Source organism: Impatiens glandulifera, chromosome 9 (assembly GCF_907164915.1).
Source record: "Impatiens glandulifera chromosome 9, dImpGla2.1, whole genome shotgun sequence".
In the NCBI taxonomy this organism is placed as follows: domain Eukaryota; kingdom Viridiplantae; phylum Streptophyta; class Magnoliopsida; order Ericales; family Balsaminaceae; genus Impatiens; species Impatiens glandulifera.
Window position 1 is genome coordinate 18,811,407 of NC_061870.1, and position 60,974 is coordinate 18,872,380.

Here is a 60,974-nt window from a genome sequence, read left to right on the forward strand (position 1 = left end):
GGGAGAAGAGGTTGTTTAAATTTTGTAATTTATAGATGAAGCATGATGTGTTTTGGGGCATTCTTTTTATAGATAAAGCATGATGTGTTTAGGGGCATTCTTCAGGATGTATGGAATGTGAGGATTGATTGTACGAAAATATTTAGGGTGTGTGACAACTTAAGACTTATCAAGGGGCGTCTAGAAAGTCTTGACCGTAAGAGATTGAGTAACATCTTTAAGAGGGTTGAGATTGCTAAAGTGGAGCTGGAAAACTAGAGAAAATTGGCTCTCCCTTAGAGATAAAAATACCTCATTCTTCTTAAAAAAGTGTTCATCTAGAAATTTCCATAATCAAGTGCTTAGGCTTAATAATGATATTGGTGAAAATATTCAAGAAAGGTATTCATGAGGAAGATATTAAGTTCAAAAATGAATTGATTGGTACTAGTTGGGGCCATAGAGGAGGTGCTGAAAGTTTGACGAATCCTTCATCAGATTGTGCAAAGAAGGGTTAGTCTTGAGGACAACAAGGAGTTGATCAAGAGAATTCATTTGATGAGGTGAAACATTTGATGTTTGCTATGAAAGTGATAAAAGTCTAGTGTATAATGGATTTAATGTTCCTTTCTTCAAAGAAAATTGGGATATTATTGGTCTGGATGTGAGTGATGGAATTCTTCATGAATCAGAGGATGTTGAAGTAGTGGAAGGTAACTATCCTGAATTTGATTCCAAGAATTTCATACTCGAAAGAATCTAGGGTTTTCTTCTAACATCATTCTATAATATTATCTAAAAAATTCTTTCTCATCATTTTAAAAGTCATTTCTAAACTTATGGACAATCAACATTTATTCCGGGTTGCTTATTTCTCATAACATTCTTCTTATGTAGAATTTGTTAAAAGGTTATGGTAGGCATTTCATTTCACTATGTGTGACTTTTAAAATTGACATTAGAAAAATATTTGATTTAATAAGATGAGAGACAATTCATGAATTACTTTTTGTTTATGGATTCTCGGTTATTTTCATTTATTAGATTATGCAATGTGATTTTACCCCTCACTTTATTGTTAGTGTTAATATTATTCATGTAGGTTATTGACTTTTAGGCACAATTAAAATCTCACATCAATAGATGATGAGAGTGGAGGAATTTTATTAGTCTATAAAAAAAACTCTCATTTCTTTGATTTTATGTACCCAATATTTGTATATTTTATTCCTTATTAATTGATAATCTTAGTGCTCGGAGACGTATGCAACAATTGGTCAAACTCTGTTATCAAATTCTTTAGTGTATTCTTTATTTTTGTTTCTTCTTTTATTTTTCAATTTTTCACAATAAAAGGTATTAGAGTCGAAGGTTTATCCTTGGCATGGCGGCTGAGTCTTCAAAAGGGGCATCTTCTTTGTCATCCTAGACAAGGACTCCAATGTCGAATTTGAAATATGTAGTGGAAATATTTGATGGTACTAGACATTTTGGCATGTGGCAATGTGAGGTTCTAGATTTCCTTTACCAATAGAGTCTATATGTTGTTATTGAGGTCAAAAGGTCAAATGATATAGAAGAAAAAGAATTGTAGTGTCATGAATCGATTGTCGTGCAGAACAATTCGACCGTGCTTGTCTAAAGAGTAGAAATATGTCGTCAAGAACAAAACTTCTGCACATAAATTATGACAAACATTGGAGGACAAATTTCTGAAAAACGTGTTCATAATAAGCTCCTTATGAAAAAATGTTTATTCCGATTTGATTACCATTTATGTACCACCATGAATGGACACATCACTAAGTTTAATCAATTACTAGTAGATCTTTTAAATCTTAATGTAAAATTAAGGATGAAAATTTATCTTTGATGTTGTTATTGTTCCTTTTTGATGAATTTGAACATTTAAAAACAATGTTACTTCATGTGAAGGGAAATGTATCTCTTGATGTTGTAAATACTATTTTATATAGTCACGAATTGAGAAAGCATGGAAAAAGGGAAAAATAGCTATTTCAGATGAAACATGGGTGGAAAAGGGTCATAAATAAAGTAAATTAAAAGGGAGAGGAGGAAGATTAAAAAACAGAGTTGTTAAAGATGAATATGTTTTTTTCGTGAGAAATGATATTGGAAGAAAAATTTTCAAAGATTAATAAGAAATGGAATGATCCTAAAGATGCAAATGTTGAAGAAAATAAAAGCGATGCAAATTTAGACTTCTCTTTGACGATGTCAAACACAACATCACATCTTGATGCTTGAATATTGGACTCAGTCTGCACTTATCAAATGACACTAGTTTGAGAGTGTTTCGTTGACTTTAAAAAACTAGATGGAAGAGTTATTTACATGGGAAATGATAATACATGTAAAATAAAAGGGATAAGTTTAATCATGTTGAGAAATGATGATAGATCCACCAGAATTTTCAGAGATGTTCGGTACATACCGAATATGAAAAGGAATCTCATATTTGGTTCCCTAGGTAAGAAGTTTGATCATCTATAAACTGCTGGTAGATGTCACATTCGTGAACCCACTGCTCCACTTCTCGAGCCCCGACCACCAAACAATTTTGAATGTTAAAAGATTAAAATTACAAAAAAAATATTAAAAAGAAGAAATACTTGAGTCGTTTGTCAATTCTATGACATATTATCATGTAGTTGAATCAAAGTTAGATTCACGAGTAAAGAAGTCTCTATTTTTGAGATTTAATAATGGAGTTAAAGGATATCACCCATAGTGTTTGGATGCACATAAACTATTATTAGTAGAGATGTTACATTTGACGAATCTTTTATATTGAATAAGGTAACACTATACATGAATGATTGTACCCCACATTAGGTGGAGTTTGAGTAGATAAAGATAAGTCCAACTAAAAGTGACTCTTCAACAATAGACGAAGAACTAGATGAGGAAGAAGTTTCTACCCAAAAAACTTCATAACAATGTGAATCAATTGTTATGAAAAGACCAATATGAGTTATTCAAAAATTGGTTCGATTTGTTGACATGACGACCTATGCACTTTCAGTTGTAGATATTGTTTCATCTACTTTTTTAGATGTCATTCAAAGTAATGATAATAGAAAATTAGGTTTGCCAGTTGAACAAATAATTGTACGGGTTGAAGCAATTAATGAGACAATGATACAATTAATTTGACAAGTTTTGGGGGAAAATAAATGTGGACACAAGGGGGTTAAGCACATAGCAATTATTAATGACATGTTGATAGCAAGATGAGACTTATATTCATCTACTCTTATACGTTGATGATATCTTAATAGTATCAAAGAGACGAGATGAAATTGACAAATTAAAGACTCAATTGAGCAAAGAGTTTGAGGTGAAAGATTTAAGAGAAGCCAAAAACATTATAGATATGAAGATAAGCATGGATAGAAAAAGAGATAAACTCTGTCTAACACAAAAAAATATTTGAAAAATGCACTACAGTAATTTAATACTAATAAAGATGCAAAACATGTTAACTTAGCAACTAATTATATTCAAAGACATATATAGAATAAGAATACATGGTAAAAGTCCTATATGTATAACAAAAAAAACCTTTGGTTTTGTGGCAAGCTCGAGGTTCGATAATTTTAATATCGGTTTGCGTGTCAAGAATCTTTTTATAATAAACATTATTTTAAAAGATTTAAATAATTCCTGACGACTTTTGAAATTAATTATAAAAATAATTAATTTTAATTCAAATTTAAATAATCCGAAAATTTGCAATAATCAAATTATAATTTGATTTTTTAGAAATCCGTTATTTAAATTAATTAAAAATAATTAATTTATAAGATTATTTCACATAAATAGAGTCGTCAATTGATTTTTAAAAAAATAATAAAAATGACATACGTGTACTAACGTATTTTTAGCTAGAGTTTTTTTTAGTTTGGAGATACTTGGGAAAGGGCTTTCGTGCTTTATCCTCTGTACTCGTTTTGAAAACGGTCTCTACTTATAAATTTGGTTTTAGAAAATCGGTTGTATAACATTTTATTTTAACCGATTATTCTCCCGGTCCTAGACATGTATAGGTTTGTGCGTATTTAAAAATTGTAAAAACTATTATTTAAATGCTGATTCTTGTAGCTATTGACATTGGCTAGAGAGGAAAATACCTGAAGATTATAGTTTTTAAATGCATTATAGTTTTAAAATAAATCATAAACAAGCCTTTGTCAAAATATTTTTTTGTGGAAATATCCCAAAAATATTTTGAAATCATTTTCAAATTTTTTCAGAATTTTTAGAAAATAGTTTGAAGTTCCATAATTATTAAAATAATTTTGGAGTTTTAAAAGAGGAACCAAATAGGCCTTAGGACTGGTGTCCTAGGTCCTGGGTTCATTTTATTGGTAGAGGGCTAAGTGCCCTCAGTCGTAGATCGGAAACCCCTCAGTCCGAGATCGGGAATCTCGGTCGGGGTGTGGGAGTCCCTCAGTTGGGGTGTTAGGCCTCTCGGTCCTTGGCTAGAATTCTTAGTCGAGTGCCAAAATTCCCGGTCAGACGCCTCGGTCCTGAATGGAAGTCATCGTTCCTGGGTTTAGGAGTTCTCGGTCGGGTGTGAGACTCGTCGGTACTAGGTCTGACTTCTCAATCCTAGGTGGAAGTCATCAGTCGTAGGTTCAGGAGTTCTCGGTCAGGTACGAGATTCATTGGTCCTAGGCCTGACTTCTCAGTCGGATGTAAAAATCCTCTATCAGATATGTCGGTCCTAGATAAAGAACACCGGTCGGACCTCTCGGTCCTAGCTATAAAGCCTTAGTCGTACCTCTCGGTCCTCAAGAATATCAAAATTACAATTTTACAAATTTATGTAGGATTGGATTCTTTGATCCAAGGCTTTTATAGCTTCACAAAACTTAAAAAAACATTTAGAACATCATCTTAAGGTATCAATCGAGCTGGGTGATGATCAATTCATTCAAAATAGTTTATGGCCAAAATCGGGTTTTTGGTTTTAAAATTGTTTTGAAGTGTAAAGAGCTTGCCAATAGCTTCCTTATACACTGATTGTTTGTTTGGACCAATTCAAGAACTCAAAATTTTCAATTATTTTGAAAAAAAATGATTTTCATTAAACATGATCGGGATAAATTAAACATGATCCAAATAGTTACCCAACATCATTAGAAACATGTAGGGAAGCTTTTTGAGCTTTTGTTCTTGAGGATTAGCTCAAGAACATAAAACCTGATTTTTGGATTTTTCAAATTCAAATTTGGGTTTTTCTTTTTAAAATCGATTGATCGGTTCTAACTTTCACAAAAAGCTCATAAATGATCATAAGATCGATTTCTACTCATCAAATTCAAGAACCGGACAACATATAAGCTTATGAAAACTGAAATATAAAAATTTCAACTTCTAACTAGAATTATGAATTAAAGGATGATTGGAAGCTTACCAAGTGTTGGAGAACACTCATGGGATCCTAAGGAAGCTTACCAAGTGTTGGAGAACACTCATGGGATCCTAAGAAAGTTTTCTGGATGCTCAGATCCAAGATTTAAGGCCTTATACAAAAATTTTGAAAAATCCAAAAGCTTGAAGTTTTAATGGAGGATTTTTGATTTTTTTAATTTGAAACGGAGAGTGGATCTCTTGGATTCGGAATAGTTGAGAGAGACTATTTATAGCCTCCCAAAGTCGGTTAAGGACTTCAAGTGGATCGAATCAGCCAAAAGCCATTAATGGCGTGTTGACTATTCTTGGATCAACTTGTTTGAATAGGTAGTGATTATGTTGAGAAGTGTAGGGGAAATAATCACTAGAGTAGGGTGATCATTTCATTTTTCGAATTAGTAGAAAAGGTTGAGAAACAACCGAGTTTCATCTTTGAAAAATCAAAGATGACGGTTATTCTTATCCTGCCGGTGATCACAAGGAAGAAGACAATCGGGGTTGAAACGACGTTGTTCTTCCCTCGCGATTCGCGCGTTCCGTTAGCGTTTCAGCTAACAGGCGTTAACTGTTTCGCTGCTACGCGAGCGTGCATTTCTTTGGTTGCAGTTGGCTACGTAGGCGCGTCTGGGGCGTTGAATGAGATTCTAGCGCCTATCTGATGGACGCAGTTTCGATTGTAGCTTTCTTCCAGGATTTCGACTACACCTGATTGCGATTTATTTTTATTTCAAAACCTTAAGGGTTTGTTTGAAATTGATTTTCTTTCACCCTTTTGGCTTTAATTTTTTCATTTAAAATACATAAAATATTAAAAATAAATATGACAAATATTTTGCCAATTTTTTTTTGTTTATATATTTTTGGGGATGAAATGGGTACCTAATTTCATTTTAAATTATTTATTTTAATCCCTTAATTTATTCTAAATTATTTTAAGATAACATGAGTACAACATTTATTCCAAATAATTTTATTTATTTTATTTGACCATTTTCCTTAATTAATTAGGTTTTAATTATTAAAATAATTAATCTAATTAATTGTTTTAATTAGGCTTTTGCCTTAGGGTTAATTGTTTTAATTTTATTTATTCGAAAATAAATAAAAATAATTATTTTAATTTTATAAATTGGGTATGTAGATTTTTAGTGCTTACAATATACAAATGTAGTTAAAAGCTTGATGTATGCAATGTTATGTATGAGCCTTGATATTTCGTATGTAGTTGGTGTTGTGATTCGGTACATGCATGATCCTTGTTCTTCTTACGCCAAAGATCTTACCTTACATTTCCAAAGGAACTGGAGTTACACTAGCAAGCGGTAAAATGTATTCTACGATATATCCAAGATATTATAGATATTGGTTTAATATGCGAGGAGGATAAATCATTTGGTAAATGTATAGTTGGATATTGTGATTCTGACTATGCAGGTGACTCATATAAGCAACATAAACAACTAACTACTTATCCATGTTAGCCAAAGTGTAGTTAGTTGGAAATATACTTTGCAGACAATAGTTTCTTTGTCTACAATAGAGGTAGACTATATGGCGATTATAGATGTTGAAAATGAGGAAATTTGTCTTCAAAGATTACTAAAAGACTTGAGAATAGGTCAGGAACACTTGGTGGTATATTCTGACAGTCGGAGTGCTATTTACTTATCAAGAAATTAGGGAGTGATTCTAAACAAAATACACAAAATTGAGCCTTAGAACAGATTAACCCGATCAAACTTGAAAAAATTTAATTTTTAATCACAAATTGAAATACAGTGGATTTGGAAACTTACTAACAGTTGGAGATCACTTCAATGAAGTGTTAGAAGCTTTTCCAAAGCATGGATCGAAGCCTTGATTGCCAGAGAGGATTTCAAAAAAAATCTAGTCTTACCGGAATTTCTTGATTCTTTGATTTGGACTGTAAGATATGATTCTTGTTTTATAGATTGGAAAAGGATCCCTTAGAGGGTATTTATACTCAACTAGGTCATATATTTTATCGAATTCAAGTTCGATTTGGCCTTCAAAGTTGTTCTTCCCCGTTTCCATTTCAACTTTGACAACCTAGATAGGGTATAGGTCTTGACTTCACAGCCTAGGGGAAATGATGGCGTAGAGGAGACGTGCACGAGGGTGAAAAAAAATCAAGTGTAGGCGGAGATAAAGTTTATGGAAGAATCGCCGGCATCGATCGCATTTTCGGTGATCCCCTACATTGGCAAAGAAGACTGGTTAAAACGACATCGTTTCGTTTAACTGAAATGCGGCGTTTTGGCGATCCATCCGCATATGGGCTATTTCGGCTAACGGGTTGACGTCCCGTTAGTTGATCTCCTATGGCCCCAGCGCGCGCTTGCTTGGTTACAACTGACTGTGTGGCACTCTTTGGGCGCTAGATAAAAATACAGCGCTGATTCGATGACCCTGAATCCTTCTGTAATTAATTTTATTATTTTCGGCCACACCAGATCATTAATTTATATTTTTAATAAAAGGATTATTTGAAATCGAATTTTAACCTCTATTTTACATTTTTCTTCAGCAAAAATTCCACAAAAAGTATTTTTGATAACATAATAAAAATTATGATTATTTATTTTATTTTTGGGTATTTTGCGGTATTTATTTAATTATTTTAAGCCATAAATTATGCATAATTTATGTTTAAAATCATAATTAAATAATTACAATCCCTTTTTGGGCTTAATTTGGGTAAAATAAATACAATATTCTAACCTCATATTATTTTTGGATTTTTATTTAATTTTCCTAATTATGATTTAATTATCACAATAATTAACCCTAATTAAAAAAAATTCTTCTTGGGCTATTTGAATTTAAAAAATTCAAAATATTATTTTAATATTATTATAAAATAATAATATTATTTATAAATTAGGGTATGTCAAATTTTCATGTTCACGTGTACGATGACTACATACAAGATTCATGAAAGGTGAAGTTAGTGATTAGATTTGCAGAATTAAAGAGGACATGTCATGGTCTCTTAAAAAAATGCTTAGACTCTGGAAGGAGGCATATCAAATCATTCATAGTATTCTTGGTGAGTGTGAGACACTTTATTTTGGCATGACCCTCGGCTTGATACCTCTTCTATCATTCTGAGGATTTTGATAGAGATAGAATCGGAAGAGATTGTATAATAGTTACAATTTGGAATGTGGTAGGGGGGAAATGTGTTTCACTTATGAGGCGAATATCGGAAGGGGTTAGAATTCTTAACTTGCTTAATGATATTCAATTTTAGGGTGGCGTGAATTCATTATCTTGGAAAACTAAGAGGAATGGGAAGTTTATTTCGAGACTGACATGGGGTTTCATTCGTACAAGGGAGTAGGATGTGAGTTGGCATCATTTAGTTTTGGTCCCCTAAAGTTATTCCTCGATACCAATTCATTTTATGGCTTGCATACCGGTAAGGATGAGCGACTCATGACCAGCTTCGAAAATTCATAAATATCCCTGTTCTAATTGTATTTTATGTGTGGGGAATGAGAAAATAATCGATCATCTTTTTGGAGAATGCTTTTTTGTTACTATGCTATGAGGTAATTTCTCAAAAAATATGAATATTTCTAATTTTCCTTGTTCATGGTATGATATTAGATGCTTGGCGTTTGTAAGATCAAAGGGTAATCGATTATACTTAAGTGTTTTCAAGTGTTTCTTTGGTGCATTGTTGTATAGTGTTTGGATGGAGCGAAATATAAGGATCTTTACACGAATTTTAGATCGGTGAATCAGGTTTGGAAGAATGTCGTGGTTAATGCAAATTCATTCATTCATACTTGGTGGTGTATTCCAGCATGTAAGAAAATTGGATGCTTAGTCAAAATGGAATATCCTTTTAGTGAAGTTACTAGTACTATACGATTTAAGATGCAATAGATTTGCGTTGTTTGGATGTATACTGATTTTTAATTTGTGTTGAACTTTTCCGTTTATTTGTCTTTCTTTTATGTTTTTTTTTGGAAAAAAATCAAAGCTAGAGCTTGTCTAGCTTGATTTTGAACTCATGTTTTTTCTCCCTTTTGCTTTTATTGGAATGACACTAAGTCATTTTAAAAAAAAAAAAAAACATTCATAATGAAAACAAATTCAAACAAGAGTAAAATAACTAATACAAACTCTCTAAATAGTACATTTTAAAAAAAAAAGATTGTATCACCAACATAATTATCAACCATTCAAATCAAATAATTTTATCCAAATGAGGTAACAAATTAAATCTCATGTTGTGTGCGTCTTTTACGGTCCACGTCCGCTTTTTTTTTTCAATTAAGACTTCTAATTAGATTTTTTTTTTAAACTCCATCTTTAAGGGATGTTTCTGCGATCCGAAATTAGTCTAACCCTAATTTAAGAGGAGTTTGATAAAAAATAATAAAAAAAAAAGAAAAAGAATGCAATACATTATACATTAGTCTAATTTCTAGTCTTTCAATCTAGCATGGCGGTTTCAAAATAATGATGGAGGAAAGTTTTGACGAAAAGGTGCCATCTGAAAGGAGCGGTGTGAAGAAAGTTTTGGTGGCAAGGTGTCGTTGGAAAGAAATGGGAAGCAGTCACTAAAATTTGGGTTGGAAATAGTAGAGGTATTCTTCTTCTAAATGGACATTAGAATTGTGTCCAAACCATCGCGCATTATTTGAGAGATTTTCACACTCGTTCTCTCCTCGATCTCAATCATTATCGTTAAATTTTTAAACTAATTCTATAAAATCATAATATGGATAACAAAATCAAAATATAGATGAAATTCAAACATAAATTAAATAATGAAATTTAATTTAAATGTATATTTGAATTAATTAAATTAAAATGTCTTAAAGAATAATTAATAAAATGTTAGTAATTGTATTCAAATAGTAAATTACATAATTAGTTTTTACAAACAATTATTCCTAATGAAAAGAAAATATGAAACAGATGAAAAGACAAATAATGTCAATCATTAGATCAATCTCTACTATTTCTAGCCCAAAAAATTCGGTTATTTGGTATTGTTCGTACATTGTGTACTTAATTAACATTTTTGTATATGTAGTTGAAAACAAAAATACATTATCTCACATAAAATTACATTTTCAGCACTTGTATCAGTTGTGTTAATATCTTTATACCCAAAGCTACAAATAGTCTCCAAAACTACAAATATCAACAAACCATGAAAATAAATCTTATTTCATTGGTAAAAGCTACATAGCTTTGAATCATTAATAATTGAAGTGAACTAAATAAAAAAAAAAGATTACAATAAAATTCACACAAACAAACAAAAAAGATATTGCAGAAATCCAAAACTGAGTCAAGCTTCCAAACAACATATACAAATTACAGAACATATGAATTTTCACGAATTCAGCATTTTGCAGTCTCTAACTTTGTTGAAGAGAATAATTTATTAACCATTTCATCTCACACTTTGTCTCTATTAGCCAAGTAACTGGAGTTTACCGTGATGGGGTAAAGATCTCCAGCCGAAGTGGAAGAAGCAGACCACGGTATTGAGCTGCGAGTTTGACTCATGTTTGGGTCTGATTGTTCGAGATCGCTCATCATCTGTTTCATCTTCTCCTTGTGGTTCGATACGCTAGAGTCTGAATCCAATAACAGGTTCTCAGGAACATTCCTGTCCTCAAGCATGCTCACGACAGATGACATGTTTGGCCTAGAAGCAGAAGTTACATTGGTGCAAATCAAAGCTATATTGATCATTGTCATTGCCTCCTCTTCTTTGAACTCCAAGCCTAGTCTTCGATCCACAATGTCCATAAGAGTCCCATTTTCTTTTAAGATATGGGCCTATATTGAGATTCCAGAACAAACATTAGTGTTAAATATTGGAATTGAGTGGAAATAAAGTAAAAGAAAAAATAGTTTACAAGTTTATTTGACTTACATAATCTAGGAGGTAGAGGCTCTCCTCCTTTGGTCTATGAGTTGTATTAGTTCTCCCACTAACGATTTCGAGAGCAACAATTCCAAAACTATAAACGTCGGCTTTATCTGTTAGATAGCCACGCATAGCGTATTCTGGAGCCATGTACCCACTGCATCGGATCATATAAAACGGTTAGTATATTTATGTTCTAACCAAAGTGTCTTCTCCTTTTCTTAATCAGTTTTTTTTTATCTGTAGAACGCTAAGCTTAGCACAACAAACACTGACATGATCTCAAATTATTTCAAGTGGTAAAATAACTTAACTTTCCCTGGATCTAACAAAATTCAGCTTAAGAGTAGATGATGAAACCAAACAAGCTCATGGACCTAAAAACTATGGGCTTGTTTGATGTGGGTTCCAACATTCCATCACTTCATTTCTTCCATCATTACCCAAATAACTCGTTTTTTCATCAAACAAGATTTCGAAATAACTCTAGATCAAAGAAGGCATAATAGGGTAATGTGACTCACTAAGTTCCGGCAACTCTTGTGCTTATATGAGTGTTCTCTTCTTCATCAAGTTTGGCCAAACCAAAGTCAGATATCTTAGGGTTAAGATCCTTATCAAGCAACACGTTTGTAGCCTTGATGTCTCTGTGGACAATCTTCAGTCTTGATTCTTCATGGAGATAAGCTAGGCCACGAGCTATGCCAATACAGATCTTATACCTTGTAGACCAATCCAAGTGGATCTGAGATTCTTCAGGACCTTTGCATTTTTTAGAACAACAAGTGCATTAGAGGGAATTAGCTCATATAAAACATATATGTTTAGCTTTATACTAAAGAGAAGTAACAGTGGATAGGAGGACACTTTGGCTTACCAAATAATGCACGTGCCAGACTGTTATTTTCCAAGTACTCGTACACAAGCAATAGTTGATTGCCTTCAATACAACATCCATAAAGCTTCACAAGATAAGGGTGTTGCAAAGCTGAAATCATTCCTATTTCAGTCACAAATTCACGGTTTCCTTGCTTCGACTTGGAAGAGAGCTGTTTTACTGCTATTGCAGTTCCGTCAGAAAGAACTCCCTGAAAATCATAATTAAAATATAATGGTATCTCTAATATTAAAAATATGTCATTAAACAGTTCAAATAATTAGTTCTTTTTGTGGATACCTTGAAAACAGGACCAAAACCACCTTCTCCAATCTTGTTAGCAACATCAAAATTGTTTGTGGCAGCTTTAATTTGTCTCAAGGAGAATGAACCAGTTTGAAGATCCAGGCCTTTCAGATCTATAGAGGATAAAAAAACAATAATAAGAAACTAATAGTTCTATTACTTCAACAGAGGCCCTAGACAAATTAACCCATATCATGCAAAAATCGGCAAATAGATAGTTTGTCAATACCGTCACTTATAGTGTCTTTGCGTCCTATACATCCTTTCCACCAAAGGATGCCAAGAATTAGGATGACAACAAAAACGACAGAAAATACAATTCCAACAACAGCACCTACAGAGATGCCACCTTTTTGTGATCCTGCATTTAGAAAAGAAGAGAAGTAAGCAAAAATAGGAAATACCATTTGAACAATCATCACAAGCAAACAGTCACCTATAATAGGATGTATAGAGACAAATGACCATAATTGAAGGTCTAAATGCATGTGACCTCCATGACATTAAGACAAGACATTTGTCATAGAGTGTCAAATGCATCTCCTAGTCTTGTTAGACAGCTCGTGATAAAAAGTTTAATTAATTTCACTTTTGGTATTTTGTTGCATGAAAGTTTAGAATTTTCACCAACATCACCAATTTAAAAATCCTACATGGTCATAATAGAGAAGATGTATGAGGTTCTGATGACATAGCAATTAGGAAGACAGCATTCTCAGGAGATTTAATGAGATTTCATACATCTCATTTGTTGTTTGACATGATTAAAACCCATAAATCATTTTTTTAACACCGGTTTATTTTCTTTGAGGAGGTTAGCACAACATCCCACGGCCATGCCATGCCATGACACCCCCACTTCATTCAAGGTGTTTTTCTAAAATAAAATAGAACTTGAGACTTCAACACTCTTACCACTTGAGGTACCCTAGAGGGCCTAGATGGGTTCCAAAATCAATTTACAAATTACTTACAAAGACAGTAAAATCTTTCTAAAAGAAGTTTTTTAATAGAGTATTAATACCTGGGGGTGAAAATCCAGGTAGTTCCACAGAAATAGCTGAAATAAGAGGACCATAAATTCCTCTTACAGGGACAGCAATAGTTCCTTTCCCAGACCAACGGAGTTGAATTTCCAATGTCCTGTCCGTCACAGGGGCTGAAAAAGATCTGACAATTTCAATACCAACCCCACCAGCTTCATTCTCAATGTTAAAGTCCTTCAGCACCCGCGTCCCCTGCAATCAATTCATGATATGATAGTTCTTTAGCAAACCCTTTGACAGGCCTATTCTTTGGCATGAACATACTAATTGGTTCATTGATTAGGATTAAAATATTTCCAAATGAGGAATCTAAGTGATTCAGGAATTCTAAAATGAACACAGGATTTCCATCATCCTGGAATTGCTTCGCAAGACAATCAGCTCTTATGTTTGATTATCTTTTGATAAATTGAAGCTTAATGTCTGGATATTTATTGAGGATATCATAGATGTCAAGGGAGATCAGTTTTTCAGATCAGTATATATATAGAAAATTGAGGAGATGATTTACTAAAGATATTGTTACAATGGCTTACCTGAATGTAAACGTCAAAGATGCGCCTTCCCAGGCTGCTAAATGTTCTGTCATTGGTGAAGATAATTTCTGCAAATGTAAGATCTACAGTGTAATTCCCATTTATCAGGCAGAACACATAATATGTCAATGATATAGGAGTAATCCGGGCATCCATGCTTAATAGAGAACTATTCCCAGGTAGAGTAGAGGCACTCTTTTCCACATAACTATCCGAGGGACGGTCATTGTCCAGGAAATGGCCAGTGTTAATAAATGCCCAGTTACTTCCTTTGGAGAAACTTGCAGCCGTGCCAGGAACTACATCCGATTCATATTTGATGCCTCCAACTGTTACTTCATTTCCTCCACAATTTATATGTAAAGAGTGGGAATCTGGAATGAAACAGAAGAAGATAACTTCAACAACTATGGTAGACCACATTTGAAATTCTTTAGATGATTCAACTAATAATAATGAAATAAAAAATTACATGGAGACATTAACAAGGACTCGTAGTTGGAACCTTAAGGATATTAGTAGATGGAAGTTAAATCATTTTCTAGGCCAAGGCAAAATAGGGAATACTACAATATCTGATAAATAATAGAAAGAAAAAAAACTCATTTAGATGTCTGAACTTGTACAACTAGCCCATCTAGACTAGACGTATATACTATCAAAAGCACTTATAAGCCACTGTAATATTAAAAATTGGCTCATCATTGGATGTTCATTTTACTATTAATTGGATTTTCATTCTACTATTGGTAATATTGAAAAGGTAATTAATGCAAACCCTCAATTGGGTTCTTATCAGTAATTTCCATACATATCTCTCTCGCATGTTTTAAAATGAAAACCCCCATATCTCACAATTTGTAATACATTATTCCTTTTTGTTTGTGATATATGCAAGATTTCTCCCATAGTTCATAAGAGAAAAATAATTCAAATAAGGAAACTACGGTGTACAAGAAATAAACGAATATTCCACATTACCTGAACACTGAGCCAAATAGGTTTTCATGCACGAAACATTTCCACTGAAAAGGCAATTTCAAATGATAATCAATTTAATGCTTCTAATTTCTATTTATAGTAACAGAATATGCATAAGAAATTCAATAATTTGAAAATTTTAGTACATAAATGGTGTTAGGAAAGATAATTGTTGTGATGGAACTTACGATGTTAAATTGTTTGAACTGCTTGCAAACAAGTTCCTGTGGAAAAAAAACATAAAAGGTGTTTTAGACTTGTATACGTCATCTTGATATTATTGTAATGGTTACCGAACAGAATAGATTCTTACACACTTCTCTCTTGACAATTGTCGGTAGTGTGTGTAAAATTATTGAATGAGAGATCACTGCATAGAGAAAATCAAACATTGTTACTCCTCTAATATTTGCTTTGCAATTTAACAAGATTCAAGTGGTATATCTCATGCTATACAGTCAAACACTAACATAATAATGTGCATCAACATTAATTAACTGATACTCAAAATCACAAAAGAAAAATGGTTAATTAAATATGAGACTTTACCCTTTAATTGATATCAATCATAAAATTAGAGAGTAAAAAATGTCTGGCCATACAAGATTATTATGATTTTTTAATTGTATTGAAATAAAAAGAGTACATATCACCAACGATTAAAACAAAGAAAGATGAAAAAAAATGAAGATGAAAAAATATATAAAAATGACTAGAACAAGTATGGTACTATATTACTATATTAGCATGGAGGACCATATAGCATCTGTATTATAAGAGACATATATAGAAAATTTTGGAAGAGACTTACATCATGTCACCCTTATCCAGAACCCAATCAGGCACGGTTCCATTCAACATGTTTCCAGTAAAATATCTATATATCAAATCAAAATCAGAGATGAGTTCGGTATCCTACCAGTCAATTGTCGAAAATTTGTAAGCCAAAGATAAAGTATTTGTCTACGGTGTTCAATCAGTACAGATAAACCCAAAAAAAACTTACAAAATTGATAAGATTTTATATATGTTTGAAGGAAAAGGAGACCAAGATGCAATTTGCCCATTCCATCCTTCCTACCTATACTAATTTTTCATAGTAAGAGAAAGCTCAAAAGGTGGCAGGATCCTTACATGAAATCTGTCTTTGACAAACTAGAATATGTGGTGGGAATTTCTCCGCTTAATTTGTTGAAGCTGAGATCTCTGCAATAAAGTTATGAATGACAACATGGTTTTCCAAAACAAAGTTAGATTTTTAGCAAGCATAAAATGCATAAAGAAGCCCTGGAAAGAAATTGTAAAAATATGGACGTCTAATCTATCAAACAAAAAGGTTAAGATCTACTAACAATGTTTTCAAAGTTGTAACTGTGCCCAGATATGACGGTAATGGTCCAATGAGATTGCAACTTCTTAGAATCCTGTAACATTTGATAAACATGCAAATTTTAATTCAATAAGAAGAATTTGCTAGATTGAATCATCTGCATTAAGGTCATAATTAGGACCGTTCCACTTTCAGGAACTATTCAACTTACAGTATTTTCAGTTTTTTCATATTACTAATGGGTGGAAATATGGCATCAGTTCCATTTATGTCACTTATTCTCCTGCAAATTTGTAAAGGTAAGTATTATCCAGGCACAACAGTAAAATAGTAGAATCAATGAGGTACAAGAAATTACAAGTCTGTTATGTTGATCAATGTAAAAATTGTATCAGGGATTGGACCCTCCAAGCCGCTTGCTTGAAGTACTCTGTGTTACCAAATTTTTGTGTCAAAAAGTTATCAGACAAAAGAAACATGAATCAATATAACTTGACAAACAAAAAAATTTAGCATCTCACAATTTATTAAGATTACGCCAGTTCCCAATAAAGTCTGGAATCTTTCCAGTGATGTTATTGTCACCAATCCGACTGCAATGATGACAAACAGTTAGATCTGAATCCAAATTCAGAAGTAGGAAACAATTTGATGAGTGTAAAAATCATATGGACGGAAACGGAAATAAATGGTTTGAATTCAAAACTTACAAGTCCATCAATGTGGTCAACTTTCCAAGTTCTATTGGCAATTCCCCAGAGAAGTTATTCGACGTTAGAAGCCTTTAGAAACAAATAAACAATATTAAGATATAAACTGGATTGAAACCTTAACATGTATTCAATAGATGCTCAATACCACTATGTACAAGGAAATCCAAGCAAAAGACCCTTTTGAATTATGTGGGAAGACCACATCACATAGGACAGTAAAGCATAGGAACTCATATTTTGATGAATAAACAATACACCTTACATATTGAGCTTATTTGTTATCAATAATACATGAACAAAATTTATATAAAAGAGAATGGCTCTTACAATCTCTCTATGCTAGTAAGATTTCCAAGCTCTGGCGGAATTCTCCCTGATAGCTGGTTGATCTCCAGTACCCTATGACGATCAAGAGCACAACATTAGATAAAGGAGAAATATACACGAATATAATCTTATTGAGAATTGTATGATCAAGACTTTACAGGCTTCTAAGTGTGGTGATGTTTCCCAATTCTCTTGGGATTGTTCCGGTAATTCGATTTGCAAGTAGTGTGCTGCGTCAGCATTAATAAGAATCATCAGATCATTGTATATGAGACAATGTATAAATATGATACTATATACAGGAGGAGATAGGTGTACACACATGTTTACAAGTAGGCTGGTTCCCCATTCTGGAGGGATAGTTCCATTAAGGTAGTTGCGAGTAAGATCACTGCAGGCATGAGATTAACAAGAACATTACTAATAATTACATTTGTAAAACATTTATGATCTGTTCTTCTTCCTTTTTTTGGCTAGTCTATGAAGCATTAAGAACTGAATTTCTGCAAAGGGTATTTAGGAGTCAAGAGTGATTCGTTAAAAGAAATTTTCTTTTCTTTCTCAGAATGGCACTGTTGATGGTCTCATGTAAAATCATTGATAATAATAAGTGGTCCTATTTTTCAATATAAATGTATGTACAAACATTTCTTTGAATTTAAAAATATATTACTCTTGATATACAAACATTCTTATAATTGAAACCCCTGCTAGACATCACTCAATATGAAGAATTGATATGCCATAAGGTTATACTTTATAATTCAAATGAAAAACATAAACACCAAGAGTTGTTAAAAATTCAAACAGGGCCTATTTTCTTGCTGTTAACAAGTGAAATTTAGTTAAATATGACAAGAGTTGACACTAGAAATTAGTGAAAGCTACTTACATTTCCTGAAGAAACGGGAGGTTGACAAATTCTTTTGGAAGAGTGCCCGTTAAATTCTGTTGTTTCAGGAATCTGTAACCATATAGTTACTTGTTAGATATCAATAATAAAGTTAAGTCAATATAATTTAACTATGTACCAACCATTAGCAAGGGTACTTTATGAGAATATAAGATCATTGAAGCATACTAAAACTCTACAAATAACCTTACATAATCATAATTGGAGACTCTGATAGACTGGTTTGGTTTTGTCTTTCTTCAACTTGTTTGGATTTTTATAGTCAGATAAGTAACTTTGTTTTTATTTTGCAAAAACTTATGCCTCATTTTATGTGGGTTTACTTGAGAATAACTCATTATCCAATCAATAAATAACCATTTCTCCAATCAACCATCTACTAGTCCTTCAAATTATCAATCAAAGTATCCTCTATTTAAAAAATATTAATAATCATTATATATTTATACTCTTAATGTGTTTTTACCCAAATAACTTCATCTTCAATAACTACATCAAACAAGGTTAATCAAATAACTCAAGATCATACAAGGTCTTATTGTATTGGGTATCTTTTATTTTTTGCTTGCAATTTCTTTACTTTTATTTTTTTGAGTGTTAGTGTCCTTACATATTAAAAGAAGACTTCAACCTTCAAAAATAAAAAGCTAAAGATAATAACAAGTAAAAGTTAAATGAAGCACAAAGAAAAAAATATATATTTTCAGGCTTACTAATGCCAAAGATATTAACATAATTCCTAGAAACACAAATGGTCAAAATAAAAAAGTAAAACAAAAAAATCCAATCAAGACTAATCATATTTGACAAAAAAATAATAATTCAAAATTATTTTGTAACAAAATCTAAAAATTTATCAAAAAAAACACTTTTTTCATTCACTAAAATGAAATCACTTTACTTTTTGACAATTTTTAAAAGTGATTGTAATTATGATTGTGAAAAAATAATAGTTTCAAAAAAGACTAATAATTCACTTTTACATGCCATCACAATTCATATGAAACTATGTTTGTCACTATAAGATTTTTCTTTTCTCTACAATGTCTTGTCTTCTAAAACCTTAAACCATCATTTTCATTATTGGCAAAAAAAACAAGATCCATACTTGACACGTCACACAAAACATGAAGACTATCTCGTCCAGCTGTTGGTGTCAATTGAGCCCATAAGGGTCCAAATATGTACCTCTAATTGGGGCCCAATCCAACAAGTGTCTAATATAATGGCCCCACGGCTCAAACCTACTTTCTTTTATCATATCCGGATTTTTGAGCCACCTTCTTTGACGTGGTCCCCACCAATTTGATAAAAAAAAAAAACAAAGACTAGGTCCTCCAATTTAATCTAATTTAAATTATTCTTCCTCTACAAGCTGGTATTAATAATTAATATACACTGTCACAATTATTTAATTCATCTTTGTCCTATTTAGAAATATAGTAGGAATCTTGCCATCCTCAATTAATTCGAATATTTTATTTTTTATTTTGATTCTCTACATAAAAATAGACGGGAGTTTATCAGATTTCCTAAGTTGACTGAAAAAATACAAAGGAAAGATGGTGAGAGATTTTGAATATACTGATTAAAAAATTAATATAACATCCTAGTTATCAAATACACCCGTCAAGAGGGCGGAGCCAAGTACAAGTCAGCCCGGGTAACCTTAAACAGGCTGTTGCCTTAAACAGCCTGTATGTATTTTATCAATAACGATTACTGTCGTTATTGGTTATTTTCCGTCGCTAAAAGACATTGGTGACAAGCAAACTATAAAACTAACCCGGATAGATTTTTTTAATAAAAAATTAGCCCGATTAGGTTTCAAATCCTGGCTCCGCCTCTGCCCTTCAAAAACTTAACACATTAATTTTGTTTTCGTTAAGTCAACAAATATGACACATCTTTTCAAGTTTGTATACATAAAATTTTACAACTTTATTAACAAATTTGACATCTCTATCAACCTTTATACCATAATCTCATTACAAAAATCAATATACTTAAGTATTCAATTGAATACTTTTTTTCTCATACACCATTTCTTTCAAGACTAAGGTTTATTTCTTAGCATTACACTAAACTTCACAAAGATTGAGAACAAAAATAAGCATTTTGAAAGAAAGTAAAAACATGAAAAAGTAAAAGAAGGAAATAGAGGACTGAAAGAGAAAAGATGGAGAAAAGAAATTACATGCTCACAACGTGACAGACGGTATTGTTGGAGAAGGTACAGTTACACACTACTGCATTGTCAGGATTATTTTCATCCGGAGGTGGTTGTGTGAACCAACCGGATCCTCCACTGCACGGATCAACGCTGAAGTTCCAATTCGTCTTCCCTAACTTACTTCCAATTTGCCTAAGAGTCTCCACTGTAAATTAATCAATTCAATCGCACGATTAAAATCGACAACAAGTTTTTCAAATCACAGCCAATAATGTATTAATATTATCAAACATATATATATACCTTCACTAGCAGGCAAAACGGAAGCTCCATAGACGGTAGTACTAACGAAGCATATGGCTGCGGTTAGAGCATAGATCCGAAGCAATAGCATGTCGGATCTGGAAATGTTTCTGAATTCGCTTCAGTTATGAACGAAATTTGTTGGCGGCTAGACAGTTATTGAAAGGAACCGATTGCACATATAGAGAGAGAGAACAGAGAGAGATCATGTGGAGGAGATGGAGTGATTCGTGTATATGAAGAACCAGAAATTTCTGGAGAGAGAGAAAGAGAAAGAAAGTTGTGTTCACGGCTTACCAGGAAGGAGGGTTCGCTGAAATTGAATTAAGAAATTGATGTCTTGATAAGACTCCTTCGGCCATTGCCAGGCTGATATTTCTGAATATCAGAGAATAAAGTGCTGTTTGGACAACATGGAATTATTTATTTAGATTAGAACCTTGTTTGATTTTAGTTTTTTTTTGTTGGTTTTGTCAAAAAAAAAAAAAAAAAACCTTAATAAATAGTTAAAATGATAATAATATTATAGAGATCGAATTTATAATGATGCTTTCAATGGGAGGTCTGTATATATATAATGATGCTTAATTTTTAAAGTGTCCGGATTGTCGGGTCGAGAGCTGTGGTTAATTTAAATATATGTGAGAGTAAATGGATACTTGGGTCGAATTATGGGTTGACCCGTCCATAAAATTTTTACCGTAATATTTTTTTCACGATTTTTTATATTATTACTTGCACGAGATACATACTAGTTTTATTAATGTTGGGTATGAAAAATATTTATTTAGAGTTTTTACCCTACAATTATTTATTTTATTTGAAAAATATATTTGTATTATGAGTTTAAAATCTTAAAAGAAGAAAAAAAATTATTCAAGTTAAATTGATTAAATGATATTTTATATTTAAAATTTAAAAAAAGTAATAATTTAACATTTTAATTGTTAAACATATATGTGATGAAAAAATATATAAAAATAATTCAATATCATAATATTATATATAGTTGAGGGCTTATATGTTTATTTAAATAAATTTTTGACTATTAGAAAAAATTCTTGATGTTGATATTGAAAAAATGATTTATTTATTTTTATAAAAATATTTAAATTATATTGATATTTAATATATTGATAAGAGAGGATAAAATGATATTTATTAAATAGATATTTGAAAAAAAAAACAATCAAACAAGACTGTATAAAAAGATAAATTATATTAAATATATAACAAAAAAAAAAAAACTAAGAGAAACATATATAATATTTTAATTAATGATATAAATAATGTAATTGATTAATAGATTATTAAGATATTATGTTAGTTCTTTTTAATTAAAAAAATATAAAAAAAATATAAATTATTCAATATTAATCTCAAATAATTACTAAAGAATTTTATTATCAAATATTCATCCACATTACATATTAAATGATTTCATTTGAATAAATGAATTGATTGAAATATGGTAAACCATAGTAATTGAGAGTCCTAGTTAATAATTATCAGACACATTTACCAATTTGAGTTCAAACCGAATACATAGTTCAGCACTATCAATTGGAGAAATGTGAATATAAGAGAAAATATTAAAGGCGTTTTCATAATATAACAAGTCAATGAAGTCATACAAATAATTAAAGAACTAAAATATGACAGTCACAATTATTGTAGACATTGGATTAACAAATATAGAGTCCATAGTGTTTGTCCTTGTCACTATTTGTGTTGTTTTTCTTACAGTAGAATATTTATGGATCTCTTAAAAAAAATATCAGAAATGACGTAACATAATCTTATCGGTTAGAAAAAAGAAAAAAAATGTAAGTAAAGAGAAAAGAAACAAAATTATTTTATTTTTTCGACTAATCAGATAACCCAAGTTTTTTACTCTTATCCTTTCACCCAAATTTAATTCTTCAATCATTTCTTATTTTAAGGACTAAAATTAAAATTAGGAAGCAAAAGATTCTTAGACTTAATTATGACATCTAGACTAATGTGGCTTCTTCTTTTATAGGTAGGAGTATGCATCAAATTTATTTTTTAATCATTCAAATTTTAAATTTGAATAAGTGTGTTATTAGGTTCAATTTGACATCATGTTTAACCGGATTGAATTTTTTTAATTCGGATAATACTCTCATTCAAATAAAAAAATGTGACATAATCGATCATAATTTTTTAACTTTTTAATTTAATTCATTATTTTTTTTTTAATTATAAAAAATAAGTAAAAACATACATTAATAATCTATCCATTTCATTCATAAATTTCTCAAAACAATTTCAAGTTCTCTCTAAATTTTTTTCAAGCTCAACCCAACTTCAAATCCTAGATTCGTCCATGGTTGTTGATATATCATTTAACGTTCATATCCTCCAATTGTGTTAATAATCATTTTTCGAGTCCGTAAATGTTCCCTTCTAAACAGTTATCACTTCTGAACTTATTTTTTTATTTATTCAATAAAAAAAATTTAGAACTGTTTTTTCTTTTATATGAAAGCTCTTTTACATGTATATTTTCATGATTTGTATAAGTTTCTTACTATTTCGGTTATATTTGTAGATAGTCAAATAATTATATTTTTCAGCGTTGCTTATGATAATTTTAATTGGCGCTCATAATATTTAGTAGAGGTTTTTTCGACACCGCTTCATCGGATTGTTCGTCTGCTCTACTTCAACTCTTATTGTTTAGGAACTAAAACGAATTTGTCATGTAAATATCTCTCAATGAACTGTATAATCCTTAGATGTTTTTAACTCGTTATTTTATTTTTACATTAAATAATTAATTATTTGTTTTGATTTTATAGATGTTATTTTCTATTATTTATTAATTCAATTTTGTTATATATAACTTCTAATTGAATTTAGTGATAATTATTTTTTATAATAATAATAATAATAATGTCTCAATCAAACATGGTTGTTTCTCAGATTTTTCATTTACATCTGTATTCTGTGGATTTAAATTCAGGATTATAATGAAATTCATAAATATTTCTGTAATTAGGAAGTATCAGTATATTTAATGTTTTATGATAAAGATATATCATGGACAAGTAATTTTAAGATGTTAATTAACATTAACATATAAGTTTATTAGCACAAGGTCTACAATTGAAGTCACAGTCTATTATAAATTATTGTACTTGAATTTCTCTTAAAATTATTGTTCTTGAATTACTCTTAAAATTATTGTGCTTGAATTATTGTGGTTGACTTGTCAAATGCTTAATATAATGTAAATCAAATTAAAAAATATCATCAATCAAACAATGGTTAATAATACTATTTGTATAACCCCACCCTTAGAGAAAAATGAAAAAAGATGGAGAGGAAAAAAAATTCAATTTATTAAGAATACCTTAATATTGTCAAACTATTTTAACTAGTTCATTCAGAATGAATGGATGAACACACAAGGTTAAAACCAATATCCTAGAGAAAAAAATTTTTTTTTTTGTGTAGGCAGGGACGGACTCGGGATTTTGAACTGGGGTGGGTTTGAAAAAAATTTAGGATGAGCTTAAAACAATAACGAGAAAATTTTGAAAAAAACAAGTATATAAAAATAAAATTTTACCATTTTTTTAATAATTAGATAAAAAAAAAAACAACGAATTATATTAATTTTTTTAAGAGATTAAAGGTAATGTCATATTTTTACCGTAAAAAAAAAAAAAAATTTCGGGGTGGGCTTGAGCCCATCCGAGCCCCTACATAGATTCGTCCATGTGGGTAGGAATTGTTAATATAAAAATATTAAGTTGCGCAATTTCATATATTTCTTTGTTAGGTGAAATATTTTGTTTCTATCTTACTAGCTTTATGGTCTTTTAAATCTTTGGAAAACTAGTTTTCTTTATTATATTTTTGTAATTTGGGTGTCAAAATTAATTTTCACACTTAATTTGATTAATTTAAATTGGAATTTAACTCAACCTTTCAATAATATCCAATAAACATTTTCAATAAGAATCAAACATAATTTTATTTTGAAGAACCCAATTTCTCATGTCAAAAAATTACCTTAAAGAAGATTCATTTAAATTAATGTGATTTTTCTTGTTTTAGAAAAGACGTGATTGTGTTTTTATTTATTGATATTAATGTCTTCAAATAGTTTTAAAAAATGTCTTTGTCTCTTCAACTCAAAATCAAACAGGATATTGTTGATAGCTTTAAGTTTTTGGTACTATTAATAGTTAACATATTTAGTAATGTTTGTTTCCTTGTCAATTTACTAATTATCTTTACCATTTTGAGATTGTTTTTATTAATAAAATTAATATTTGATGAATAAGATTTTTTAGACACAAACCATTGAACCGGGTTTGACAAAGGAGGGCAACAAATTTACATTTCTGGATTGTATGAATCTAAGATTTGTTTTTTTCCAGATATTTTCAATATTCACTCGTTTTTGTCTTGTATGAATATAAAATAAGATTACAACTTTATTAAGTTATTAACACAACTAGCATAAAGGGACGGATCTAGAAAATTGAGTTAACGTGGGCTTGAAAATAAAAAATGCGATAAACTTAAATTAATAACATAAAAATTATGTATAATAATAAATTTTGCCCATTTTCCTATGAATTAAAAAATCAAATAATGAATTAATTTTTAAAAAAAAAAATTAAAATATAATATCAAATTTTTACCGTAATATATATATACGGGATGGATGGGCTCCCTAAAATAGATCCGCTTCTTGTTAAATATTTAAGAATAATAATTATTTATTGAAAAATATTATTAGAATATAAACAAAATAATAAATGAGGGAATAAAAAATACTCATAAATTAAAAAAAAACACTCAAATAATCATATCAAACAAACTTTAAAAAATAATTATTTAGATTAGTCATAACCTCTTTCATTCCCCCTCCAAAATAATCAATAATCAAACAAACTTATATAAATCTCTATCATCTCTCTAATGTCTAACCCTCTCTATATATATTAAAAAATTAAATTAGACATTGAGGACTGAACTTAAATATATTTTAGGGAAGATCTTTCATTCTAACCTCTCTCTATATACTTTTAAAAAAATTACAAAAAAAATTACACGTATGATAGACCGGGCTTAAGCCCACTCTAGCCCTTGAATGGATCCGTCCCTTACTAGCATATAGTCCGTGCATTTGTACGAGTAATAATATAAAAAATTTTAAAAAAATTACGTTACAAATGTAACTTTATAATTTAATTCAATATTTATTTTATCTAATTATTAAAAAATATGACAAAACTTACTTTTATCCACTCGTTTTATTTAAAATTATTTTATTATTTTTTTAAATATACCCAAAATCATATGAATTGAAAACATTCATTACGTGAAAATAAAAGTAGTTTCGATAAGACAAATCTTCAAACATTGAATTTTGGATTAAATTATCAAACAAATATAAAGCTCTACTAGATCTAATATTACTTATTATTATATACTTATTTAAAAAAATAAGAATATTAAAAAAAATCATCTAACCAATTCATTTAAGCTTTTATACTTTATATATATATAATGATTTTGATTATTTAATAACCAAATTTGAGGGTGCATTCTTAAACATTCGATTACATATTTAGGAATAAACCCTTAGGTTTTTATCACAAAAGTTTGTGTTACTTAAGTCAGCATTCCCTTCATTGACGAACCCTTATGTTTTCTCACCAATGTTTATGTTACTCAAGCTAACATTCTCTAGTATTTAATATGAAATGTTAACACTCTAATCGTTAGACCATTTATGATTATTGAAATAATTTTATAATTTTGTGTATGTATATATTTTGTAAGTTAGATTTTGAATAATTATATAAATTATCTACTGGATATAATATTAATTATTACTAGAAAGATTCTCGTGTGATGTATACGGATAAAAATAAATAAAATAAATTTAATACAATGATAATAATAATAATATGTAATGAATGTTTAAAATTCTTAATAAATCACGAATAATATATTAAAATAAAAAATAGAACGCTCTTATTTCATATTTTATTCACTTCGGTAACTTATTTTCTCACATATCTTATCACATATTTTTTCCGAATAAACCTCTCATCTCATGATCTTACACTTTCACTTTGATCAATCAAATGTTTTTTATTCATATTTTCTAATATTTAACATCGTGACCTCACACTTTGGTCAATCAAATATTTGATTTATATTTTTTTAACCACTTTTAATTGATACTAGTCTATTATCCATCGACAAACCACATCTCAATCACACTTGGTTAAAGAGTTGTATTTGTTTTGTTAGGTTGCAAGTTCAAAACATACATATAACATTTTTTGTTTTATTTTTAACTATTTTAATTTTATGGAAGGTCAACCTACATTCCGACCCAAGTATCCATTTACTCATATATATATATATATATATATATATATTATAATTAACCACAACTCTCGACTCGGCAATTCGGACACTTTAAAAATTGAGCATCATTTTATATATATATATATATATATATATATATATATATATATATATATATATATATATATATATATATATATATATATATATATATATATATATATATATATTAGTTACTTAAAAAGTTGAACTTATATTGTTAAAATGTTCCGCATTCATCTAATTTGGTGTTGAATTTAAAATATAAAGTGTTATTAGCCTAATTGGTTAAAGGGTTATACTTGTTTTTGTTAGGTTGCAAGTTTGAAACATACATATAACATTTTTAATTTTATTTTTAACCGTTTTAAGTTTATGGGCGGGTTCAACCCACAATTCTACTCAAATATCCATTTACTCCCACATATATATTTAAATTAACCACAACTGTCGACCCAGCAATCCGGACACTTTAAAAATTAAGCATCATTATAATTATATATATATATATATATATATAAATATTATTTTTTAATAGCATTTTAATTTGTTAATATAATAAGTAAATAAACATATTACATTTACAAGTGACAATTTGATTAGAATTAATTAATAACCATTAACAATATTCAAAAATAACTTTTAACACGTTTAAATTGAAATTAAATCGATTATTTTAATAGTTAAACCAATTATTATCAATTTTGTGAGTCCAAAACAACTTTGGTTGGCTTTTGGAACCTTCTTCCATGAAGCATATCCTATTATATATTAATTGGTTTTAGTCTACTTTAATTTATACTTCCATCTTTTATATATTTTTTAAAATAGGGGATTAATTACATACATAAATAATTACATAATTAATTTTTTAATATTTTAATAAATTAAATTTTATAATTATTGCAATAATTAAACTCCAATTAATTAAGATAATGGTCAAGAAAAATAAATAAAATAATTTGAGATAATTATTGTATTCATTTTATATCAAATTAATTATAAGAAGTCAAAGGGAATTAAATAAATAATTTAGGATAAATGTTATATCCATTTTATCTCAAATAAATTATTTATTAAATTTCAAAAATAAAATAAATGGACAAAATAAATGTCATATTTATTAAAAATATTTTGTATATTTTATAAGTTGAAAATAAAACCAAAGGGATGAAAGAATAATCAATTTCAAACAAATGCTAAGGCTGAAAATAGAACGTGATCAGGTGTAGTCCAAATCGGGAAGATTCAATGCAGTAAACCCTACAGTCATTGGATGAGCGTTGAAACTCATCCAACACACAACAACTAGCCGTGTCACCCACTACAATGAAGGAAGAACGCGTTCACGAAGTAGAGGAAACGACTAATGCGTGCTTTCAATGTCTTTAGCCCAAGAACTAACAGAACGTCCAAACGCAACGACACGCTGACGGAACACCCGAACGTTTGCATTTCAATCCAAAACGACATTGTTTCCACTCTGGTTTGTCTTCTTCCTCACGATGAACGATGTGATGAACAACTGAAATCTTTGATTTCTCAAAGATGGAACTCCGACGTTAGTCCACCAAATCGAATGATTCAAAATATGAAATGATCACCCTACCACAGTGATCATTTCACCTACATTCATATTCCTCATCATGGCCTGAACAATCAAGTTGGATAAAGAACATATAAAACGTCATTGATGACTTTTGACTAAAATTTGATCCACTTGGTCGATCAACCGACGTTGTGAGACTATAAATAGTCTCCTATAGGCAAACCTAAGGCAATGAATCCAATCCTAATCCCTCAATTAATCCAAAGAGAAATCTGTCATTAAAATTTTCAAGTTTTTCTTGAAAATTTTGAATCATTGTGTAAGTCTTTAAAGATTGGATCTAGGCATTCATAAAGCTTATAAAAGAGTTTAGTAGTGTTCTTTAACTCATAATAAGTTTCTAATCATACTATAATTTGATTTACAAGTTCAAATTGAAAATTTTACATTTTAGTTCGATCGATCTTATATATTGTCTGATTGTTCAATTTTTTGATTGGGAAACGATCCTAATATCATTTTTTTGCTTTATATCGAAACAAAACTGAATCAATCAACCTAAATTAGAAATACCCAAATTTGATTTTGAAAATTTTCAAAATTGAAATTTTGTAACAACTCAAAAACCTTCGTACTATGTTTTTAAAGATGTTAGGAACATATCTAAAACCAATTCTAAGCAATCCGGATCATGTTTGATCAAAAACTATTTTTTTTATAAAAATAAGAACTTTAGTTCTTGAATTGGTCAAAATAAACAACTAGTATTTATGTTTGGTTTTATTCAATCATATGAAGTATAAGGAAACTATTAACAAACTCTTTACACTTTATCGAGCCTCAAAAATCAAAAACTCGTTTTTTTCTCCTAAAACCAGTTTGATTTGAATGGAACATCATCCCAATAGAATAATGCATCGGGATAATGTTATAAATGATCCCTAGGACTAGGCGAAGCTTCCCATGTCTTGGATCAATGTATTAGGGCCCTAGTCAAAATCATCAAACATATAGTTTGATGTTCTTGACGACCGACTGAGGGTCTAACTTGGGTTCGATTTCCGATTGAGAAAATTGAACCCCTCCTGTACTCGACCGAGAATTTCATACCCCGACCAAAGAAATTTGGGCTAGAACTGAGAGCTCATCGCACCCATACCAAGGAATCTCACACCTACGAAGGTTATCAATTTTATCTGCCAGCCTTCCTTGACTTCCGTTCTCGGATCTACCGCGCTGGGATCGAGGATTCTTAGCCTAGGACAAAAACTCATCGCACACCGACTAAGGAATCTCACACCCGACCAAGGAAATCTAGCCTAGGACCGAGAGTTCCTCGCACCCCGATCGAGGATCCTAGCCCAGGACCAAGAGCTCCCACATCCCGACCGAGAGGTCTTGACCTAAGAGCGAGGGTTTTAGCCCGGTATCGAGGGATTGGCACCCTAAACCGAGAGGGCTGTTCCTAGGGCCTGTTTGATTAAGATTTAAAATTTCAAAAATTATTTTTTTAAATTTGAAGAAAAAACTGCAAAAATATTATTATCATGTACCAACATTTAAATATTATTCTAAATCTAAGAAAAAACTGTACATATTAAACATTAATTATTGTTATAATTAATTTTAAAATGTCATGATATATTTTTATAAATCTTTTTAAATAATATTTTATTAAAAAGATTCTCGACATGGAAATCGATGTCAATTTCAAACTCAGTTTTTCCGAGACTAAGAATTTCCGAGTTACAATTATATTTTTTATTTTTTTTAGTATTTAAATCAATACAAATATCCGAATTATCTACTAATGGCACCTATTTCTGTTTTGTTCAGATATAAGACCAGATATGAATATAATTAAATCATTATTTTTATATTTGACTGAAAAAATAAAATAAAATTGTCTGAGGAGCACCACTAATTACCTCACACTAGGCGGCCTGTAAGCGGTTTGGTTCGGTCGGTTTATAGGCCAAAATGTACAACCAAATCGTTGGGGTCGGTTTGACTAAATCTTAAACCGTCGGTTTCGGTTTATTGATAGGTTTGGTCGGTTTATTCGGTTTGCTCGGTTTAAAAAATAACTAAACTTAAAATTTGTAAAATAGTTAGAATTTTTTATAATTTTTTAATTTATTAAAGTCGTTGTCTTGGGTACTCTATATAAAACCATGTTAGTTGGGCTTGGATCCTAAATCTTAAATTTAATTTTTATAATGAAATTTTTTGAAACCTTGGCCACAAATAAAAGTAAGCGAAACCTCTACCAAACTAAAATAAAAAATTATTAACTATTATTAACTTTTGAGAAATAAAAAACTGTGTGAGTGAGAAAAAGTTTTTTTGCAAATAAATGAGGATGATAATGAAGATGAAGAGCCTCTGCTTCTCTCTTATCCACACAAAAAATTACCCCAAATCCAAAAATATAACTTATCGGTTAGGTCGATCGGTCGGTCGTTCGGTTTGGCAAACACTAAACCGACAAACCGAACTGAAAGACTTCGGTTTAAGCTATTTCAAACCGTCGGTTTTTCGGTTGATTAGTTCGACTTGTTTTCGGTTCGGTTTCAGACGGTTTGGTTCGGTTCTAGGCGGTTCGGTCGGTTTACTTACTGACCTACCTTACACTATCAAAACTTATATGTTAAATAAATCAATGTACACAATTAAACAAAACAAATGTTTCAAATGCGTAAAAGTATATCTATTTTAAATTAATAATAAATACCAAAACCCATAAATATTATTTTGATAGAGAATGATATAATTAAAAACGTTAAATTAAGAGATTAATGTGTGAAAATATTATATTTGATTAAGATATTTCATAAACAATATAATTTAACTTTTTAATTTATTATTATTATTATTATTTTTAAATCACGGTCATGTTAACATCTAAAAAAAAGAACAAAATATAATAAATCACTTATTTTTATTTTTGAGTGACACATCTTTGAAATTATTAACTTATTCATATAAATTTTATTTTGATTGATCTAATGTATTAAATATTGGTCTCAATTAATAATTAATACTTTATATTTATTTTTATTTTTATACATATAACAAATAAATAAACTCATTAAAATATTTCACTAATTTTTTTTTTTATTAAATGAATATTATAATTATGGGATAGGCTAGCCTCTTTCATTAAAAAAAATAAAAATAAACTCACTCAAAAAGTTTCAGTCACAATAATAAAAAATTATGCTAGTTTTCTAATTATGCTAGGTTGTAACTGAAATTTATTTATAAAATCAGTAGTGAATAATAATTCGAAATATATAGGTCTTCTTCGGTTGGGTTTATTTAAATAATTCAACTCACTCAAACATTTTTCATTATACTCTTGTTAATCATATCATTTAATTCATTACCTAAAATATTAAATGTCCTCTATTTTAAATTACTATTTATTATTTTATTATTATATATCAACATTTTTCCAATAATTTTACCATAAATATTTGCACGTCCTTAAAATCATCATTAATTATTATTTATTTTTCTTCTTTATATTATTACAATAATTCCAATCCGAACAAACTCAAATAAGTTGGTTTCTTATCTATTTTTCATTTAAAGAAGGCGTCTGAAATGTTTTGGTACGAGAAATGTACTGAAAAGAAGAAGTCAAATGGGATAAAAGGTGGTAGTTTGATTCAGCTTTGAGCTCATTCAAACGCGCCTAAAGATTAAAGCTTGTTTGATTTTGTTTTGAAAAAGAACTTTTATATTGATATAAAAGGTTTTAAGATTTTGGATAAAGAAATATGCAATTAATATTTCATATTTTTAAAATGTAAAAAATAACAAATATATTATTAAATATTTAAATAATAATTTAACTCAATAAAATAATTTAAAATAGAAGAATATAAAAGGTGAACAATTAAAAACGTTAGCAAATGAATGTAGTCAGTTTTCTTAATTTTAATAAAAATAAAAGAATATAATAAAAAAATGATGATATAGAAAAGAAGATGGTGGCCCACTACCTTTATTACGCCCCTCTCCCTCTCTCAAGTGTATGAAAAGTTGAAAAGAAATCAAACTAAAAATTCATAAAATCTATTTAAAAAAACTCTTGAAAAAACTAAAAAAACCCAAAGACCAAACAAGGCCGTTTAATGTATTAATTAGCTTTTATACGTTAATATTATTTGATCTCATAGTCTAGAATAATTCGTGATATTATAATTCACTATTTAAATGTTAATTAAGGAAATTTAATAAGTTTTATCTTACAAGAGAATAACGTGATATTTTAGTTCACTGTTTAAATATTAATTAACTAGATTAATTAAATAAGATATAATTAGTGAATCAATAATCTATATATCTATATATATTAATAATAATAATAGTAATAATGTTTATTTTGAATTTGTTTGATTTTAGGGTCGAGAACGGTGATTAATTTAGATATATATATGAGAGCAAATAAATATTTTAGTCGAATTATGGGTTGACGCGCCCATAAACTTGAAACAGTTAAAAATAAAATTAATAAATTGATATTAATATGTTTCGAACTTACCACATAATAAAATACAACCATTTAATCAACTAGGCTAATAAGACTTAATATTTTAAATTCAACGTAAAATTTGATACATTCTTAACAATATAAATTCAACTTCTTAAATAATTAATATATATAATAATAATAATTAATTTGAATTTGTTTGATTTGTCAAGTCGAGATTTATATATATATATAATATATATATATATAAGTATATATATATATATAAGTATCAGATCGTAGGTTGACCCGTCTATAAACTTGAAACGATTAAAAATTAAATTAAAAATACGTATATTTCGAACTTGCAATCTAACAAAAATAAGTACAACCCTTTAACCAATGTGATTTGGTAATGGATAAGATGACAATAACAAATGAGAGTGGTCAATAAATATGAATCAAATATTTGATTGACCAAAATGTAAGGTCACGAGGTTAAATGTCGACTGAGATTGATATTGATGGTTGGTTTTCCCAGTAATAAGAGACACGTGAGAGTGTGATTGTAATGTGGTTTGTCGATGAATAAGAGACCGATAACATTGTGATGTCACGATATTAGATGTCAATTGAGATTAATGGTTGGTTTGCTGAGGGATACGAGACGTGTGATTAAGATTAGTGGTTGGTTTGCCGAGGGATAAGAGACGTGTGAAAATGTGATTAAGATTGGTGGTTGGTTTACCGAGGGATAAGAGACATATGAAAATATAATTGTGATAGATTGTTGATTTGTCGAGAAAGAGACTTGTGAAAATTTGATTGAGATTGGTTGTTGATTTGTCGATGGATAAAAGGCGTGTGAAAATGTGATTCAGATTGGTGGTTAGTATGTCGAGAGATAAAAGACGTGTGAAAATATGATTGAGATTGATGCTTAGTTTATGGAGAGATAAGAGGCGTGTGAAAGTGCGATTGATATTGATGATTGGTTTGTCGAGGGATAATTGTGAAAGTGTGACTGAGATATAATTTGTCAAGGGATAAGAGACTAGTAACAAAGGATAATGAGATGACGAGATTATAGGTCGATTGAAATTGATGGTTGGTTTGCCGAGAATAAGAGACATGTGAAAGTTTGATTGTGATTGGTGGTTGGGGACTGGGTTGTCAAGGGATAAAGAGACGTATCATAAATAATAATGTTTAATTTGAATTTACTTGGTTTACCTTAACTATGCGTAAAAATAAATGGATATATGAGTCGAATCGTGGATTAATTCGTTCATAAACTTAAAACGATTAAAATAAAATTATAAGAATTAATATTAGTAATATAACTTATTTAATGTTTGAGTTTTTATTTATTAAAAATTCACTCAATATATATTTCTTGTAACATTTAATCACTTAATTATTCATCAATTAAATTATTATATCTGTATTTATGTTAAATTTTAAATACAAAAGAATATATAATATTATCTTGACACTTATAAAATATCTAAATAACATATTCTTTTTATTTAATAATTATTTTTCTAAAAAACAATAAAAATCTTAAATAACCTAACATAAAACAAGTTTGTAGAGTGTATATTTCTAAATATATAAGATGACAATTTTATTTTTATGTGTCATTTTCCCAATTGAATTTAGGGAAGTCGGAGTCACTTTGGTTTTGGATCAAGTCATTTTAAATTAAAAATAAATAAATAAAAGAAAGAAAGAAAGAAAGAAAAAAAAAAATTAATATAATCTTTAAAAGTCAAGAGCTGCCAAACCATCAATTATTATTCACATGTGGAATAGTCATCAAGATTTGTCAAGTTGCATTATTAGGACTAAACTTAAACGGACTATTTCAGTCTCTTGCCCCCATAGGTTTAGTTTATTTTAAATAAATAATAAATCTTATATATTATTTTAATTATAATATAAGTAATAAACTAAAAAAATTGTAACCAAGTTTAAACAATAAAATTTATTCATGCAGAAAAATTGTAAAGAAGTTAAAAAGTCTTTTTTTTTCACCCTTACTATTTAAAATTGGTGTTGTATTTTTGTTTGATGCAATTTATATCCCGTATTTTTATAAATCGAATAATATTTTCATTAATTAGTGAATCGTTTGCTGCTCATTTGATTATTTTTTGATTTTGTATCTAAATATTTTTTAGCAGGAAATGATATAAAGTTATCGTATTTAGAGTTATTTTTTATTTTTTCAATAAAGAGTTATTTTTTATATTTTAAATAAAGAGTTATTGAAAACGGATTTTTTCAATTATTAGAGACTCTAGTATCCTTTCATTATATATATATATATATATATATATATATATATATTATATATTTAAGATAATTTTTATTACGGATCAAAATATTTTTTAGAGATTATTTTGTCACCGTTTGATTGTTTGTTTAGTTTTCTCTATTTTATCCTTTATCTTTACGATTTTTTTGAATAATTATAAAGAATTATAAGGTTGTTTAATCTTCTTCTTTGTAATTTTAATTATTACAAATATGTCATATTATTTATCTCCAAATTTTTATTTAGTTGATTTGATTTGATCTAAGTTATAATGTAATTTAATTTTTTATATCAGGGTGTGCATTTATGATTTGGTGGATTTAATTTTGTATTTAAATTAATGATATTTAATTAATAATTAGGCGCATTTATTTTTTAAGATTTTTTAAATATTTTGAATTTTTAAAATAAAACTATATCAGATTCGTATTCTTTAGCGTTAAAATTAGTAAAAGAAAATAGTTCACACCTTTTTCCCTAATTAATATGTTTGACACTAACTTGTCAACGAGTCTATTAATGTAAATAGTGCAAGTCGTTTGAACTTTTTTTTTTATTTAAAAAATAATTGGTTTGATAAAATATGAGTTATTTGAATTTTTTTAAGATTAATTATTAAAATATTATTTTATATTTAAAATATAAATTTAATAAAAAGAATAATTTGATATTTTGATTGACGAATAATGTGAATAATGTGTTTTAATGATTATATTGATAATGATGTGAACCGAGAAAGAACGAAAATAAAAACTCAAAATACCCAATAAAATAAATAAAATGATCCAAAAATAGATATTGTAAATAGTAAATTTATTGATCTTTTTGGACTAAAATGAATGGCATCTAGATGTTTTCTTAGGGAAGGTTCTTATCACATAATTATGCATAATCAAGACATATTTAGATAACATTTTTTTAGTATGAAATTGTGGCAAGAGATTAATTCAACTCCAATCAATTTCCTATCCAAGAGATAAAAGTGTGCCTTATTATATTGACGGTGTATTCTCTATCAAATATAAGTAGTCAAAAATTAGAGTTAGGATGACGTACCAAATAAATTAGAGTGGGCCTAGAGAAAATTATGTATTAAACAAGTAGATAAACGTAAATTTTGTCTTTTTCTAGAATTAAAAATATAAAGAGTGAATTAAATTGGAAAAATTAAAAGATAATGTAACATTGTTACCATTAAACAAAATTAAAATGGCTGAATCATAACATAGATCTATCCCTAGGTATTAATAAGGAATGACGGAACAACAATCACCTTTTTATTTAATAGAAACTCGTAGTTCTATAATAAATTATGAAAGTTTTCATATTATCTTAAACTTCGATACTTGATATGAAAATATTGTAAAAATAAAGTTTTTACGAGAAAAATTACTTTTCATTGTAGAGGGATTATATGTCCAAAATGTCAATTATATAATAAAGAAGGAAAATCTATTAAACATTTTAAATTTTGATGCAATTGATTAATCTAGTCCTAGAATCCAAAGTTTGAATCTTTTAATAGCATCAAACATGTGAATTTTGGTAATTAGTTTCAATCTACTTTTGCACATTGTTCATATTCTCCATATATTAAGTATTATTGTTACCTCATTTGAATTATATATAGATGTAAAAAAAAAAAAGATAATTAATGAAAGAGAATAATTGAGAGAGGGAATTTAGGAGAAGAAAGGACTCAAAAATCATATAATTTATCTCTCTTCCCTATTTCCTTCCACTTTTTTTTCTTTTCCAAGAGGTGATGCCAAGTCATTCGCTCCCCAAATTCCGTCCCTCTATCGCTCCTCTCGATCAAAATGGACAACTTTGTTCTAAGATGTCACTATATTCTAATACAAACTCAATGGAAGAATGATAAAGAATCAATCCCCACAATAACACAAGTTTGTCCCTCAATTTTCAAATAATGAATCATATTGGGAACAATCTCCATTGACATTTCTTAAAGTTAATAAATTCATACAACAAACAAGTGGTTGTATCTTTTATTGTTATGGATGGAAATAAACAAGTAATCATTAGTATGGTTGTCTGTCCATTTATAGATATAATTTTCATTCTATGGGCAGACAACTCGCAAGGCACATTTACTATTTAACTACTCTCAACAATGATTTATGCAAATTTGATAACATCATTTATAACTTAATTTAATTTTATTATTTGATAACATATATTTATAAAAATACAATAACAATAAAAACTAAAATATTTAGCTTATTTAAAAATTAGAAATAAAATTAAGTATATTATCCTAAAATAAGTCAAAAAAAAAAAAATTAATAAAATCACTATTATATGTAAAGTTATATTATTTTTTTTTTCCTTTTACAATTTAAAAGTATAAACAAACCACAATCTTCTTCTCTTTAATCACAATTTATTAAATTTTCAATATTACTAAATTAATTTCTAATATTATCTAGAAATAAAAATGTAATCTCATCTAAACAAATTATAAAATAGAAAATAGGGCTGTGATATATATTAGTATATAATTCAATACATTGATTTAATATATAATGATACGATAGTTTAATATTAGTTTTAACCAAACTAACCTATCGTTCGTACAAATGCACGAGTAATGATATAAAAATCGGAAAAAAATTACGGTGAAAATGTGATAACATTTTTAATTTTATTTTTAATATTTTATATATAAATTAGTTAGTTAAAAATTTAAATTTATATATAGTTAAAATGTCTCTCATCAAATTTAGTGTTGAATTTAAAATATAAAGTCTTATTAGCCTAGTTGGTTAAAGGGTTGTACTTGTTTTTGTTAGGTTGTAAGTTTAATTAAAACATACATATAACATTTTTTATTTTATTTTAACCGTTTTAAGTTTGTGGACGGGTGAACCCACAATCCGACCCAAGTATTCATTTAGTACTCTCACATATATATCCAAATTAATCACATCTTTCGACCCGACAATTCGGACATTTTAAAAATTAAACATTATTATATATATATATATATATATATATATATTAAATATGAAATACTTAATGTTTAAATGTTTCTTTTTTTTGGTTTAATTCAATTTTTTATTATTAGATATTTAAAATTTTAAATACTTAAAATTTTAAATACTTAAAATTCAATTTTTTAGTAGTTATATCTTATTTTTTCTTAGTATTTGTTTGAAATATACTTCTAAAAAAATTAAATTTAATAAAATCACCATTATATGTAAAGTTATATTATTTATTTTCCCCTTTACAATTTAAAAGTATAAACAAACCACAATCTTCTTCTCTTTAATCACAATTTATTAAATTTTCAATATTACTAAATTAATTTCTAATATTATCTAGAAATAAAAATGTAATCTCATCTAAACAAATTATAAAATAGAAAATAGGGCCGTGATATATATTAGTATATAATTCAATACATTGATTTAATATATAATGATATGATAGTTTGATATTAGTTTTAACCAAACTAACATATCGCTCGTGCAAATATAAAAATCGGAAAAAAAAATTACATTTAAAATGTGATATCATTTTTAATTTTATTTTTAACATTATATATATATATATATAAATTAGTTAGTTAAAAATTTGAACTTATGTAGTTAAAACATTATGTTTTTATCAAATTTGGTGTTAAATTTAAAATATAAAGTCTTATTAGCCTAGTTGGTTAAAGGGTTATACTTATTTTGGTTAAGTTGAAAGTTTGAAACATACCTATAACATTTTTAATTTTATTTTAACCGTTTTAAATTTGTGGACGGGTGAACCCACAATCCGACCCAAGTATCCATTTAGTACTCTCACATATATTATATCCAAATTAATCACGTCTCTCGACCCGACAATTCGAACATTTTAAAATTAAACATTATTATATATATATATATATATATATATATATATATATATATATATATTAAATATGAAATACTTAATGTTTAGATGTTTCTTTTTTGGTTAATTCAATTTTTTATTAATAGATAATTAAAATTTTAAATACTTAAAATTCAATTTTTTAGTAGTTATATCTTATTTTTTCTTAGTATTTGTTTGAAATATACTTCTAAATGAAATCTAGCTGCTGTGGTTTCTTGCTATCAGTTTGCCACTATTAAAGAAAAAATTTTGAGACAAGAAAGTCAAATCAAATAGTAACTGAGAATGTGAACGTAGAAAAGTTATTTTACAGGTTTTCTTTGAAAAAATAGTATTAAAAATGTCTTTTTGGCAAATTTTAAAATTGATATATATATATATATATATATATATATATATATATATATATATATATATATATATATATATATATTCAGTTGACTTAGTTCTATGACTTGTATCACATCTAAATGAATAAATGAAGCTGGCAGTAAATATAAATAATTAAGTATCATATTTAAAATTAAGGAATCTCGATGAAGATTGGGTTATAAAAAAAAATGGAACCATTATTAAATTTTGTCACAAAAATATATTATTATCTGGTTTGGGGAAAACGACGTGCGTGTTATAATTATTTTGAGAATTATATATGAAGGGGAAATGTGTGAATTGTATTAAATTGGTTTATATTCGAGATTAGTTTTCAAGTTGCATTTATCAATTGTAACTACATCTGTCTGTTTCTAAATGTTGACATTATTATATACCCTTTTTTTATTTAATGAAAAACATAATCATATTATTTATATTATTTATGCAAGTTCATTCCTAAAAAATAAATAAACTGATATACCAAACATATGCAAATTCTTAATTCTATTAGAACTCCAAAAAATAAGATCTTGAATTCTGGAAATGTTGAAATATGTTTGTAATCAAAAGTTTCAATAAAAGATTACAGTTTGATTTTTATTTAAAATATCTTAAATAAAAAATAAAAATAAAATTGTCCGTGGACATGGAGGGTTATGCTAAGGGCTTGTTCGGTTCAGGTTATTTAAATAACCTGAAGAGAGATAAAAATGATTATTGATGATGATTGATAATAATTTTGAGGGGATGATGATATTTTTTTTGGTAAAAAGACTAAAAAGTATTGATATATATAAATAAAATAAATAATTATAATTTAAAATATAGGGTATTTTAGTATTTTAATTAATTAATCGATTGATTTGAAGGATGAGAGGGAGTGAAGTGACAATTGATTTTGTTGAGTTATTTGGAAAACCCAAATCCGAATATTAATAATGAAAAGTTACTATTCATTTAATGCTTATTAAGTCCTCTAGTTTGTCTGGTCAATGTTAGTGTCGGATTTTATTATATAATTTTTATCAAAAGATTCTTTTTATTAAGTCCTCTTGTTTGTCTAGTCAATGTTAGTGTCGGATTTTATTATATATTTATTTTTATAAGGATCTTGTTTGGTTGAACTTATTTTAATAAATTAAATAAAATCAAACATTATTTCATTTATCATATTATTTCATTCCTCACATTATTAAATTTATTAATTAAAATATTAAAATACTCTTTATTTTTAATTATTATTTTTAATTATTATTTTTTATTTTATTTTATATATATCAATACATTTTAAATTTTTTACCAAAAATAATTATCATCTCCTTAAAATCATCAACCATCGTTATTTTTGTCTTCGTCTAAATTATTCGGAAAAAAGCACATATCCAAACAAACTCTATCTTTTGGAAGAACATGAAACAATTAAATTATTCGGAAAAAAGCACATATCCAAACAAACTCTATCTTTTGGAAGAATATGAAACAATTAAGTAAAATTAAATGAGGATCATATTTGGCCAGGCCAAACCGTTGGTGATCAAAATTAGAAATAAAAGGTTAGGCATTACAATATGAAAGTAAATCCAAAGCCCATTTGAGAATTATCCAATTTGTTTTAGGGTTTGTCCTAAATGTTTTTTTTTTTTTTTTTTTTTTAAATTGATTTTTTCTCTCTCTTTTTATTCATCACTTCAATCTTTTCAATCACTTTCTTCATCTATTTAAAATACCATTTTACTCTTATCAATTTTTCTGAATTTTAAATTATTAAACTCTATTACCCAGTGACACGTTCCGTAATTTTTAACAATAGACACTTAAATATTCTAAAACTCATTCTACTCAAATAAATTTATCCATATTTCATACAGATTTTTCTGTCACTTTAACCAAAATAAACCAAATAACCCTATTTAGGACAAGTCCTTAGTAATGGTAAAAGTAAAACCGAACATGTAATATTGTCACACCAACCATCAATGAGATAAAATAAAACATCATAGCTCAAACACCTCAAAAACCCTGTGCAAATTGAGAGATAAAATATCAAGGACCCGGAGGATTTAGGGGGTTTTCTTTGTAAGAATGTAATCACATTCTTTTTCCAGTGTTTAATGTCTATGTAAAATTCTTAATGCATTTGATATCATTAAAGACTAATTTTTAGCCTCACAGTGACAAGTTTTCAACTAGAAATATGCGCAATCTATGCTCAAATACTTGTAAAGTCTTCTTCTATGAGATCTTCAATCAACCCTCTTGGTCAGCATAAGGGCCTTTACCCTCGAGTGCAAAAATATCCCTTGTGTCACCGTGATCCACAACCCAAGAGGGGATGTGGATGGTATATGTGCCGAGGTAACCCTCAACATGTCAACCTTGGCATTAAGGACCACAACCTCAACATTAACCTCCAAATCATTCGCATTCGTGTGTTGAATCCGAGGTCTGATCTACGCATTAACTGAACAAATGTTTGCCTCAAATCTCTCTTTACACATTTTATTCCCCGATAGAAGGCACAACCATAAAGCGAATCCAGTTAAGGTTTCCATTGATATTACAATTTATTGATACCAAGTTAACAAATGGAAAAACTTGCCCAATAGGCCTATGAATCTTTTGCTTATCATCTCAATCCCCCACAGTGCCTTCCATCTCAAATAATTTGAATCATATCTCAAGAACATACTTCAAGAACAAATTTTTCACACCCTTTCTCCAACGCGAAACACTTAGCACCACATGAAATGTGTAACTTTCGATTTCGATGCATTTTAAGCTCCTTTTCACAAGGTGCTTCATTGATTCAGTAAAGGTAGCCCAGATTCAGTCTGCAATCTGTCTCAGCCCTACCAGATTCAGCAAAGGCAGTCCTAAACTCATCTTGAACCTCAACATTTAATCCAACTTTGGGTGATTCAATACCATCACACTGTTCAATGCCAGAATAAGTAACTTTCCTACTTATTTTGGATCAATTAAAATAATTTTACATTTTCAAAATTATGTTGAGACTCCACAAAGGAGAATTTTCTTTGTTTGAAAGAAAAACAGTTCAACTGTCTGAACTTATGAAATCATCTAAAGATGTCTCACGACAGGCTATACCAAAGGCAAATGAATCATTAATTTCACAATAATATGTTCCACATTTCATTCAATTTTTACAAAGTTTATCCTTTTAGTCTTTCAAACATGAACATGGCTTACTGAACTAAGTGGGAAATAACTCATCCCACGATCTCAATTTCTTTAACATTCAAATTATCCTCAAAGAGCCAAGATCAAGCCTTAGCTTTCACTGTAATCTTTCTAGGCATATCACAAGGGAAAAAGAGAGAAATGAGAAAAAAAAATTGCAAACTTGAAGGGAGATCTTTCAGTCATTTACTGAATATAATTTTTTCATTAAAATTATTTAATCTAATTGTAAGGTTATTTTAGCATTATACTGCTTTTTCTATAATTAAAGAGCTGAATTAGATTTGAGAAGCTTTCATTATAGTAACAACTTTATAACCAGATATATATACCAAGAAGAGTAGCAGATTAAGAAGAGTTCTTCATATGAGAACTGAGCAAAACTTTCTTTGATCCTTTTTCACCCCATTTTGTGAGCCTTTTCAGTTACTATTTACACTAAAAGGAAACACAAAAGCTGCAAATCACAACTCGGTACCACAGTTTAGTTGAATGGAGAAGGAAGGCCGGCCTGTGTTGCTAATTGGAGTTTCGACTCTCGCGACTACCCCAGAAGTCCCTAAGTTTCCATTCCACTTCGACCTGCCCAGCTGAAATTCACAAACAAGAAATGCGAATACAGATATCTAAATATGTTATAGTTTATTCCAAGAGGGAAATGAAATTAGATTATACTACCTTTAAAGAAAAAAAATCTACATTTGACTTACAGATAATGAGGCAAATGCTGTGGGATGTGAGAAGTATGAATAGCCACAAATCAAGTTCACTTCTTCATTCACAGAATGTACAATTTCTGCTTGCAGTCCAGGATTGCTCCCCCCGAATGTGGGGCACATGCTGCAAGTTACTTTAAAATATAAGAAACAGAATTAACAAACTGGCTTCATTTCGAAACTAGGGTCTCACTGAGAAACTATCAATGAATTTTGTATGAAAGGTATGGTTGGCTAGTGGCTAGGAGCCTAGGATACATTGGATATGGAAAACTTACAATAAAATTTCAAAGATGATTTTTTTAACCCTCGTCGAGCCGAATTGGACACTGCCTTCGGAAAGAAAGAGCAATTCTATAGCAAACATTGTTTTTTAGGAGCGTATGGATCTGAGCCGGACTATGTTAAGATACACTCCAATTCCAAATAGAATCTCATTTCACTCCGATAAGAAAACGGAATTAAATTGTATTTCCAAATAAAGCCAAGAGATACATCCTTCTTCTGAATATATGGATGTTTTCAGGTCAGGTAACTTTATGATTAACCACACTAGGAATCAACAAGCAGATGGAAGTTGCAAGGAATCGGAATCATCGGGTCCATTTAGAAGCAACAAATGATTTCAAGAAACCAAGTAGACTCACACATTCCTATAATATTGAGTTTTTCTTTTTCTTTTTCCTCACTTGCATATTTTCCCCTGGTTTTACATATTTTTTCTAGTGTAGCTATTATTTAAGCCAGAATTTTACGAAATTTGCACGGCATCACTCTATGATTTGGATAAACAAAGTAGAGACTCTCTCACCTTAACTGGATTGTTGGTCTAACCATGAGACCAGATCTCCTCCAAGCTAAAGCTTGTTCAAAAGCCAGGGAAAACGATTTATCAGGCCATTGTACAATTGGCGTGATACGTGTTCCCCATTTATTCTGCAAGAGAAAAATCAAACATTAACCTTCATTTTCACTAGAAATAGAGAGAAATAAGGTTAAAATTGACATTTACACTGCAATAACATATTTAAATCTTGGCAGCAGACCTTGCGGGAGAAGCTGAATCGCATTTCACCAGGATATTGTCCTTGTGCTTGAAGGAGCCCCCCACAAAATGGTACAAATGCATTGGTGGATAAGCCTTCACCAGACACATAGGTAACTTGACCATTTGGAAACTGCAAATCCATGAATGACTGGAAGAAGAATTGGTGAGAAAAAAGACATCAGAAAATTTCATCCTACAAGCTGAGTCATAAAGTTCAGGATATAGTAGAAGATGTTTCAATGTATTCCAGAAAACAGAGAGAGGTCATAGGGAAGGGTCTTGGGGTTGAATAAAATGACTAAAGGAATTTTGAACATGAAACCTCAAAAGAAATCTGTAATAAGCAAAAAAAAAAAACCATATCACAACACACTCCAGAGAATACAATCATTCTTACACCACCTTCCTTTTTCAAGACAGAATAACTTGGGTCTTGTTTGATGTGGATTAAATCCAACTATCCAAATAATCCAACATCCCATCAAATCATTCAAAATATCAAATACAAAGGGTATTTTGGTCATTTTGACCAAATAATCCACTTTCACATTAAACAAGATACTTTTCAAATAATTATATTTAATAAAATAATCCTACATCAAACAAGCTCTTGGATTCCAGTAAATATGAGAAGAAACCTGAGGAAATTGCAATCTCATCTAAGATTGACATGCTTTTGCCTTAAAATGGGCAAAATTGATCTTGGATTCAGGTAGAAGAGTTTTCAATAGCAAAAAGATATTCTATTATTATTCTTACACATAAAATAAAAAAATTGCTATTTTCACCCCAAGAAAAAGATTAATATTTCTGATTTCTTCTGAAATGATACATGAATTAAGTAGCTAACTCACAATCATCTAACTCGGAAAAAGCAGTTTTAAGAAGTGATGTGCAAATATGCATATGATATATCATTGTAGTAGCTTAAATAATTTTCACGTAACCTTTTGATATTTATCCAATTGATGATTGAGGTAACAAAAAAATCCATAGAACTTAGTATTTCAGTAAAACAGGAAGTAATGGGTTGTTTAGTAATTTTAACTTACACATGACACGGGGTTAAGACAGATCATGGACATCATTAGCCACCTCCTCTGCTTAGACCACACAGCTGGGCAAAGGGAATGCAACCCGCTCTGCCAATTCATCAGGAGCAAAGACATTTACTAGGCATGATTAGAATATTGATCGTGGAAGAGCAACTAAATATCAACAAATGTTAGTTTGAACAAGACAGTAGGATCAAGTTATTGCATTAGATTTAGAAATGCAAGATCTTCAAAGGAAACAAAGTATGAGACATTATCATAATGTTGTTAAGCATGGCTCAGCCACAAGCCACACATATACTATGTCGGGCTCATCTCGGTTTGTTAGGCATGGCTCAGCCAGTTGTTTAAATGAAAAATCAACGGAACATATATTCACAAACATTTTACAAATCAAATTTGGGTGAATTAACTTGCGAGAAGCAATATGTTCAATCATTAGCTCCATTTAGAAAAACTTTTTCTGTTAGATTTCTCATATAGATCCACAATCATGTTCGGAGACACAAATTCAGAAACTATTGACTATTCCTCATTTGGATTCAGATCCAGAAAATGTTTACAAATAGGGCCATTATCTCTATCACATTTTCCTGGGTCATTTAACTAGCAAGAAGAAACCTGCTCAACTATTATCTCTTGGACATTTTAAGAAGCTAATTTACTAGAATATGTCAAAACCAACAACAGATAAACTTACCTTCCTATCATAACCATACCAAAGCAAGTGTTGCTTAGATAAATGGACAGGTAAGAGAAGAGTTGAGTCACGAACAAAAAGAACAGGCCCAAGCTGGACAAGGAAGAGTGATGAACTATCATTTCTTGAAACGGAACTTCCTTGTGATGCCTCAACCCTCCAAAGGTCTCCCCTTGCGACTAGAGAACCTTCCACGTTACGTGTTCTACTATCAAATGTAGATGTTATGTTCACAATGCCCTACATCATCGTAAACAACAAAAGTGAGGAAACATAAAAGAAAAGAAAGAAAATAATTCATATGTTTCCAAAGAGTTCTACTCTCTTGCTTCTTTTCCCTTCCTTTTGTTTTTGGGGACTGATAGAAGTTGACTGCCCCCTTTTTTTTTCCTGGAGGATGATGCTAGCACAACATCTCACAGCCATCTAAATCAGTTCATTTCTAGAAATCGAGAATATAATGTTACTGCAAAATTAAACCTAACCCAACTAGCAGTTCCAAAAAGTGTATGTATGATGCAGATCATCTCATTACAACATCAAAATTATACTATGAAATGATAGAAGAAGCCATCAAGTTCACCTGTGATTTACCAAAAAGCCCAGCTGCTTTAGTAACGAACCCTGACATTTCCTCTTCATTCGATTCATCAACATCATTTTCTGCTACCTCGTAGTCTTTAAACCTCTCAGCCAATGAACCTAAATCTTCTTCCATAATTGGAGCCTTAAGATTCATTTGGCTACTAAGCTGATTCCCTAGTGTCACCACTGTATTCTCTCTATGTATGAATGGTACTGGAAACCTTCTGAAGAACTGTTGAACACCATTCACACAAGACCCAAAATCAGCCCCAGCTTGCCCTAATCTTGTCCCAATATCAAAAATTGCAGATACGCCATTAATCGCTGGATTATCAGTCACAAACCCAGTATGCCTTTTTGCAAAACCATGTCTAGGAAATTCCACATCAAATAACTTTGGTGTTTGAGGACCAGGCCAATGAAACGAGGGTGGAGTTATGTGAGATTGAATCAACCCTGTTACACCTTGTGCAAGCCTATCTGCTAAATCTATTCCATGTCTTTGCACCTCCTCCCATGCTTCAAATGACCACTCTACTGACATTTTGTGCCAAACCCAAACCTGCCGGTGATTGACTTTAGATAATAGAACGGTACAAATCGAAAGCACAAACAAAGTTACAAGCTTTTAAAAAAATCTTTGATCTTTTTCCCTTTATAAGAACACAATTATCTTGACATCCTTTCAATTTTGCCGAGAATATTGAATTAGGCCCCTAGACGTCTTACCTCGCCTTTATTTTCAAGGAAGATAGATGAGATGGAATACTAGCGACTGAATCTCAATACAAAACTGTTAATAACAAAGCGATTGATTCCAAAAGGTGGGATTTCTTGATGTTGCCAGATCCAATTGGAAGCAGAACAGATACAATTGGTATTTTGGTAGCTGATAAAGCTTTCTTCTTTGACCTGAACCCAGAAGCGTCTTTAAAGATAAGAACTGGAGAGACGACGATATGGCGAATGCACTGAGATTCTCCTTTGTGATTGTCTTGTGAGGATAGATATTTTCGTTCAAGAAAATGACTGTCAGATTGAATCTGTGAATGGAGATTTCGTCTTATTCCGGTTAATGTGTTATGAATTATCAAGAAAGATTATAAGTTGTATATATATTTTCTTGATTTTATATTTGTTAAATCATCTAAAATAATTTTTTTATATATAATTTTTTATTTAAATATAATAATATAAATAGAGATGTCATATTCGGGTATAATTTGTTAGGAAAATATTCCCCAAACATTCCAATTTGATTCTGAAATTGAAATTTTTTCTATTTTTGGATATTCAATAATATTTTGATATATTAAAATTTTATTTATTCATTATTCAATATTCAAATCAATTTAGTTATATATTAATTAAAATTATTTAATATATATTAAATTTATAGATATTTTTTTTAATATTTATTTAATAAAAAATTATTATTATGTCTTCAATGTTTTAACTAATTTTATTTAATTAATAATAAAATTAATTTATAAACATATCAATAACTTCGGGATGTATTCTTTTTTAAGACTCAAAATTTGATCATATTCATATGACTTTAATTTTATATTGTGTTACTAGGCTCAAACTATTACAATCATAATCATTTAAGAATTTTCTCAAACGAATAAAATGTCCCAAATGTTATTCTAAAGTATTATTTTTTTTTTTAATTAATTTGTTACATTTGTAAATGAAATATACTTTATAGATGTTTTGAACGAATATCTATTAAATTGAGTATTTTTTTTCGAGATTTACGTATTATAGTATTATAGTTTGTCGAAAATAGTTTGAGTGATTATAAAAATTGTAATAACAGAAAAGATTTAAAAAAATTCGAAAAGAGATATATTTGGTATTTATTTTTTTTATAAAATTTCAAAACAACATAACTTTATGTACAATCTACAAATACAAATTTGAACGTATTTATATTTTAAATTGAGTATTTTTTCGAAATATATGAGTTCCAAACTTTAGAATATAATTTGAATACCTTAAAGAAGGTGTAATGTGTGAAAATAGTTAGAAAAAAATAACAAGAGAAAAAGTTGTTATTTAATTTTTACAAATATCACAAATTAATTACCAAAAGAAAAATATTGTGATAAAGTAAAAAAAACCTATGTTAATTCGTCGTTTGTAAGATAGCCTCAAATGTTAAAATTTAGATAGTTTGAGTTAATATAACACAATTCAAAATTCGAGTCTCAATTGATAAAATCAACTAAAACTTATTAAATGTATGACAACAAATAATATATTAAAAAAATATCAGCACTCAATATTTAATATATGAGTAATGATATAGACTCCCCACGTGGGTGGCGCCACGTTAAAAAAAATAAATCACGGTAAAAAATAAAATACAAAACAATTAAGCGCACGACTCCTTATATATTTTGATCAAATCGTAGTCTTCTCTATGATCAAATCATAGCCTCCTCTCTATCAAAAATAACTCATATCAAAAGGTTTGATCGAATTCTAAATTTCTCTCTCTAAGAAACCCAAAGTGAAGAAGACTACCTCGAAGAAGACTACTGCAAAAAATACTACACTTCCTCATACACCGAGTTCTTGAACGGGTTTGTAAATTGAGTATTTTAAACTGAACTGTAATGTGTTTTAAATTGAACTATATAATGTATTTTAAACTAACTTAATGTGTTTTAAACTAAAATATAATGTCTTATAAACTGAATTGTAATATGTTTTAGACTGAAATGTAATGTTATATAAATTGAATTGTTACGATTTTTAAAACTAAATTGTAATGTGTTTTAAACTCAATTGTAATGTGTTTTAAACTCAACTGTAATGTGTAAACTCAATTGTAATGTGTAAACTCAATTGTAAAATATTTTAAACTGAACTATAATGTGTTTTAAACTAAAATGTAATGTGTTATAAACTAAAATGTAATGTCTGATAAACTGAATTGTAATTTGTTTTAAACTGAACTGTAATGTATTTTAAATTTAAATGTAATATTTTTAAAATTGAACTGTAATGTGTTTTAAACTGAACTTTGACATTTTTTAAAACTGAACTGTAATGTGTTTGTAATCACTAAAATTTTTACATACCCAATTTATAAAAATAAAAATAATTATTTTGATTATTTTTGAATAAATAAAATCAAGGCCAAAACATGATTAAATAATTAATTAAGATTAATTATTGTGATAATTAAAACCTAATTAATTAAGCATAATGACCAATAAAAATAAATAAAATAATTTGGGATAAATATTGTACTCATTTTATTCCAAATTAATTATAGAAAAATCAAAGGGAATTAAAATAAATAATTTAGGGTAAATGTTGTATTCATTTTATCCCAAATAAATTATTAATTAAACTCAAAAATATACAAAAAAAAAAATTAAAATAAATTGGCAAAATATGTGTCATATTTATTAAAAATATTTTGTATATTTTTAAGATTGAAAACAAAGAGGGTAAAATAAAAATCAATTTCAAACAAACCTTTAAGCTTTTAATCGTCTGTAATCCTGTGTGGCCAAAATTCAGAATGATTGCTACAGTAGGAACCACAACGGATAGGCGCTGGATTTTCATCCAACGCCCAAGAGTCGTCCGCGTAGCCCGCTGCAATGGAAGAAGAGCGCCTCTACGCAACAGGGGATCAACTAACGCGCGCCTCAACATCGTTAACTGAAACATGATAGAAGACCCAATCACGGACAAAACCGAGAAAGAACGCTAACGGAGAATCCCACGTTTGGATTTACACCCGAAACGATGTTGTTTCAACATATATCATCGTCTTCCTCGCGACGATAGAGACGATAAGAACAACAACCATCTTTGATTTTTCAAAGATGGAACTTTGTCGTTTCTCCACCTTTTGACTTTGTTCAAAAAGTGAAATGATCACCCTACTCCGATGATCATTTCCCCTACTCTTTGAGACATCATCACATCATATACCATCAACTAGGCAGAGAATAACTACCATCAATGGTCTTTTAACTTAATCAAAGCCACTTGGTCGATGAACCGACATTGGTAGGCTATAAATACCATCCCCTGAACAAACCGAAGGCAAAAGATCCACTCTCAAGCCTTCAATCAAAGGTTTTAAAAAATCCACCATTAAACCTTCAAACTTTCTAGATTTTTGGAATTTCCGGGTAAATATTTAAAGCTCAGATCCATGCTTTCACAAAACTTATACAAGAGTTAAGAAGTGTTCTCCAATTCTCAATAAGATTCCAATTACTCTCTAATTCAATATTCAGTTTGAAATTGAAATCTTTATATTTTAGTTTTCATAGTTTTATATACTATCTGGATGTTGGATTTCTTGATTGGAAAATAATCCCTAGATCATTTGCAAGCTTTCTATTGAAGCCAAACCCGATCAATCAATCTAAATAAAAAAACCCTAAATTTGAATTTGGAAAATTTCAAAATCAGGTTTTATGTTTTAGCTCAAGAGCAACAACCTAGAAAGCTTCCTAACATGTTTCTAATGATGTTGGGAACCTATTTGAATCAGTTCCCATCTATCCTGATCATGTTTGATAAAAAACTAAAATTTGCATAAAAAATGAAAATTTCAGTCTTAAATTGGTCAAAACGAACCTCTAGTGTTCATATTTTGGTCTCATAAAATCATATGAAGCATAAGGAAGCTATTGACAAGCTCCTTACGGTTCATTAAAGCCCAAAAATCAAAAACCCATTTTTAGTGATAAAATAGTTTTGATTGAATTGAACATCATCCCGGTTGAATGACACATCAGAATGATGTTCATAATATTCATAGGAACTTTATGAAGCTTCCCATGCCCTTGGATCAAAGGATCCGGGCCTCAATCAAAATTACAAAACTTGTAGTTTTGATGTTCTTGAGGACCGAGAAACCTAACTAGGGCTCGAGCTTCGACCGAGGAATCTGACCGAGAATGTTTGAACCTCGACCGAGAGGTCCGACCAAGGGACATCAGTGCCTAGGACCGAGGAAAGTCAGCACACGACTAACTTAGGACCGAGTGTTCTTTACACTTATGACCGAAAAAATTAGCCTGATGCTAACCTAGGACTGAGAATTCTCTCACATAACTGAGATTTCCCAAACCTCGACCGAGGACTTTAACACCCCGACTGAGGATTTTGGCACCTCGATTGAGGGACTTCTACACCCGACCGAGGATGTTAGCACCTCGACTGAGGGGGTTCCGACCCAGGATCGGGGGTTGTAGCCCCGACCGATAAAAATCACCCATAGGACTGAGGTCTTAGGGTCTATTCGGTTGCATGTTTAATATTTCAAATTTTTTTTTGTAATTTTGGGACCCTAAACTATTTTATAAAATTCTCAAAAAATAAAAAATGATTTCAAAATATTTTTTAAATATTTTCATAAAATATATATTAAGGGCTCGTTTGAGATTTATTTTTAAATCCTAATGTATTTTAAAACTGATGTTCTTCATGTACATTCCTCTCTAGTCATCATCATCAGCTACAAGTACAAGCATTTAAATATTGCTGTTACAATTTTAAATACATAAAATATGTGCATGTCTAGGACTATAAGAATAATTGTTAAAATAAAAGGTTATACAACCAATTTTCAAAAGTCAAGAATTTATAAAGTAGAGACCATTTTAAAAATAGGTACGGAGGATGAAGTGCGAAAACTCTTTCCCGAGTATCACCAAATTACGAACCAAAATAAAACTCTTGTTAAAAATACGTTTGTATATGTATGCCTTTTTATTGATTTTAAAATAAAAATTAATTGACGACTCTTTATAAAAAAATAATCTTTTGAATTAACTATTTTGAAATAATCTTTTGAATTAACTATTTTGAAATAACTTATATAAAGATTTTTTTAATCAAAATTTTCAGTTGATTATTTAAAATTTAAAAGATTATTTAAAATTTGATCCGAACTTAATTATTATAATTAATTTTAAACTGTCATGATTAATTTTATAAATCTTTTAAAAAATGATGTTTTAGATAAAAAAGATTTCTAACACGCAAACCAAGGTTAAAATTTCTTAAACCTCGAGCTTTACACGGGACATGGGTTTTCCGAGGGTTACAGTGCTTTAAACTGAACTGTAACATTTTAAAAAATTGAACTATAATGTGTTTTCAACTAAAATGTAATATGTGATAAACTGAAATGTATTGTTATTAAAACTAAATTATAATGTGTTATAAACTAAATTGTAATGTTATTTAAACTGAATTGTAATTTGTTTAAATTGATCTGTAATGTTTGTTAACATATTTTCTCTCTTATTTTTTAGTTTCATGGATCAACTATCACAATCCCCTCCCGATGTTCAAATCTCCACTGTTGGAATGACTTTTGATTCCGAAAATGAGTTTTGTGAGTATTATAAGGCTTATGTCCAAACAAAGGTGTAATCACAAAAAATCTACCTACCCAATTTATAAATTTAAAATAATTATTTTGATTTATTTTCAAATAAATAGAATCAAAATAATTAACCCCAAGAAAAAAAACCTAATTAAACAATTAATTAGATTAATAGTTGTGATAATTAAAACCTAATGAATTATGAATAATGGCCAAATAAAATAAATAAAATTATTTGAGATAAATGTTGTTCTCATTTTTTCTTAAAATACTTTAGAAAAAATCATGGGAAAAAAATAAATAATTTAGGATGAAATGTGGTACCCATTTATCCCCAAAAATTATTTATTAAATAAAAAATATACAAAAAAATAAAATAAAATGGTCATATTTATTTTAAATATTTTGTGTATTTTAAAGAATTAAAAAAAAAATCCAAAAGGGTGAAATAAAAATCAATTTCAAACAAACACTTAAGATTTTAAATAAAAAAATAAATTCGCAATCGGGTGTAGCCGAAATTCAGAAGAATGCCTACAGCCGAAACCGCATCCATTCGACGAACGCTAGATTTTCATCCAACGCCTAGAAAGCGCTCGCGTAGCCCGCTGCAACCAAAGGAACGCGCATCCGAGAAATAGGCGACCAGCTAACGCTCTGTTAGCTAAAATGCGACGAAATGTTTGGGATGCAACGAAACGCTAACGGAATGCTCCACATCTGAGTATACACCCAAACGACGTCATTTTACACATGATTTGTTGTCTTCCTCACAATCACTGGAGGAATAAAAACAAGTCCCATATTTGATTTCTCAAAGATGGAACTTCGCCGATAGTCAACCATTTTGGCTGATTCAAAGGGAGAAATGATCATCCTACCACGATGATCATTTCTCCTATAATCATAGACCTAATTATGTTCTAAACGGGCAACTGGGATGAAGAACAACCAAAATACCATAAATGAATTTCAACTAATTCGATCCACTTGACTTTCTCAACTTACTTCGGGAGGCTATAAATAGCCTCCCTTAACAATTTCGAAGCCAAGAGACAACCTTTCAAGCTTCCAATCTAAAAAACACAGAAATTCGCCATTAGAGCTCAAATCTTCTAGATTATTGGAATTTTCACTATAGGCCTTAAATCTCGGATCTAAGCATCCCCAAAGCTTCCTTAAGGTCTAAGAAGTGTTCTCCAATACTTGGTAAGTTTCCAATCATCATTTCATTCAAACTTTCAGTTTGAAATTGAAATTTTTATATTTCAGTTTTATTAAGCTTGTATGTTGCCTAGTTATTGAATTTGATGATTAGAAATCGATCATAGGATAATTTATGAGCTTTTTGTGAAAAGTAGAACCGATCAATTAGTCTCAAACAAAAAAACCCAAATTTAAATTTGGAAATTTGAAAAACAAGTTTTTTATTCTTGGACTAATCTTCAAGAACAACAACTTAAAAAGATTCCCAACATGTTTCTATTGATGTTGGACAACTATTTGGATCATGTTTGATCAAAATCAAAATTTTCATTAATAATTTTCAAAATTAATGAAAATTTTGAGTTCTTAAATTGGTCCAAATAAACAACCAATGTTCATATTTTGGTATCAATTAAATATATGAAGTATAAGGAAGCTATTGGCAAGCTCCTTACACTTCAAAACAACTTTAAAACTAAAATTCGACTTTTGGCCATAAATTGTATTGAACAAATTGACCATCATCCATGTCAAATGATACCTTGGGATGATCATCTAATGTTCCTGGAAGCTTTGTGAAGCTACCCAAGACCTTCCATCAACATTGCAAAACCTGCAATTTGATGTTCTTGAGGACTGAGAGGTCCAACCGATAAATTTAGGTAAGGATCAAGAGATCCGACCGAGGCTTTTCTGCTAGGACCGAGAGGTCCGACTGAGGCTTTTCTGCCAGGACCGAGAGGTCCGACCGATGTATTTCATCTAAGATCGAGAGGTCCGATCGAGAATTTTTACATCTAATCGAGAAGTCAAACCTAAGACTGATGAGTCTCGCATCCGACGGAGAATTCCCTAACCCAGGACCGATGACTTCCACCCAGGACTAAGAGGTCCTATTGAGAATTCTAGCCAAGGACCGAGAAGCCTTAGCACTCCGGCCGAGGGACTTCTGCACCCCGACCGAGGATCCTGAACTCAAACTAAGGGATTCCCAATAAGGATTGAGAGCTTTTTAGCCCCGACCGATAAAATAAACTCAGGACCTAGGGCACCGGTCCTAAGGCCGTTTTGGTTCCACTTTTAAAATTTCAAAATTATTTTTGTAATTTTGGAACCTCGACCCATTTTCTAAAAATCCCCAAAAAAATTAGAAAATGATTTCAAAATATTTTTAGGATATTTTCACAAAAAAAATATTTTGATGAAAGCTTGTTTGGGATTTATGTTTAAACTCTAATGCCTTTAAACACTTTTGATTTTTGAAAATCTGTGTTAAATTAATTAAAATAATTAATTTTTGAAAATTGCTAGTTCGAAGTTCAGTGATACTCGGGAAAAGGTTTTCGCGTTTCATCCTCCGTTCCCTTTTTTTTAAATTGTCTCTACTTTATAAAGTTGTCTTTTGAATTAGTTGTATACCATTTTATTTTAACCGATTATTCTTCCAGTCCTAGACATGCATAGTTTTATGCGTATTAAAAGAATTGTAACAACAATTATTTAAATGTTGGTATATGTTGTTGATGATGACTAGGAAGGTTTATATATTTTCCTTCCTTGTCATCATCAACAACATATACCAACATTTAAATAATTGTGGTTACAATTCTTTAAATAACAACAATTGTACCAAGTCATTATTTTTAAATGGAAAAGTGAGCTCGTCAAATTCACATGTCGAGAGATAAAAATGCGTCCAGATGGAATGTGAAGACACATATAACCTTTATGAGATGCACTGTAACAAAGAAAACTACAATGTGTAGTACGAAAAATGAGTTTATGTTGATTATATGGTCGTGTCACTGGATAAAAAGAATACCCAAAAGTTTTTAAAAAAGAATAATCAGGTTGAGAGTTGAATAAAATCTCGAACGGTGATCGTTGATGTAGAGTTGGAGTTGGAAGACGATTTATGATACATGTAGCTATTTCAAATGCTTCACTCCAATAATATAGTGGCATAGATGAATGAGCTAATAATATTATACCAGTTTATGTTATGTGACGAATTTTACGTTCAACAATATAATTTTGCTCACATGTGGACAAGATAAATGATGTAAAATACCATTATGATCTGTTAATAATTTGAAATTTCTATATTCACCACCCTAGTCTGTTTGTAACATTTTTATTTTGCGGCTGGAAAGATTTTCAACAAGACGAAGAAAATTGATAAACGTATCTAAAACATCTGACTCTTTCTTTAAAGGATATATCAATGTAAAACGACTAAATTCATCCACAAAATATACAAAATAACGACAACCATTACACGAAAAATGAGGAGCAGGTCCCCAAACATCCGAGTAAATTAAGTCTAAAGAGCATGTGATATAGACTTAGAAGGTGAAAAAGATAGTTTGTGCATTTTTCCAAATTGACATAATTTACAAAATAGAATAGTAGTACTACCCAAAAGTGGTAGATTAAAATGTGATATAACTAACAATGTAGTAGCGGTAGAAGAATGTCCTAGTCGTGAGTGCCATATATGAGCTGGAGATCGGATACCAACGAACGCTTGTTTTTCAGAAATATTTGAAAAAGAATTTCAGTAGGTTCAGGGCAATAAAGTCCATCTTTAAGTAATCCCTTAAGAAGCACCGTCTTCGTGTCTCAGTCCTTAATAAGACAAACATCAGAATGAAATTTGAAAAATACATTGTTATCAACTGAAAATCTCGTAACACTAATTAGATTTTTAGTGATTTTAGTGCATGTAATACATTACGGTAATATAAAGTACGTTGAGAGATCATGATATTGGTAGTGCCAATATTGTGAATATTTAAAGGTGTATAATTACCAACTTTAATTGTTTCTATACATGTATAAGGAGCATTGACTTGTAGGTTATTAAAATCGGATGTGATATGATAGGTAGCACCAGGATCAAGATACCAAGTTGGATTAGCAATGTTAGATGGTATTGCTAGAAAAGTGGTATAATTTGGTGAAGATGTAAAACGAGAGAATCCGAGTACAGTGTGACCTTGTACATTACAAATCTAGCACGGTGGGTTGGAAAAACAATTTTCCGATCGATGACCATCTTTGTTACAATAATAACACTATGGACGATTATTGTATTGGGAATTAAGTCCATTTTCAGAACGGATGGTCTGACTTAACCCATAATTAATTTTTGAATTGGAATGAGAGGCTGTTTGATTTCTATTAAATGATGATATGTTAAAAGGATGTGGTACATACCATGTTAATTAAGGATTCATTTACAGAATAGTCCTCCTGGCCTGTACCTGTAGAGTAGCCCTGCTTCTTATATGTGAAGAATAACTTACTATTGTTGTGAAGAGTAGCCATGTTGTTGCTGTCCTCCACGTCAAGATTTACGTCCATGGCCATATTCATCCCTCCTTCCATTTCCATTGCCACGAGAGGCTATATTCACCAAAGGAGATGGAGAAGACCTTGACGAATTTTTCAACTTGAAATTTAGCCGATTTTTATGATTAAGTATTATGGTGATCATTTCGTCGAACGATAAATCTTTAACTAAGGTGAGAGTGCATGTAATTGTTTCATATTCCTCAGGGAGTCCATTTAAGAGATGTAGCTGAAGATCTTAATCTGATATATCTTATCCAGTGGCCATTAAAGAATCATATATGTTTTGAGTTATTGGATAAATTCGTACAGCGAATTAGAGCTTTTATGAACATTCTGAAGTTGATTACGCAATTGTAGAAGTCTGATTTTGAGTTCTTGTGAAGAAGTACATCTCGAACACTGTTGTCAGATCTGGTCTGAGAGCGTAGAGAAGAGCCAAGTAGAGAAGAGCCAAGCGAGTACTCTCTAATCTTTAACTCGCCATGGTTTGTAATCAGGATTGATGATTTCGTTTTTTACTTCTGTGATGTTGGTGTAATTCGGTTTAACGAATTTGGGAGGGGCTTTTAGAGATCCAAGAAATCATAACTCTCCAAGATTGACAAAAACATGAGATTAGTAGGTAAAATTATTTTTATCTAATTTCACATTTACTAGAATAATTGGAAATATTTGATAATTGCCTTTCATTGATTTAGTTGGAATTTGGGTCCAAGTTTGAAAATAAAAGTAAATTAATAGAGATAAAAATATTATTTGAATGAAATTCTTAATTGTATTTTTTTTATTTATAAAATATTAAGTATTAGTATTTATATTAATTAGGGAAATTTGAGCAAATGACCTTAAAAACAGGGTGAATTGAGTTTGGTGAGAGTGAATAAATTAAATAGAGCTGGTGACCTCTTTTTTTTTCTGACGAAAATGTTCCTTCACGTAATTTTTTATTTTTTTATTTTAAAAAAATTTTAATTATGAAATTTTTTGGACGAAAATGTCCCAGTTGCGTCACGCAATCGCGAGACGAAAAAAAAAAAAAAAAAAAAAAAATCCGAATGCGTCACGCAACTGGAGTTATGTTACGCAAGGGTACAATTGTCATTAAAAAAAGAGGGTTACCAACGCTATTTAAATTATTCACCTTCACCTTTCTCATTTTACCCTATTTTTAGAGTATAGGCAAGATATAGACAAAATTATGGGCCGGTTTAAGCAAGATGCCCAATTACACGATCCTGCTGTGAAGAAAGAAAGGGAGAAATTCTGTAGAGAGATAGATCCGAAAGGGAAATTACATGGCGGCGGAAGAGGCTTATGTTCCCATGACTCCGAAGATCGCCCGCTTTCTATACTTCGTCGCTGCTGGATGTAAATATTCCTCTCTATATCTTCTTTCCTCTTTCTGTAACACTCACACACACTCTTACCCTCTTCACAAAATTACTTCTTTCTGTCAAAATCAGTACTAGTGTGTTGATCGATCGGCCCCATTTATGAATTGTTTTGCAGATATATGCACCACAGCTATAAATAAATGGAGAGATTACGACAGAAAATCTAATCTGAAACGCCAGCAACAGGATAATGATCAATTGCCCCAGCAGATTCCTTCAGATGTGGTATATAAAGCTTCCGAATAGTTAGGGTGAAATCTTTTCATGTTTCAGCTCTAATTATTCTCTACAAGATTTGAAATAAAAACTCCCACCCTCTTTATTTTCAAATTTCTCTGTCTTTGTGCTTCTCTTTCAGAAATTGAAAGGCCAAATTGTCATTCAAGTTATGTTGTGAACATTGCATTAGTGCTAGTATGTTTTTCTCATTGAAACATATCTGTTAATGATAGTATTTGATTGAGTAAGGATCTTGCTCTCATTTTCTTGTTCAATTCTTATTTCTTTAAGTTTAGTTTATTTTCTAAATTTTAGGTCTTTATGTTGAAGACTATCCAGGGTTCAGGGTTCAGGGTTCAGGGTTCAGGGTTCAGGGTTCAGGGTTCAGGGTTCAGGGTTCAGGGTTCAGGGTTCAGGGTTCAGGGTTCAGGGTTCAGGGTTCAGGGTTCAGGGTTCAGGGTTCAGGGTTCAGGGTTACGATCTCATTTTCTTGTTTAATGCTAAACTCATATGATGAGAAGGTGTGCATTTTGCTTTCAACTCCCCTGGTTACTTAAAATTTGTATAAGAGCTTACAAACTGAGAAATTGCGATTCAGAAAGAGAGACTCGAGAGGAGCTAAATCGAAAGAAATGGGAGACGATAAAGCCGAAAGTAAGATTCAAGTCTTGGATGGTCACGGTTATGATGGAGAACCTGTTGTGTTTGAAAAGTCAGTGGAATTTGGTCGAGCAGGACTAGAAGAACCAGTTGAAAGAAGGGTTGCCTAAGCTCGAATTGACGAATCCAAAGTATAGGCTTCCAAGATAAAAATTCTTATTTTCTTAGCTCTTAATAGAGCATCTTCAGACAAAAGAATCTCAAAGAGTCAAATGGGATCACTTTGAAAGTAATTATGGCAGGAATGAGAGGGAAAAGATCATTCCTAGACAGACTTCGTAGGGAATTCAAAGTATTGGAACTGGAGAATCTATAAAAGAATACTTATCCAAGGTGATGGTTGATATGAGGATATGTAGTAATGGAGGGATTTGAATTCTTTGTGGAAAAGATTTTGAAGATTTTAAACCTTGGTCTTGGTCGTTATTGAAGAATCTAGAGAAAGGAGAGAGATGTGAAGGAACTTCAAAGTTCCGTAGGAGTGCATGTGAAAAAACTCTAAAACATAATTAAAGAGAAGTCTAGAGATGTTATTTATGGATGAAAGTGTTAGGAAAAAATGTATATTCTTTTTCCTACTTGATTGAG

General features: G+C 29.8%; 3 protein-coding genes across 3 annotated transcripts; 1 reads left to right on the plus strand and 2 right to left on the minus strand.

Annotated features, from left to right (window-relative positions):
- Window positions 1–10,601: 10,601 nt before the first annotated feature.
- LOC124913869 (probable leucine-rich repeat receptor-like serine/threonine-protein kinase At3g14840) lies at window positions 10,602–21,170 on the minus strand. The gene is made up of 24 exons (XM_047454302.1): window positions 20,850–21,170; window positions 20,571–20,751; window positions 18,353–18,424; window positions 17,783–17,851; window positions 17,619–17,690; window positions 17,461–17,532; window positions 17,131–17,202; window positions 16,942–17,013; window positions 16,779–16,850; window positions 16,632–16,703; window positions 16,443–16,514; window positions 16,225–16,296; window positions 15,902–15,967; window positions 15,404–15,460; window positions 15,279–15,314; window positions 15,091–15,134; window positions 14,110–14,483; window positions 13,552–13,765; window positions 12,757–12,888; window positions 12,522–12,640; window positions 12,222–12,432; window positions 11,869–12,106; window positions 11,351–11,501; window positions 10,602–11,253 (listed from the first exon to the last, which is right to left on the minus strand). Exons 1-24 carry the CDS (start codon window positions 20,938–20,940, stop codon window positions 10,867–10,869), a joined length of 3,018 nt encoding a protein of 1,005 aa, XP_047310258.1. The 5' UTR covers window positions 20,941–21,170; the 3' UTR covers window positions 10,602–10,866.
- Window positions 21,171–43,208: 22,038 nt separating this feature from the next.
- LOC124914568 lies at window positions 43,209–48,194 on the minus strand. Its single transcript, XM_047455148.1, has 8 exons — window positions 47,904–48,194; window positions 47,173–47,736; window positions 46,590–46,829; window positions 45,887–45,976; window positions 44,833–44,982; window positions 44,598–44,722; window positions 43,781–43,910; window positions 43,209–43,660 (listed from the first exon to the last, which is right to left on the minus strand). The coding sequence occupies exons 2-8, from the start codon at window positions 47,716–47,718 to the stop codon at window positions 43,535–43,537; spliced, it is 1,407 nt and encodes a 468-aa protein (XP_047311104.1). The 5' UTR covers window positions 47,719–47,736; window positions 47,904–48,194; the 3' UTR covers window positions 43,209–43,534.
- An 11,148-nt stretch (window positions 48,195–59,342) lies between these two features.
- LOC124916736 lies at window positions 59,343–59,988 on the plus strand. Its single transcript, XM_047457496.1, has 2 exons — window positions 59,343–59,481; window positions 59,623–59,988. Exons 1-2 carry the CDS (start codon window positions 59,409–59,411, stop codon window positions 59,751–59,753), a joined length of 204 nt encoding a protein of 67 aa, XP_047313452.1. The 5' UTR covers window positions 59,343–59,408; the 3' UTR covers window positions 59,754–59,988.
- Window positions 59,989–60,974: the final 986 nt, after the last annotated feature.

Bases quoted from the DNA above. Each gene is read 5' to 3' on its own strand.
- LOC124913869 (XM_047454302.1), bottom strand. From the start codon at position 20,940: ATGCTATTGCTTCGGATCTATGCTCTAACCGCAGCCATATGCTTCGTT. The intron at 17,852-18,352 runs GTAAGTAGCTTT...TCATGCCTGCAG, and splicing joins CTCCCGTTTCTTCAGGAAAT to TGATCTTACTCGCAACTACC. The intron at 13,766-14,109 runs GTAAGCCATTGT...AATTGATTGCAG, and splicing joins TCTTTGACGTTTACATTCAG to GGGACGCGGGTGCTGAAGGA.
- LOC124914568 (XM_047455148.1), bottom strand. From the start codon at position 47,718: ATGTCAGTAGAGTGGTCATTTGAAGCATGGGAGGAGGTGCAAAGACAT. The intron at 46,830-47,172 runs GTGAACTTGATG...ACGATGATGTAG, and splicing joins GGCTTTTTGGTAAATCACAG to GGCATTGTGAACATAACATC. The intron at 44,723-44,832 runs GTCTGCTGCCAA...TTTCTCTTGCAG, and splicing joins GATTCAGCTTCTCCCGCAAG to AATAAATGGGGAACACGTAT.
- LOC124916736 (XM_047457496.1), top strand. From the start codon at position 59,409: ATGGCGGCGGAAGAGGCTTATGTTCCCATGACTCCGAAGATCGCCCGC. The intron at 59,482-59,622 runs GTAAATATTCCT...ATTGTTTTGCAG, and splicing joins ATACTTCGTCGCTGCTGGAT to ATATATGCACCACAGCTATA.